This window comes from Diadema antillarum, unplaced genomic scaffold (assembly GCF_040938485.1).
Source record: "Diadema antillarum isolate AM-2024a unplaced genomic scaffold, OU_Dant_1.0 seq00000819_RagTag, whole genome shotgun sequence".
NCBI lineage: Eukaryota > Metazoa > Echinodermata > Echinoidea > Diadematoida > Diadematidae > Diadema > Diadema antillarum.
The window spans coordinates 1,810,381-1,882,469 of record NW_027271696.1 but is presented as its reverse complement, the minus strand read 5'-3'; the positions used below and the strand labels follow the sequence as shown (position 1 = coordinate 1,882,469).

Below are 72,089 nucleotides of genomic sequence, written 5' to 3'. Positions count from 1 at the left end.
ATATCAACCACCTTACATCTTGCTCAGGGATCAAGCTTTTACTATCTTCCATACTCGCGATTACAAAGAGAATAAATCAAACTTTTTGTCCAGGTCAGCGATGGGTTTCTCTGATAATTCAAATCTTTTTATTCGGATATATAAACTGGTGCACTTTTTCAGCAGCTAATAGAAGTCTGTTCTTTTTAATTCAAAGAAATAAGAGGTGTTTCTCTTCATTTCCTTGCCAACACTCGAGAAGTTGTTTAGGTCTGACAACATACGGACGTACATACATAGAACTTTCAGGTTGAAATTTTATCAAATTGTTTGAATACTTGAATTCATATTTCCCCTTTTTCAGTACTTGAAATATTCTTGTATGAATGCTTCTTTCCCCGATTGAAAGTTGGATTTTCCCGTCTCAGTACGTTGATAAACGTGATAATTTGATGCCTCCTGGATGCATGGAATGAATAAGATGGACGTTTGAACCGATTTCGAGTGTTTCTAGTTTTTAGAGTGTTTTATTCGTTAATTTTGAACCAACGGAGTCGAATACTCGTCAATAAAGATATCATTTTGTTTTAGTTCAAGACAGCTAACAACAAAACAATAGAAAATTGATATTTCTAATATAATCCTCTTATTTTTTCACAATTTTTTTCATTGCACATAACCGCAAAGTCTTTGGCTTCTACTTTACTCTAGAATGATCTACTAATGTTGCATATGAATAGCATTCAGTCGAATTCAAGAGACAATGTAAATTGTTTACATGTTGTGATTTCACAAACGTAAAATATAAAGAATAATATTATTCAGTGCTTTCCTTCAAATGATTAATGAAGGGTTTTTTCCCCCATTTTACTGTGGTTTTAGTTTTCATTTTGTTTTCATTTGACTTTCTTTTCGTCAATTAATTTGAAAGAGATTTGAAATTACAGAAAGTTGATTTTTTTTTTAACCAGCCTTTTCCCGTGCGGAGAGGTGTTGAAAAAAAGAATAGACCACAGACTTATAATTCAGGTCCATTGTCCAGGAAAAGCGGTTAAAATCACGTCAATTCATATATTTTTTTAATTCAATTCGTGTTTATTTCATTCAAACAGATAAAAAAAAACATTCACACAAGGTACATATATAAATTCAAGTTGACGATACAAATGTAACAGATTGTGGAGACAGCAAGAAAAACCAAGTTTTATAAGCAGCTGCCACCATAACAAAAACATTTATAATAAAAGTCATATCAAATCGAACAAATACATGTGCATAGAAATTAGAACCAAAGTAACTAAAACACATATTGAGAGAAATACAATAGACACATGAAACAAAAAACAAAAACAAAAACAAAACAAAACAAAATAAAACAAAACAAACCAGCGCAATACCCGAATGCGCAGCAGCGGGTGACGTAATGAGACGATGGAGACTGCTCAACCTCCCTTCAAGAGAAGTCCAGGCAATTTTCATAATTTCACACAATATTATAGTACATAGATCCACAGCTCCATCTCCATGATTAGATTTGTGGAATTAATTGTGGTCCTTGAGCAGACAAACCAATACTCTCAGAATCCAGAACAAATTACACTGAACAAGGATGATGACATAGCAGCTTCACCATGCGAATGGATGAGTGGGGGCTGCATGAGTATAGGAGGCTCACGTATTTCAGAAATGCAATACCGTTTGCTTAACAAGGTCACCTGAGTTTTCCTTTCAAGCGCACGAGAAAGAGGGTGATGTTCGTTACTCCGGAGCACACAAATTCCGTATAGCCAGATGTTCGTTAATCCGAACATTTGTCGCGTTGTTCCAATGTTCGTTAGTACGAAAAAAGGTGCGTACTCAGGAACCTTCGGAGTTACGAACCTTATTTCATTTTCGAATTAGTGAACCTTCGAAATAACGAACTTTATCCTATTTTTCGGAATTACGAACCTTCGAAATACCGAACCTTCGGAATAACGAACTTTATTCTACTTTCAATTTAATTCAATTCAATTTAATTTCAATTCAATTTCAATTTATTTGTTCAATTCCACCAAGAATAACAAATCCCAAAAGTTGTAATATTGGGCGAAGACGAAAATCAATGATTAGACAATCATGACAGATAGCTGATAAGAGACTTAACATATCTATGCATCAGGTGGAAAAGATAGGAGACCTGCCGAGAAACAGGAATTATGAACCTTCGGAATAACGAACTCTAACCGAGAAAGCAGCTTTCATTCGTCTTACATAAGGTACAGTCAAGCTACATTTCCAAGTATTGAATTCCATGTGCCGCCCTCTCTAGACGGGAATTGTTGAACAGTCTGCAGGATCACACCAACCGATCAAAGAATATTACACCACATTGATATCCTTACTACATTTCTTCAATGGAAATGCTAAGGCTGATACTAATCCTGCATTTCTAAAGACAGAGGTCAGGTTCAATTTTGTTTTCCTAGAAAAAAAATTGATTTTCTCTCCGTGTATCTTTAAAAAATCACAATATCCCGATGTGACATCATAGATTGCTGCGGTCTTCTCATTTAAAGAGGAATTAGGAAAATGGAATTAAACGAAACTCTGAAAGAGATTTCAGATTCCTCAAACTTTCACTCATCCGTCTTAATCATTGTTCTTTTGTCCCGGAATCCACATTATGTTTGGCTTACCTAGCCTTTCCCTCTACGTTTCCATGGAAGAACTTCTATCCTCCCAGGGGCGTACGATTTGAGGTGGATATCATTTTCATCAGGTAAAATTGGGAGATTTCGCAACAACAACAACAACAACAACAACAACAACATCAACATCATCATCAACAACAACCTCAACAACAACAACAACAACAACAACAACAACAATAATAATATACAAATTTATTTATTTTTTTTTCCGTCGAGATGTTTTCATTGCAACTGATTGACAAATTGCCCTACATCGACGTAAATAAGCACTGAATTGATCAGTGTTTTAGTAGTAGCCATGATAAAAATCATGGGCGTACATACTCGAGCAGGATTCGAACCCACGACCTCCTGATCACCGGACAGGCGTCATCTCCACTAGACCACCGAGCTTTCGCCCGACAGCAAGTGTTGGTTCCAATCCTTATAGCATGCAGCGGGTACTGCTTTTGTTATTCAAATTTATTTTTTTTTTCCGTCGAGATGTTTTCATTGCAACTGATTGACAAATTGCCCTACATCGACGTAAATAAGCACTGAATTGATCAGTGTTTTAGTAGTAGCCATGATAAAAATCATGGGCGTACATACTCGAGCAGGATTCGAACCCACGACCTCCTGATCACCGGACAGGCGTCATCTCCACTAGACCACCGAGCTTTCGCCCGACAGCAAGTGTTGGTTCCAATCCTTATAGCATGCAGCGGGTACTGTTCAAAAGCAGTACCCGCTGCATGCTATAAGGATTGGAACCAACACTTGCTGTCGGGCGAAAGCTCGGTGGTCTAGTGGAGATGACGCCTGTCCGGTGATCAGGAGGTCGTGGGTTCGAATCCTGCTCGAGTATGTACGCCCATGATTTTTATCATGGCTACTACTAAAACACTGATCAATTCAGTGCTTATTTACGTCGATGTAAGGCAATTTGTCAATCAGTTGCAATGAAAACATCTCGACGGAAAAAAAAAATAAATAAATAAATTTGAATAACAAAAGCTCCAAAGAGCGTAGGAGTCTTTTGGCGTGGGCACGAACTTGCGTCCTACAGCCCGACTTCATTGTCACATTTCCGACTGTAGAGGGCACCATGACAGATTTTCAACCAGAGCCGGAGCTAGCTCTGCCTTCAAACACTATCAACCGTCCTGGGTGTCTGTACGCCACGTATGAGTACTCATGTATAATACGAGCAAGACGCGAGCATTAGGCTTATGCGATGATAGATTGGCTTTGTAGTCTTTGAAAAAAAGATGAAAGAGGTTTAACAGTCATTATGATATACGACCATGCCGGCATACAAAATGTACACCAGTTAAACTGTGTGAGTGACAGGGCTTGTGGTTGATAGAAAGTTAAACAAGGTGAAATTTCGCTATTAGTCCTACATTTCAATATTAACAAAGTACGTCTATCATGAACATCGTAACCATTTAGTTTGCGTTCTGATTACTGAAGAGTAGAATATAAACGGGCAAAAAAGGATACAAATATACCTTTGAACTTGCTAAATACCTCACTCAGAATGGCTCGGTACATGAATCGTATCTCAAACAAACATGTACCAGGGAGGTGAGACCTCCCTGCATGTACACAATACATTTACAGTATAATAATTACAATGATTTTTAAAGTAAAATACGATACAATAAAAAAAAATCAACGATACACTTAATTTCAGCTGTAGAGAGGGAGAAAATGCAAGAGTCTTCCATCTTTAAATAAGCAAGTGCTTGATAATGACGGCATGCAGTAATACTATCACGCATTCAATTACTGGAAATAAACTAAATCTCGGCCACACGCTAGACAGCTAAATCAGCTTGTCTCAATAAAATTCCGTACTATTCGAGTGAGCTTTGCACCTACCATGTCAACTTCTGTGTTATACAGAATAGAGTCCTATAGCAGCGAAAAACATGCTAACATTCACGATGATAAATTCATTCCATTTTGTTTCCGTTCGCTGCAACTTTGAAAGCATCAAAAGGCGAGTCACGATTAGAGAGCATGTTCGCAGTCACCAAAATGTAAGCGTTCCGCAAAGGAATATTATCGAGCGCCAGCTATCGTCACTTCCCTACCTCCCCACGGTCCTCTGATAACTCGCTTGCCGTGTATTCTTTGCTTCGTTCATGTTCGACACTTTAGCACGCTTCCCGAAATGAAATTACTGAAGACAACAACATAACAACACAAGCACTGACAAGAGGCCTATTGTATAAAAAGTAACTCCCCAAAAGAAACAAATGCTTGAATTTGATTGCAAACCGGTTGCCTAAACAAGTGACGTTTTGCAGATGACTGTAGAAGAGTTTACGAGAAGTTGTTGTTCGAACGTTCAATGGTCAACATTGCCGCTTTCATTTTAGCAGAAATTGTGTATGTCACCATCTCCGTGCTGGTAATTTTGAAATAAGACAAGAATAGTCTCTAGGGGCGACGAGATATAGAAATGATAAAAACTACACGTTTAGGAGGAAATTCACAGGTGATGTATACATGTGATTGCATTAACACCGACCCCCTACATTTCAAGAAACACAGCCATACCGCTTATTGCTCTTGTTGTCATCATTATCATTGGTTTGACTGATATCGCGGTAATCATTATTTACTGTTCTCAACACTTACAACTCTTCGTGTTATCTACAGTAATACCTGAATAAACATTCTGTTATCGAAAATAAGAAAATAGTTGTAATTATAAAAAGGAGGATAGTGTTGAGCTTCTATCTTCAATCATTTTGATATCGGACAACCAGTTTATCCCACAGATGATTGTATTAAGGGAGATGGATGAAGAATTTTCAACCAAATTTTTCAAAGTTCCATTTTTTCTGTACTTGTCTTGAAATTACAAAATTGTATTATGCTTCAAAATTGTATTATTGTTGTTAGTTTTTTTTTAATTGCATTGTTGTATCATTAGTATATGTGTATTCAAATGTTATAATCATATGCGATGGAAATGAAATAAAACGAAGAAAAATGAAAAGAAATTAAATTACGAACTATTAACTAATAACCTCGTTATGTAATGATATTGCACCACGAATGATTTTGGATATGCCTATACCACGGCGGGACTGAACTTGAGAAAGTAATCAAACTTAATCTTACTCATAAAATCTTGTACATAAAGATGATTGGTGAAATGAATCTGACACAATAATGTCTCTCACAACCAAGTGAAATTACGACGTAGGTATAGCATAAACCATTTTATACCATAGAGGTAGTCAGTAGGAGGCAAGAAGGCGACAGTATTTTACTGTCGCATGCACATTGATTGTGGGTCATCCCTGTATTTTCAATTATGGGGGCTACCCACTTACACAGCTCTTGCGAAGAAGCCCTGTTAAATGCTAATGATACTCATGATCGCCAGCATCAACGTTGTTTATGACTACAAGGTAGTACTGTGAAAAATGAAGTTGATTCAGTAAGAACAGCAGTCATCCACAAAATACGTCGATGTACTAGGAATGTAGGCCTACACCACAGGTTGTGCAAAACGTGACTGTATAACGTCCATGCCAACGAAATATCTGCAAAGCTATATGGCTAACCGCAAAAGTCTGAAAAAAGGGATTTCTATGTCATGATAATAGCTTCTTTATTCATAGCAGGGAGGTGACATCCCTGTTAATAGCTACCGAAACTCGCAAAAGTGAGTCAAATAATCTAATATGACAACCAGAAGGGGGAATCTACATACACTGCAAAAACATCAACATGATTCTAACAGCGATCAAGTGTCAATAGAGGACCACACCCGCAGGTGTAGAAAGTATGTTGTGATGGTGTTGAAAAGTGTTCACCTGGCACTTCATGATGTTAATTTGACACTGCAGCTGGTGATACTTTTGACACTGTGCTGTGTTAATTCAATAATGACACCGCGTGGTACTGATTTGATATTGCTGGTGTTAACATCAATGGTATAACACCCGCCCAGCTTCAACAGGAGACCACACCAACTGGTGTTACTGTGGTGTAAATGTGTTCACACCTTCTTTTTTTTTCTCCAAAAATCAAGTGCTTTATCGGAAAATTCTTGGTCGTCTTGTTGAAGTTCAAAATCAACAAGAAAAAGAGTAACTAAAAAACTATTCAAAAAACAATCTTATATTTTGAAGTGACACCCTGAGGTGTTGATCTAACACCACAAATGAGCACTGAAAATTTAACACCAGCTCGGTGTTTCATATTTAACACCGGACTTTTTGCAGTGTAGTAGCAGCGTTTTGGTCCTATATACCTCCACAACAGCTTAACCTTACCCTAAGTTCGCAATAGATAGCATATTCTATTCAATACTTATACACAGTTCTAGCCATGATTATCAAATGGGACGAACAGACAAAACACTCTGCAAAGAATTGTGTCATTCTTTTTTTTTCAGTTTAGGCTCGTCCATGATGTTCCATTTCGAAGAAAAGAGCAAAAAAAAAAAAAAAAAAAAAAAAAAAAAAAAAAAACCAAAGGCGAAATTGTAATTGTGCAAGGAAACTTGCGATGAATTGTAAATTGGGTCTGATTTATGCGCTTAATAAGTTTTTGCAGGTTTCCTTAATATCTTTCTAAGAGTGGGGAGTTGCCTCGAAAAAAACTTTTACGTTATTTTTCCAACCATAGAATATTAGAAACTGCGTTTTTATACTCCATTGCAAATTTTCTTTTTCACATTGTCGATTGATGCAGTATAAAGTCGACAGTTTTAACATTTCTTTTTTCGATTCAAGGAGAGATTTTGATACCTGAGGATGCCTCAGCATCATCTTGTAGTTGGAAGAATATTACAAAGAGGCATGATTTTTTTTTTCCCGAATAATTGAGTGTGCACTAGTAATCAGGCATTTCATCTGTCAGGTTGACTCGACCGAAGTGCGCCACCAAGTGACGATTCTAGTGACATACTCTAACTCTGAGCAAACACGAAGGTGCAGATTGCAGCAAAAGAAGTGACGACCCTCCAAAAATCCTCAATCCACGTGAGGTCTCCTCTTCTTCCTGTGGCTCCTCCTCTTTATTAGCAGAAGTATACTGTATGTATATTAGTTGGAAGTAATATTTGATTACCACCATTAATGTTGATCTTTTTCTTTTATCACTTCGTTTATTCCACTACAGTGCTCTTCAAAGGGAGGTGGCAAGTAGGCCTATACCTCCCTGCCAATGATATACGATTGTAATTGTTGTTGTTCTTGTTGTTGTTGTCATTGTTATTTTCCCTTCCTCTGCGTAGGTGCAGCCTACACAATATTTATATTATAATGTATGAAATACCGTTCCCCCCCCCCATGTATGGCAACGCCTAATTACCCCGCCTCCCTCTGCAAGTGATACGAATTGGACCTGTGTTGACATCAATGGCAAATGCTTCATCGTCATGATCGTGCACGACTGTATTCGGCATATTCACGCTAAATGGCAATTCTGTACAATACGGATTCTTCCTGTTGTCCAGTTCAGTCTTGTTTACAAAGAGGAAACCAAGGGCTTCTTCCAACATAGGTTCCTTTTTCCAGGTCAATTAGAGTCATTTTGTTTGTTTACCCCTCTATTAGCAGACGATTAGCAGTGGCGGATCCAGAGGGGGGCGCAACCGGCGCACGCCCCCCCCCCCTTTAATTTTCGTAAAAAACAAAAGAAATAAAAAGAAAAACAATGAAATGAAACCCGGAAGTGGCACTAGAAATATTAGTCACGCCCCCTCCCCCCCCCCCCCCCTTTACAGAATTCCTGGATCCGCCCCTGATTAGGTTCTGATGACGGCGATGGCGATGACGGCAACAGCATCATCATGGTATCAACGAAAACGATCGTGGAATCCTTACAAGTCCCTCATGTCCTCTGTCAATTTCGTCGACATCTTTCAATGCACACTATCTATTGTCATCACTTTTTCCGTAGTTTATGCCCTCTCCTTGTTTTGTTCGAAGTACACTGAAAGTTGTTGTTGTCGTCAACAGAAGACGCGCGAATGGATGCATTGTTTTGACTGACAATGACGTTCTCATTTGGTTATTGGTGGCTTCTCTGACCAGTGACGTGCGACGTGTGACGTGGTCGGTGAAGCCAGTCTCTGCTACAATCACAATGAGGCCATCGTGGAGTTGATGGAGTTGACGGCGCATCAACTCCATCAAGCTAATCAATCCCTGGTACAGGGCGGGATTAACTGTCTTCCAGAGCACGAATCCGCGTCCAGAAGGCTTCCAAAGAGAAAACCCAACTTCTAACAACCACTTGCCGGTATTCACGTGGGTGTTATAGCTGTCTGGATTCATTGTAATTTGCTCAAATCATGTTAAAGGACAAGTCCACCTTCATATACATAAGGATTGAGAGAATGCAGCAATATTTGTAGAACACATCAGTGAAAGTTTGAGGAAAATCCGACAATCCATTCAAAAGTTACGAATATTTTGAGTATCTGCGCAGTCACTGCTGGAAGAGAAGACTACTACAGTGTATGATGTCACATGCGTACAACTATATAAGGAAAATAAAAAGAGAATTTCACAAAACTTTACTTTTTGAATAAAGTGCACATTTCTTCGACTTGCTACTGACGTATGTTAAGGGTAATATTATTCCCCCTCTCTTCTGAAAGAGAGAAGTCGAGTGTTCTTTTGTTATGCGAGAAAAATGGAAATATGTTGAATTTTCTTTATTGTTTCTTTATATCGTTGTACTCATGTGACATCACAAGCTATAGTAGTCTTTTCATCCAGCAGTGACTGAGCAGAAACTTCAACAATTCATTACTTTTTAATGAATTGTCCGATTTTGCTCAAACTCTGACTGATGTGTTCTACTAATATTGCTGCATTCACTCAACCCACATGTCTATGAAGGTGAACTTGTCCTTTAATGAGGAGTCTAGCAGAAACGCTGACAAATCCTCAGACAAACACAGAGAAAAAAAAAATCAGCAAAAGGGCTCCAGGATGTCTTGAAGGGATAGTTACCTCCTTCCTTTTTCATTTTCATTTCAGATGCCATCATTGCTGTATAAGAAGACTACAGCAATTCATGATGTCACAATAGGGCAACGATAGGAAGAAAATTGTACAGAGAATTCTACAAACTTACATTACCCGTTACTATTTAATTGTTAACTGACATAATTATGTTGAAGGTAATTTTGATCCCCTTGCCTTCTGAGAGAGATAAGTAAAGTGCTGTCTCCTTATGCTAGAAAGTAAAAAATGTGTTAAATTTTCTTTACAATTTTTTTAATATCATTGCCCTACTGTGACATCACGAATTGTTTTAGTCTTCTTATCCAGCGATGACGGCAGGTGCATGATTTAACCGAAACTGTAAAAATTCATGACTTGAACGCATTGTCTGATTTTCCTCAGACTCCACAAAATGTATACTACAACAATTTCTGCGTTCACTTAATTCACATACATTGTATCATCAACTCTTGGCAATTTTGCAAGTCATCTCGAAACATCCATTCTATGGTGTACTTGAAGTTTAAATATCACAACTGCAAGGTGACTCCTAGATTTCAAGAACATGCAACAACAAAAACAACATCATCATTATCAACAACAACAACAACAAAGTATCATCGCAATTTCGAGCGTCGAGTGTAAGGCCACCTTGAAATGTTTGTGAGCGCATAGGGACACTTTTGAGTTAAAAAATGATTGCGCCATTCTCATGGTCGGACATCCGGGTATTTAGCGGCGTCTGGTGTGAAAGCAAACCCACGATCGGCATATTTAATTGTTATTTACTTTTTTTCTTTAGACGAAGTTATTTATGCTTTTCTTCCATAATTCGCTTTGATTTGAAATTCCGTGACAATGTCAGATGTGGTCCACCTTAACATTGCTGATAGCCACAAGAGATTTTATTGATAAATTAAGTAAACGAATGATAGAGCGAGGATTCTGAACGCCGACGCGGCGTCGCGACGCGCGCTGCCACGTCGTCTGTATCACCACGTAGATTCGTACATGTCGGATATGCTTGTGCATGTGCAGCATTCACACCGATTCACACTCCAGCTCCGCACATGTACTGCACAGGGGAGCTGCTTGTTTTCACTCCAGCTATACTGGAAGTGACGTATATGCCCAACCATGAGAACATATGCAGGGCCGGCGGAGCGTTTTCAAAAGTTGGGGGGGGGGGCACTTTCGGGTTTGATGAGCTAACAAGCAAAAAAAAAAAAAAGTCCTCAGCTCATCTTTCCCCTTCCACTTCCGGGTTTCTTCGGCTGACAAGCAAAAAAAAAAAACAAAACAAAACAAAACAAAAAGATCCTCAGCTCATCTCTCCCACTTCCGGGTTTCTTCAGCTGACAAGCAAAAAAAAAGAAAAAAAGAAAAAAGGGTCTTTAGCGGAAAAACATAACCTTATAATCTTACTGCGATCACACTTCAAGATCTCTATATATTTCTTTTTAGTGCCACTTACGTACTTCCGGGTTAAAAAAGTGGGGGGCCCAAAGTGATGACACCTTGTGTATTCCTTTGTATGGTATACACAAAAAGTGTGGGGGCCCGAGCCTCACCGCTCCACGGCCCCTCGGTTCCGTCGGCCATGACATGTAGGCCTACTGACTATTATTTTCATTTTCAATAAATAAGATATGTAAGCTATAACCAGATGGGACAAGCGATTTTTTTTTTTAGATACAAACAAGGAATATGGATACATCATTGGCATTCTGTCTGAAAGTTTTTGTAATTTCTTGTTTTGTTTCATGTGAGGTGACCCCAGAAAAATTGAGCACATGCACAATATCATGTGGAATTCAACATGTAATGAGTAACACGTTGAGCGTAGTTCCTATAGAAAATGTTTTGAAAATAGAGAGTTTCAGTCTCAAACTTAAAGACATATCATCCCTTTTGCATGCAAATTTTTGAAAATTTGGTGAGAACACTAAGGTATTGAAGAAAGCACTATTTGGAAACCTCCTGTAAATTTTGAACTCAAGAGGGTCTTTATTTGTTGAGTTAAATTGACTGTTGAGATTCGAATAATTTTTTCGTACTACGAAAGAATTACAAATCTAAACTACTATTCTAGGTTTACAGACCTGTGTGAAGCACTTATGTAGTTCATGTAAGTGGGGTGTTGTTATTTGCCATAGATAACAAAGTAAAAGAAGCTAGTGAATTCTTCCTTTCTGACAGCTTTAACATGCATATCTTTTGTTCGAAGTATAAGTATCATATTACAACCACAGGAGGATTAGTATATGCAGCTGTGCCTCGTACACAGAATGCGTTACAGTGAGCATTTGGTGCATTATTTGAATCTTAACGGCTAACAACCTTCAAATATCACAGAAATGTTATAGCTTTACAATAGTCTTGTCATTCTGGTGGAAAATATGTTCTGTGCTATTTGGGAAGGAATGCAAAAGGGATGGCCATCTTTAATCGTGTACAGTGTATGATATAGAAAGGGGGACATCAGATTGGCAGGTGCATGTTGGTAGAGAGACGTACCATGGATAGGTAGAATGTTCACACTGATGTGACACTTCTACCTGGCGAAGATTTACTCCAGTCACGTGGGACAAAAGAATGCTTATGTATCTATATTCCCGTACGAGGCTGAATACCACTTAACCACGCCCGATATGGATGAACCCCTGTCACTCATACAGGGGGGAGATGGCGCGGGGTTTTTACCCCTCCATTCCCAGAGCGTTGCTTAAAAACGTTTATTTGAGACGTTTACATCTCAGGGCGCAGCTTGCGCGAAACACAGGCTACCGAAGGCAATCCTTAATTGAGATTTCATCCCTGGTAACACGTTTACATCAACAAAATTTGGTGGCAATCCCAACGGGTCTGCATTGTTAAAGAAGCAACTGTTGCAAAATATTTGGCGAGATCTTTGGATGATATGGGAGCTGCAGAAAGAAAAAGAGAGGCAGCGAGGAAAAGAAAAAAAGTGTGTATGTTATGATTTTGATAACACCATGGATAAGGAAGGGACAAAGGGGTTAAAGTGGTTAAAATGAAACAAAATGGTTAAATGGAGAGGATGGTAATGATGCCTGGGCTTTAGGGAGGAGATGATATGATTGAGGGGGATGCGGTGTGAAAAGATGCGATGTAAAAACAATCAAGAGAGGAGTAAGAGAGTGAACAAAGAGGAGCTAGTATATCCGCCTGCGGGCTACGTCTAATACAGCGCGATACTTCCCCCGTCTCTCTGGACTTGCGCGCTACATTCACTATAGGGAAAAAAAGAGAGATGATATTATAAAACTCGCTTTTTCCAAAAATATCTCTTCGGTGAACAGCATCATCGAGGACGGCGAAGGGAGGGGAAGGAGGTTAGGGGTAATCCGCGATGATACAATGAAATTACATCGTCTAGAGTTTCATGATCACTCTCTGTAAAGATGGCGGAGGGAGAAGAAGCAGTGTGCAGCGGTGCAGGGTGAGGAGGGTGAGGAGGAGGAGGAGGAGGAGGAGGAGTGGGGTGGTATGATCAGCGCTGCGAGCGTTCCGAACGCATTCTCTCTCCGAGGTAATCAACGGGTAGATGCGTCTATCCTCTCGGGGACGCGCCGGGGTAGAGTACAAGCTGTTCATGGTCTGAAACAAGAGCCCGGTAGGCCGGGGCTCCTTTCCCGCTTCTGCCCAAACTCCCTCTCGCTCCCTCTCCTCTTTCAGTCTCTCCCTGTCTATCTCTCTCTCTTTTGCGTTTTCCGTTTTTTTTTCTTTTACACACACACACACACACACACACACACACACACACACACACACACACGCGCGTTAAGCAAGAATGAGAGAACATATATACATTTTATTATATATACAATGTATTCACATGCAAATGCATATCACATATGAAATATATAAATATGTGTGTATATATAATATATATAAACATGTATATATATATATATATATATTCTGTGCATAATGTGTTAGTGAGCATCTTAACGCTCATTAGAGAGAGTTTAAATTTTCTCATTGTGAAGCTATGAATGCGAGATCCCACAAACGCATTAACAGAAGCTATAGCTCTTCAGAAGTTTTGTAGCAGGTAAGAACATTTTGGATGTTAACCGCGTCTAATGGGCTACTTCGAAAGGGTCGTCTTTGAAAGTCATATGGCTCGTGACGTCACTGAAAAATACACCTTTGTTAAATTTTGTTAACCGACTCTCACACTTCGCGGGATTAAGTGTTTCCATCGTTAAGAAAGGCCTCGATGAGTCTGTCATCCAAGAAAAACGATTTTAACTAGCTCATCAAGAACCAATAACAAGAGAAAAATTGGCTGAGTCTCTTCGCGAATGCAATTTGTGAGAAGTATTATGTTGTGATGTTGTGAGGGTTACTTGGCCAAAATTACATTATTTCTGTTGCATCGCATAGCAAGAAATTTGCTTACATTGTAGATTTTTGTCTCGTGGTAAAATCTGTTTCCGTGAATTTTATATATTCAGGGTGTGCTTTGCTTTGAAATAAGCAATCCATGATTACATCTTGAAGAAAATGCATTTTGTAAGTTTCTTTCCCGTTGCAAATTCCATGTTACAGGAAGTTGAGTCATCATGAATCGCATAATAAAACGCTTCGAGCCAAACTCGTCATTCACGGTTAAAATCTGAAACAGTCATCATTGGTCAATATCAAACAGCATCATAGGAAAATTACACGTTCCTGAAAACACACGATGGATTGTGCTTTTCGAACAAATCTTGCTTTAAACTTCACTGTATGATTCCGTATTTGCCTTCTCTGTCTTCTCTTTTTCCTTTTTTCCCATGGGATCAAAAACAAAGACATTGTTTCTTATTCGTGGAAAATGTAGACGCTTGTTATTTTTTCTTGCCTCACCCATCCGTCAGAGTATAAAGCAACAGATTTGCTTGAGCAACGTTAAGTGTGAGAATGTTATGATACAAGAAAATGCCTATGTATTGCTCTTCCCGACAAACTTAGTTCGTAAGGCTCTTGAAACAATGTTTACATGAGCGAAAAACACATCAATCAGCGTTCAAGAGCTGGATGACTCTATTGCATCAATAGGTCAGAAAAGAAAATGAAAAACATGGCAGAGAGAGCTAGGCGTCTGCTTTCCTGGTTTGCCGGGCTTCAGTCCCAATATGTATTATTTCGTGGACGATATCCCAACAAGACTTTGTTGGTGTCAAAATATTGAATACAGCTAGGGAACATTTCAGCCTAATGTATATAGTATATAAGCTAAATAGACGTCACAAATAGTTGTAGAGTATATAACTCCAGCTAATTCGGGAGTCATACAGTCGAACATTAATGTGTTTAGCGTTTGACAGAAGAGGACATCTCGTAAATATTCCATGCGTTGATTCGTCGTTCCATCGTTTCTTTTAATTATGATTTTGGCTTCATTAATTTAATCCTAAGTATACATTGGTATATGACTTCACAGAGAAAGGACTAATGGTAAACAGCCCTTGCTTCTTAACATCTAATCAACAAGGGTGTATTCTATTTCATGTGCATTAGAAACCTTGCCAAATGTAAAATTTTATGATGCGCTATTCGTTATTCTTATTCCAGAAAGTGGACCACTTACCAATATCATTAGGCTATTTTTCTATACTTATATGTGACTGTACGAGAGGAATTATGAAATACTATCTTTTCTAAGACAAGAGAAGCCCCCCTCTGCCAATGCCAACGCGTATCTCGAGTGTGCAAAAAAAAAACCAAAAATAATGAATACACAAAAAGAGACGTATCTGCTACATGCCAAGCCTGCCATATGAAATTACCCCTAGATGTTTCACAAGATTGATTTGTAGATAATTAAATTGTTAAAATTCATCAGTTTATTTCTCCTATAAACTGCTTCGCGCTTGGTTCAGTACTCTGGTGAAATATGAATAAACTTTGGTAAGATTCTGCAAGATTCACAGGAAGAGAGTGAACCAAGAGAAAAGGGATAGAAGAGAGACTTCAACGCACTGAGAAGAGAGAGATGGCCGACGCGACAGAAGACGGAGATGTGAATCGTCCAGAATGACTTCTCGTGTCTTGAAGAGGCAATACCGAGTAAACCTGCCCATCCCCCAAGAGATCTGTTAAACAGGTATCTCGTTTTAGGCATCACAAAATCTAAAGAGGACATAGAAAAAGGGGGCCATATAAATGGGATCGGTAAAAAAGTCTATAGCGCGAAGGAACGAGGAATGAAGACGTAAAAGTTTGATTTAAAATGAGGTAGAATTTCTCCGAGCGCCATGGCGGGTAATGTTGCGTATCGACTGGCGCGTAATGCAGCCATCAATCATCCGCTCGGGCCACGCGCCGCTGGTCGCCCGTGTAAAATCCTCGCGCGTTTGGAGGGCCCATTTTAACATGTCCCCGACATTGTCAGAGTATACTTTGATCTAATTCAAGCCTCCCTCTCTTCTTACTACCTCCTCTACGCTCAACCTCCCGTTTATCTCCCCCCTCTCCTTCCATTTCGGGCGAGTGGTGATACCGCTTACCTCCCCAGAAGACCGATCCAGCGACCTCGGTCTCATCATACATAACCAAAGCAATTCCAAGACAGCGCCCGCCACTAATGGGCGATTATAATTATATCATTTATATGCGCAATTTTCTGCCTCAAATTGTAAGTGAGTCGGGATTAAGTTGGGGAGTGCCCGTGATCCCTAAAGTACGCGAAATGGTCGAAATCCTGGTTACGAAATTGCGACAACGTGGTCGTTTTGATAATCTCAGAATACCGGTGTCTTAATTCCCCGCCTGTTGTATCTGTTTGTTTTTCTGAGCGGTATTTACACTTGGCGGTTATGGCGTCATTGAGCAGGGAACAAGCCGAAGGAAGGGCAGAATTGATTGATGGATGAGTGGAGGATGGGGGGAAGAAGAAAAACACAAATTTCTTTTGTGACGCCAGTCGTGCCAAATGTAAACAGTAAAATGCATTTGTATTCAAAATATTTTCACGGAAAACTGGGCAGGGAGAACACACGAAACAGAAGTGTCATTTTGAGTAATTATACGAACGGAATGGTCGCTAGGATGACTGGTGGGGCGATCGATAGAGCAGAAAAAACAACAACAACAGCAACGGTAAACGGATTCACACGTCATAACAACCTCACCCCCATCTCTTAACCCACCTGTCTATGCCTCGTTGAATATAGTTTACAGTTGCCCCATCCCCCTCCCTATGTAATCCATTGACAGTTCGATTACAAGGTAACAAGTTAAACATACAGCAGAGTCTGATTGCTATAACGATCGAAGGAACGATTAGTCATTTTGAATAATGTATCGATTGGCAGATACGATCACAGGATGAAATCGCACTGCTGAGGATTAGCGTAAAGATAAATTCTATGTTCAAGGCGAGTTTGCCATATGGAATCAAATTCAAACAAACTGGCTGACACAAGTATGACTAAAATCGGATGTAGAATAAGAAAGTTATGGAATCTTAATATCAAAGGACGGAGAATAAAATGACAACAGCACTCAAACATACACCAGAAACAAAATGTGTAAAAGTCTTGTTTCACAGACCCCCTCGATATTGAGACTCTTGTGACGTGTGTATTCGTTCATGCATGACTCAACAGATAATTCGGATTTTTCATATTTTGGTTAGTTAACAAGCGTTTATGGATATAAGTTAATAAGTATACATGTATATATATATATATATATATATATATATATATATACATATATATATATATATATATATATATATATATATATATATGTGTGTGTGTGTGTGTGTGTGTGTGTGTGTGTACAGGGCCGGCGGTGCGTTTTCAAAAGTGTGGGGGGCACTTCCGGGTTTCTTCAGCTGACAAGCAAAAAAAAAAAAAAAAAAAAGTCTTCAGCTCATTTTTCTCCTTTCACTTCCGGGTTTCTTCAGCTGACAAGCAAAACAGTCTCCTGCGGAAAAACATAACCTTACCGCGCTCACACTTCAAGATCTCTATCTATTTCTTTTTAGTGTCATTTACGTACTTCCGGGTTCAAAAAAAGTGTGGGGGGGCAGCATTTTCAACTTGACCGCATGTTACTTGTACTTATATAACATATTGATATTTGCTAGAAATAAATGTCATTGAACCTAAGAACCTGAGAAGCCCTGGCAAATCATTTTGCTCAAACCCTTTTCGTAAAAAAAAAAGATAGATTATGATAGTAATAATAACATAAAATATACGCCATTTTGATTGGCGGGAAAATCTGTTTTGTTGTGTATAGAATAAGATAGTTTTGATTACAATGTAATCTTAAGTGGAAATATTATGCATGTCATCGACCTCCTCTTCCCCCCCCCCCCCTCTTTTTTCTTCTTCTCTATTGATTCATTTTTATATCAGTCTTTTTTTTTGGGGGGGGGTAGGGCGCCAATCTTATATGAAAGCGAAGCATTATAATGAGATAGAGAGAGAGAGAGAAAGAGAGAGAGAGAGAGATTTAAAAACACACACTCATAAATATTGCTATCAGATATTAGTGAAGGAGATTCTGAAGACACTGACAATATCCTATCACAATGCATAGCATCTTACCGTTGCATGATTTTCAGTTTCAATTCAATTTTCAAATTTCTCAGTGAAAAAAAATACATCAAATATAACAAAATTAAATAACACCTGATATCCAGATAGGAAGCATGATAGAATATTACAAACATATAGAACATGGTGGTCAATCTAAGAAAGTTGGACTCTGAGAATAAATGCTAAAGAAATATGATGGAACCTACTTAAAAGCAAGCTTGTCGAGCGAAGGTCCCATAATTAAAATCGAGCGTAAAGATTAAGATGAGGAGCACGGGTACAACAAATGACCAGATATAGAAAACAAAAAAGGAAGACGAAAATACTCTGGGATATAGCAAATTCTTCTATAATGCAGGTTTGGAGATCGGATAAACCGCATGCTGCAAGCGGCTGAATCGTTTTTATTATGGCATTATTAACAGTATATATGAATATAATGATAAGATTTATACAAATACAAAATGTTCATTTGTGTCCTCGGAAGAGACGGGGAAAGTAGAGAGAAGAGAAAATATACACCAGCAAATCAATGAAAAATCTACCAGAAAGTTGCAGTGAAGTGAGCATAAAGAATGCTAGCTGTTACCGAAGTCTTTAGAGAAGGAAGAATTAAGAACACTGGTATAGCAGAAATTGAAAGTGCAAACAGCTATGCTCAAAGCTGATTAACATGACAACAACCATACAGTATACAGCGAGACAGTCTTGAACAAAATAGAAAAATTCAATAAGCTTGCATGATGTAATTATTCAGTAAATACTGCCTTAATCTGCAATTAAAGGATGATAATGATAAACAACCTGTGAGTTCTGCGGGGAGATCTTTCCAATATTTTGGCCCTTCGCAAAAATTGTTCGAGTACGTGGAAGGTGATAAGCGTCTCTTTGGGTAGACAGGATGGACAAAGTATAGTTTCTATCAAACATTTGAAGAAAAACATCAGGAAGATCATTCGTGGAGAATTTGTACATAAAAATGCCTAAATTCCAATCAAGCAGATTGATAATTTCAAAATCTTGTTCTTACGAGAAAAAAAAATCACTTATATGAGATAAATATCCGGCGTTGTTAACTATTCTGATAGCACGTTTTTGGAGAAGGAAAGCGAATCAAGCAAATATTGGACGAGTTACCCCATGCTGAAATAGTTGAGGTAATCATGGGTATGATAGGTATATAGTCAGTGTTATGAGCAATGACTCCTTACCTTGATACCTTTTTCTTTCTATGTTCTTTTCTTTCCACAGACAGGGGACAATCATCAACCAAACACAAATGATGAAAATCTGAATCAATGCAATGAGCCACTTTGTAGTTCGACTTTAGAACTGGCCAGAAAAGGTCGTTTGTATTTACAGGAAAGTTGGTTATTAAATTCACCGAGATGAGCATCTGTGAAGTAATGATTATTCATGTAATCCTTATAGATGGTGCTTTACTGGAACAGCCATCTGACAGGAACAAAATGTTCATTAAAGCCTAGCATTTGTCAATATTAATATATGCAGTTTGTTAATGCATTCAACGCAGTACAATAAATGGATGCTTCCCCCACATGTTAATTGACGGATCATTCTAGTCACCTGGTCAACGCAAGTTCGTTCTTTGTTTAAGCATGAAATTCTATAAATTGTATACGCTGGGTAAGCTTAAGCATTATATTGCTTTGAAAACAGGGATGTACCCAATCAATTGCCATTATTACCAGCTGGCTTATATACCATGTAAAGTATATAAAAATAAAACGAATGTTTTTAAATATGTACAGTGACCACACACATTCAAGATTATTATTCTCTTTCACGGCTCTCTCTTGTACGGCTGTACAAGACTCTTATTTCACCCTTTCTCAGTAGACTTTATACAACTATGATCCGATGAAAAGTTACTCTGCATCTTTGTCATGTAATGCTCCTCTTCTATAGACATTTAAAGGTTGTCCGGTTTTCAAATTTTTATTTCGTCGTGATATGCATAGTTATATAACTCAAATCCGTGAAGATAAGGACACTAAAATTTTAAAAGTTAAGAATCATTTGAACCCAATGAAACCTTTAAAGAATCTTTCTTGGCGTTAGTCCTGACAGTTTACATAAAAATTGTTTTCATTTGATTCACAAATGGTTATATTTCGCTATTCCCTGGAACAGTAAAACCTGAAAATGTAATCTAACGCCCAGACTGTCCGCTGTTTATCAATTTGTAGATATTTTCAGGTAATGCTTTAATGACTGACGTATGACCAAAAAGAAAACAAACAACCGCAAACACACACAGCAACAATCGGAAGTCAAATAAAGATTTGATTCTGAATCTAATTTCTATCTGGTAAATTTCCACCTGACACCGGATATTGTGGTTTACCCATCAATATATACCTTTTTGCAATGAAGAGTGGCTCAGGTTTATTATGTTAAAAACCGTCCATAATCATGTTTTGGTCCCAATATCCCACGCATTTCAGAAAGGAAGTCAATACTTAATGAAGTTGTTTGTGTTTGTCATTTGGCGGTCCATCTGCAAAATACATGGTAGCCACATGGGCAGATAATCCAATCGGAAATTATCACTCTCACTGAATTGCCGAGGTACTGTTGTTTCCCAACCGTCTAGATTTGATTACAGCTTTGAGGGAAAGAATGGAAGGAAACAAGAGAGAGTAAAAGGAAATGGTATTGGAGGAGCCGGATAGAAGTAAGTAATCGTAGCATCAATAGCGATGTCATTGATGACAGTGACGATATCGATAAGTCTTTCTATGATTCTCATCGTAGTCACCAACTCTTATCATGATTACGAAAGTCATACTTAACATCAGTATCCTCGACGAAGATAATAATGAGGTTAAAACAGATATCACGAGCGTATAGCCACTGATGCTATAGCGACCCTCACGTTCATAAACGGGGCAATAGTATTGATAGTTACGAACATTGTCACAAAACTTTGATATCATAAATAAAGCTCTTGAATGCAAATAAAAGATGATTTCACCAAATTCCATCATTCAACATCGCAAGCAGTATATAGGCCTATCTGTCAATGCAGGCAACATTATCATTACTGCCATGAAAATTTCACTTAGATATAAAAAGTCCACACTTTGCCTGTGATTATATCCTGCCTGTCACCAGGTTACCCCTGGTTGCCGGCAGTCACACTATGAACGTGGAACAAATACCCAAGCTCTGAAATTCCGACATTGTTCTGTTAAGTTTTTCCGGTGGTGTTTATCAAAAAAAAAAAAAAAATGTAGATCACAGTTGCGATCTTACAAAGTTCATTTGTACAGAGGGAGATAAACTGAAGAAAATTCATACCTCAGAGTTCACCCTTCTGCTTAATAATCTCTTGCTTTCATCATAGCTATTTATGTTTGATGTTTTTACCAGTCATTGAATTCGGCTATACTTGTCGGTACTACTATAGAAAAAGTTATACCACAAAATGGTTATACGCTTTAATGAAACTCGTTCATCATATAATGATTTTAGCAGGTTTTCACAAAACTAAAATGGTACGTTATATGTGTATATGTATATATATATATATATATATATATATATTTATATATTTATTTATTTATTTATTTATTTATTTATTTATATAATACATATGTATAATCTTTTGGTCGATGATTTAGCAACTGCAGCACGTCCTCCCCATTTAGATTGATCATTGCTAAAATGTCATAGCTCTACAACAATACAAAGTACTCTTTCAACTTGTATTTTAATGTAGCAAAATTAGTGAAGATTCGAGTGCAAGTAGATTTCTATAACTTTTTTAATCGTACTTGACGTCAGTTCAAATAAACGTTAACCACCCCATTCATTTCATTTCTGAGTTATTTATACAATAAAGTTATTAATGTGTGTTGTATTTTATTACCTCTTGTCTTTCATTTTGAAATGTGTGTTATACGTATGTGCAACCATGTATGCCACTTGATTCATGAAGATTCTCCATTTTATGGACAATAAATGAAACGAAATGAAATTGAATTAAACTGCATAATGAAGTAGCAGTTGACTATAGAAGCCCTTTAGTGTGACAAAAGCTTTCAAACCACAAACTAAAGGGGCTTGAACTGTTATCTTAATCGGTTGTTATAATTTGCTTTCAATTATCTGACCATAATTATATCTACTATTCTCTTCTCTCTAATCTCTGTAGGTCTCTCATCAACGCAGAATGCTGATCTTCCCCGATGATAATGTAATCATGATTCATGAAGATACTCTGTTTCAAGCTGAAATCCTTTGGATTACACCATGTTGACGAACAGTCCGATCACAGATGATTAGGCAAATAAACTGAAAAAGCAGTCCTTTTTTTTCCCTCTAAATCCGTTCCCTCAGAACAAAATAATGTATTGGTATTATCCCCAGATGACTGAAAGGGTTTTCCAATCCTCTTTTGTTTTGACCTCGTGGGTCAACACGATGATAGCTAGATCACGACACCCGATGAGTTCAACATCTGATGCCGTAATTACATTTTATCTTTTTCGCCTGACTGTACGTTGTTCCTCAATTTTACTCACCTTCCAGCGATTTTATATATGACTTCCATTTACCTGTTAAATAGAAAAAATCCCGTAATGGTCGCAGAAGCATTGGGGATTTACAAGGGGAAATTGTCATGAAAGATTTCGGTTATCACCACTTCGGATTTAGGGAAGGTGGGGTATCTATCCCTCGCTGGGCCGATTCTATTCAATCATTACCCTCTACGTAATTGTGTACGTCAAACTATTGAACTTGATGGCGATTTTGTTAACGCGAAACACAATTGCAGTACAGTTTTAGGGCGTGGGATACCTTGGAGAGGTTTGATTAGATTATGGGGATGGGCGATAATGAATGCCGTGCGCCGAATAGTACACTCACCTGATTTTTTGTTTTCAACCTTTCTCCTTTAAGTGTTTTCTTTTGGAGACTGCACTCGTGAGTTTTATCATAACCCAACGAATGCATGTACAGTAGGATCTATACTCATGACAATTAATCTTTACGGGAGCTATGCCAAGCGAAATAGAGTTGACGAAAGCTCAGAATCAAGAAATTGCCTGTATAGCATTGCGATTTCATTCCCTCAAATACGGTAGATGACAAGAAAAAAAAAGAGGTGGTTTGAGAACTGCAGGTGTTGACGGAGGTTGGGATTTAAGAGTTGAGTCATACCACATAATAAGTGTCTTCACTATGAAAAAAAAAAAAAGGTTGTCAAAACGCTTCGAGTGACGTTTGGGGTATTGATATTTGACGAGGACGTCAGTTCCACTGATCATACAGCTATGTAAATTCCAGTTATAATATAGTTTGACTCCACGTAACGCCGACTAGTATAATGTTTAGACTTCCGTATTACTGAATAGCGTAATGTTCAATGTGTCCTAATCATTGTAAGCGGCATCACACGTCCCTATCTCTCTATAAAGAACGATTTGAAGTGTAGTCAAATGAATGAACAGGTGATATGATAGGTCGAAAATAAACGATGATCTTGCATGGGCCCAGCAACTCTAAGGCTTGAGATGTAGGATGACACTACATGCTGGTTACACAATCATGGTAATACGGTGTACCCTGAAATTTGACTGCAAAGGTATATTGTGAATCTTTAAAAAAGACTTATGTGTCAGTTGAATGTCTCTGGATTCTGTTTAGATACAAGTAACTTCAGCCTCTAGCAATAGACGTTCTACGGGCAACGTGTACATTTAATTGCGTGGGTGTGGGTGTGGGTGTGTGCGTGTCAATCAAGGAACAAATGATATGGTTAAAAGAAAGGGCAACTTTGTAATTCCTTCATAACAAGCACAGAAAAATTAATGTGACTGATATCTGTTATCTCTTTCTTTGCTGAAATATAAGTAAGATAGATTATCGTCTGCTCGCTTCAAAAAGCTTTGCAAAAATTCCTCCCTGCTTTTACTAACTACGGTCAGTTTGCCAGAGCGTGTTGGGACAGAGTTTCTGGCAATTTTGTGCGTAGATTGTATATTACCTCAGACATGTCAGAACCATGGTGATACTATGAAGCTTATGCTGGTTGATTATTTACTAAATACAAATTTTAGACAGATAAAATGAATCAATGTAATGACATGTTCATGGATCACCTCAACACCAATTTTACCCTGACACTCGGATCATCTGTATACCGATATCACTACGATTAATTTGACTCTCCGAGCACCTTCCCACCAGTTTGACCATAACACAACAATTGCCTTACCATCGATTTCTTTATGACACGTGATCACTCTGACATCTTCCTCATCATGACGTCACAATCAACTCTGCTCAAACACTGAACTCATCATGATAACTGACCACTTTGACACCTCAATCTCGTTGACATTAACTGCCTAATTCACACAACGCTGTTTAGAATTACGGTCTCTTCTCCTTAGCATGATTGTACAACTGTATTGTTATGATGAATAATGATACATTAAAATGACCTCTGCACAAACATCGAATGCACAGCACTATACCCTGTATACATAATAATCTCTCCCGCTACACTCTATTCAAAAAATCTACCTTTTGTGAGAGGAAAACTTCAATGAATTTCCCATAAGGCCGTAAGCCCAGTCAAGCCATGCTTATGCTGACGGTCTCATTATTGATCATTTTTTTTTATTACTGCCTTTCATGTCTTATACAACCATAAATGTTTTATATGTTATAATTATCTTGTATGATATTGCATGATATTGTACTTTCGCTTTGCTCCTTTGTAATGTTGCGTTTAATTTGTATGTGTGTGTGTGCGTGTGTGTGTGTGTATGTGTGTGTGTGTGTGTGTGTGTGTGTGTGTGTGAGTGAATGAGTGTCTTTTTTTCTGGGATCTACCCCCACAAGCATCAGCTTCTCTGTAGGTTCCCTGCACATAATCTTAATCATCCAATATGAATGTAACGTACTCTAGACTGATTTTAATTCATTTTGTGTCCTGAAATATTATTCAAAGTCTCTATATATACTGAATTTTAAAAATTCATATGTTGCTTTTCATTGATCTCTTGACGTATGTTCCAAATACAGTAATGTATGATTGTGTGGAACCCCGATTAATGAAACGAAACGAGCTGAAATGAAATGAAATGTAGATCACTAAATAAAATGATATGAAATGTATGGAATGAAGTTGATTTAAATAAAATGAAATTCTCTACAACAATGTAGATGTAATTTGTTTTAACTTAAGAAGCAGAATAAATGAAAAAATGAAAACAACAAACAAATCACCTTAACTTTTGCTGCCCTCATAGAATAAATTAAACGTATCATCATACTCTCAGCCACATCACATATCATAAAATTGCACAGGCAAGAATCAAAATGAAGCAACTTCGACTAGCAGTCGTACACGCGCCAAAATCTAACGGCAATATATTCATTTTAATATCAGGACAGTCATATACTTCAACTCAATAATACTGTCCTCAAAACCATATTAGATTTATTCAACTGGCCAGTATTGAACAATACATCGAACACTCACACGATATGAATATACACCTTATCAATACACAAAATACTAATTACAAGCAATACTCTTTCGACAAAACTTCGTAATAGAATTGTTTATCGTCAGTACCGAAGTGAGTTTAGTTACGTTCAATTTCAGAAACGTGCCAGCGAAATGGAATATAAAGCTATGCGACATGTTTTGGTTTTTTTTTTCTTAAATTCCCGAACACTTACACTCGGCAAGAGCAGGTAAAAGAAAAATTGAATGCACATGGAATGCACTTATCATAACATTCCGATGATATCTCGTCAAAGCATGTATTTATACATTAATGGGTGTGTAACACGAGCCGTATTCGGCTTTTCAATTCGGGCTGTGGGCTGATTTTCAAGTTTCCCTGTCGAGACCCAATACATATATTTTGACTAAGAAAATGCAATGAAAACAAGTGTGTAAAGAATTCAATAAATATGGAATGTCTGTACGTTTCCAAAGAGGTCTCAAATATCCAGGCACAGGACATCTACATTTATGATTGAGCCATCTTTTCAATGAGTAATGAATTATCATTTCCACTCGATTTCATCAAAATGCAATAAACATCACATGCGGTGTCACTACCACTTACGTCATTCTATAACTCAAAGTTGTTTATATCCCTCAAGATGTGAAGAGACGCCAAGTTCTCAACACGTTTAGAAATAACAGTTTCGTTTACTTTGCATATCCAAGCCGACGAACCTCTATATCTGTTTTTAACACTTTTTTTTTTCCTGGGAAGCAACGTATTATCATTGGGAGAAAACGCCTATACTTCAAGGGGATGCAATCACAAACTGCATTTAGGATAAGATTGTCGGTTGTATTTCTCAAGAAAGCAAAAGAGCGAGCGGTAATTATTGCAAAGAGGTAGCAGAAGTGAGAGCAATGGTAGTGTTTGGCAGGGGTAAAGAAGTAAATATGGCGGCAGTGCTGAGCAGCAAAAGAAGTCAAAATACTGGCAGCAGAAGTACAAATACATTGTAGTATAGAATTAGGGGCAGATAGAAATTGAGTAAGCCGAGGATGAATATGTTGCAGTCAAGAAAGAATCCGCACAAATAGAAATGATGTAAGATGCCAAGATTACAGTCTGGCAGTAATGTATCCCTTGAACTGGTATGGAGAAATCACTCAAATCTCTCTCCAATGTCGATAGTCGGGGGGGGGGGGGGGGGTGAAAGCATGAATTGATGCAGACTATTGATCTTACGCTGAGATGTCTGTAACAACGTTGTTTTGTCCGGCACGTGTACGTACACGGGTGGACTACATAATCATAGAATAAAAGGGGGTTAGATTTCCGCTAGCAGGAACAAATTTGGCTGTTGAATGTCATCTTTCAGTCTTATAAACCTTTTGCCATTTCACTTCAAAAAGGAAGTAAGGTCATGCACAGACAGTTGCTCTCATTACATATATATGTATTTTTGTTTATCTGAACTTACTTCCTTCAAAACAGCATTTTACGTTTTCCTAGTGACAGTTAGTGGTGTGCATAATATAACTACGGGGGATTCGTATTGCTGACACACATCATACCATGGCTCAAAGGGACGATATGAAATTGGGAAATCCGTAGAAAAGATACAAAACAAATACATCAACGCAAACAATTTTGATAACACCATGTAATTTTTACCAATCTTAACATTGTTGTCTATTCGTAGCATCTTTTCTTTTCTTTTATTCCACATTCTCTGGGTACGGTTCTTTATCATGAAATAAATCTCAATGGAAATACGGCAAGATTATTGAGAAACGATAAGTGACCATACCTTCCGACTCAAACTTGTTGATATGTCGAAACATTGAATACCATTACTATAGCCGTCAGTTTCTATGACAAAAATGAATACGAGAATACCAGCTGTTTTTATTTCTGTTAGAAATTCTTGTCAAATAGGTGGTTTCAAGTGTTCGACTTATTTTTTGGCCTTATGTAACATACAATGTATTATTTGACGCACATAAGCAGTCTTGTGTTTGCGACTTGGAGGGATTAAATGGACCACGATTGACACAAAATAATTTATGTGAACACCTCATTCATTACAAATCTTCAACATGATACAGCGATAGCTGTAAACGAAATTGTATCAAAAGCGTATTGATTTCTATGCATCTCTGTTGTTACTCCCCGCAATCAAAATATGTAGTAGCTTGTTTGTCGGTCATTGTGTTTCTTTGTTTGTTTGTTTGTTTAGATGGACAGAGATGTAACAGAACGAGACGTAGTGACTGTCTGAAAAATACTCTGGAGATTCGATGAATCTTCTCTTTGGTGTGATATATACATGTATAACAAAGAAACATCACCTAATCAATCTAATATAAATAACAACGTAGAAAATTAAGCATGATATTTGGCGTTACAGTAAAGTATTTGATGTGATTAACAAAGTGTCTATTGTTGACAAAACAAGAGATGAGGCATCTCATACACAATGAAATTACTTCTGGATAGCTTCACTTGCCAGGTTGACTGGGAGAAAATTGCACATTATGCCAGCGAAAAGACATCAACCACATTATGACATACGCATGTCGGATTTTTATTTTATTTTTTAAAGAACGCTGTCTCCCTCTCAAGCTCTTTCTTTCTTTCTTCTCTTTCATCGCCAAAATAATCGTTCGGACAACATCCTGTTTTCGTATATTTTTATATAGGAGAGAGAGAAAGGAGCCATGTTTACAAACCTTGCCCTGTTCATTTTTAGCAACATATAGGGTATTGTGAAGAGACAAGTTATTTTTGTTCTTGCTAATTTTCACATCAGTTTCTTTTCTGGTCGCTGCTAATTCCAGTATTGGAATTCGCATCTTGTAGTTTTGTTCTGCTGCAGATACAAAATTGCTAAATAATGGGTCAAAAGGGCTTGAATAGTCTTATCAAAACTTGGTTTACAAGCAGGATGAGGATTGGTCTAGCCTTTCAGGAGCTTACTATTCACACCAAGGAGAATATAACAATAAACAGAAGCCGATATGTACGACAAGAATTTCCAGATTGAAACAAAATTCACAGTCTGTCACTCATGTGTTATAAATAAGAAAAGACAATGGAGAGTTGAACAAATTCCAATCAATATAAATCAGTACATTGTCATAAAGTTTTATGTAAAGAGCTCTAAAATTTAATAATGTCCTTGAACCTTTAAGGTTGTCGCGTAATGCAGTTTCTAGTGTAAATCGGAGTCTTCTATTTGGTTGTCGAGTCTCCGCCTTTTGCACGCTATCACATCCTTATCATTGTCGACATCGTCATTGATCACCTCATCAATCTCTACATCGTCTTCGTCATCGTTGTCGTCGTGCACGTCGTCGATGGAGTGTTCGCTTCGAGTCGAGTCGACCTCCAAATCGAGATGGTCGGTGCGGTCGACCACCGCTGCAGCAGCCGCTGCAGCCGAGGCTCCGGCGGCGAGTAGCGAGTGGTGGGCGAGGGCGTAGTGATCGGCGGCTGAGGACGAGGTGTGGTGGGCCGAGTCGTGCTTTCGCTTCGCAGCCGCCATTTCCGCTGCGTGCTTCTTCCTCCATTTCGTTCTGCGGTTCTGGAACCAAACCTGTCACGACAAGAATTGCAAATTTAGGAGCACTTTGGGTGCGATGTCGATTCATATTAAAACGCATCTATTACAATTAATGTGTTGACAAAAATTAATGTGATATTGGAAATTGAATCTAAATTGAATCGAATTGAATTGTACTGGAAATGGAATCAATGATGTAGTATTGATAATAATGCTTGTTAAGATCAAAGAAGTAGAAAGGAATGTTATGCTGAAGGCATGACTACTAATACCGTCACACCTTAAGACCTGCTTTTATTCTATTCAATATTTTCTATGTAGTCGCTTTATTCTTATTGTTTGAAAAAATAACATGATTTCAAAATTTCCTATAATTACTGCAGTTATCCACTGTTTGTAGTTTGCCTGTGGAAGATATCTTACTCATATGGAATTATGTATTCACACACAGACATTGACAGATGTATCGAGGTAGGGTTGGGCTTCGATTCAATAATGCCTTTGTATCTTTATCTTTATCCATCACCCATGGTGAAACAAAACAAAACAGTCATTTCCAAAATCATTTTGTTTTAACGATTAATTTGTAAGCACGTTTAGTACGAGTTGAATTATAAACTATAAAATGTGTGTTGTTAGATTACACATCGAAACATATCTATCATTTTCGTAATATTGGTATGGAAACAAAACAAAACAGTCATTTTACAAATCATTTTGTTTTAACAATTAATTTGTAAGCACGTTTAGAACAAGCTGAATCACAAAATATGTTATGAAATATGTGTTGCTAGATTATCAACCAAAACCTATCTATTATATTTGTTATATTGGTGTGGAAACAAAACAAAACAGACATTTCACAAATCATTTTGTTTTAACAGTTAATTTGTAAGCACGTTTAGTACAAGCTGAATCATAAAGTATATAATAAAATGTATGTTGCTAGATTATCAACCAAAACATATCTAATATTTTTGTTATATTGTTGTGTAGTAATTAGTAGGAAAGTAGTTGGATGAAAACATTAGCATCTCGTAAAATTTACACATGTGTTTGCCACCAACATCACTGTTGATGAAAATATGCGATTCTGCAGTATTCCATAACTTTCTTATTTTCTGTCATAATTTGATACAATGTATTCCTTTCCCAGTGTTGAACTTGTTTTCAAATGTACTTATAAAGTCAGTTCAGACAATAAGGTGTTGTGTTGATGAAAGACCAGCTCTTACAGAAACACAGCTAAATGCGGTCTGGTTTTGCTTTGACCCATTAAACTAGACCAGTCTGCATAATACACTTTAAGCATATAATTTGAACAGTTCTTTATGCAAGTATAGAATTAGTGAGGTTCACGAGGTGAAAATGAAATATATATCTACACACACACACACACACACACACATATATATATATATATATATATATATATATATGCACATTTATAAATGATATTTGTGTGTGGGTGTTCATATGTAATGATTGCATGTAAACGTGCATTTTAATGCATTCAGGAAGATGATATATAATGTATATAATTATTCAACTTTGTTATGATTGTTCGTTATACGATGTTGATTATCTTTACTAAAAAAAAAAATGAATACCGATGGAAAGTAACGAGTTTTTCTTTAATGGATCATGATCAATATCATGAATATACACTCAACAAATAGATTACAAATCATAACATGCAATATAATTATGATGAGAGGAAAGAAAGGAAAACTCGTCGCAGTATAATTTTCTTTAAACCAGTGAGGTTTGATGTCCGCGATGATGGAGAGGTGACTACGTGTCTGACTCATAAACCGTTCGTTGTAAGTGATATAAATGATTAACGAATCTGAAGGAACGGGATGATGGTGCTTTTTACTTTATATCCTTGTCTGGCCAAAGAGGTCATACAATTTCTTGCGATTCTACATCAGAAAAATTATCATTGGGCCTTTATTGCTGATAACAACGCTATTGACATTTCAATTGCCCAGCTAAATGAGGCATAAAACTCGGTCCGTGGATGACATCTTCGGAATCGGAAATACTCATAGCTTTTATAACTTATGTATTATAGCTATTAATACCGACGTCCATATTGTTCCATCCCTTTCAAGTAAAGAAAAAAAGGGGAAATAGATGCTAAATTAATGTCGAAAATATAGGAGGAGTTTTAATATTGTTGTTGGTTAATTTTAAATCTTGGTCTGATCAGTCGTTCCGGTGAGTGGTATGTACCATATGTCATGTTACAGCACGGTTTGTTTTAACGGTGCAACAAGCACTTCCCGCCAATGCTTAATGGTGCGTGACCCCGCGTGCCAAGCTGCAGAAGACTGTAACTATAATATTGGCACAAATGCATATGGAAGCCAACATTACCTCTTTCCCATTACAACATGCGCAAATTAGACCATCAATCTTCAATATCGCGGAGCAGTGACGGAGGATATATTATGTGATAGCAATCTAGCTCCCCTTGATACGTGACGTCACACATACTCGAACTTCCCATGCTTGAACACTGAAGGCCTACTTTAACAGAGTATGGCCGGCGGGTCTTCCTGCATGTAATTGAATTGCAACACCAGAATCGGTTAAGATATGAACAACTTCAATTACTGAAAATTATATATAGCTGAAATACTGATGCATATCCTCTTGAGTCATTTCAACATCGTTTCCACAATGCAAATTTTTTTTTTAAAATATCTAATCAAGACTGGCAGTTGCAGTTGTGATGAAATAGTAAAATCCACGATCAGCAATGATTAAGTTACACTAAAGTAATCACATGTTGTCGTTTAAAATACTCACTCGGGTTCACACTGAGAATGGTGGAATTGACATACAGTAAATCAACCTAACATTATTCATATAGTTTTACCTCGTCACTATGATCACTTTAAGGCATGTATGTATAGATATGATTACATACATAATCATATAAAATGTTATATAGACATACATTCGATAGATAGATAGAAAGATAGAGAGAGAGAGAGAGAGAGATGGATAGATAGAGAGAGATAGATAGATATATAGATAGTATAGATAAATAGAGAGATAGATAGATATATAGATAGTATAGATAGATAGAGAGATAGATGGATAGATAGATAGATAGATAGATAGATCGACAGATAGATAGATAGAGAGATAGATAGATAGATAGATAGATAGATAGATAGATAGACAGATAGAGAGAGAGAGATAGATAGAGAGATAGACAGACAGATAGATAGATAGATAGATAGATAGACAGATATTCTGTGTGTCTGTATTCAGGAAAGTTTTGCTTAAATTTATCTGTTGCTTAGCATACTTACTTATGATTACGAAAATAGCACATTTGAAATTTGGATATCAAACAGTAAACCAGTTCATTTTGTGGAAGTTCCTTGTTTTCTTTTTGTTGCGAGTGGAGACAGCAAAATGCTCCTTTGTAAATCAGTCAATGCATCCAGCGCACAGATGGATTTGCATTTATTTTTTTTTCCATAGCAATCAGATTTCAGGTGCAAAAAGTCAGTCCCATCTGAAAGATTTAGAATATAGTGGAATCAGTTAATTAAATATAGACTACTTCATTTGTTTGAAATAACAGCTGAGGGAATATTCTCTTGAGAATCATTTCACCCTTGGTCGTGTAAACATTATTCATTGTGCAAAATCCATGATCGGCAATCATTAAAAGTAAAAGTAACCACATGCTTTTTCCCGTAATATGTTTCTGGTAAGACGTACTCGGGTTCACATTGAGAATGGTGTGATTGACAAAATATGATAAGTCAAGTCACTATAATCGCTTTAAGAGTAAATATAATTATGTGTGGAGGTATAATGTAATGTGTATGCATGATTATTATTCAATATACATACATGATTATATTTATCATATTTGTGCAGATAGGGAAAGTTTTGTTCCAATTCATGTGTTGCTTAGCATGTTTATTTGATTACAAAAATTGCATTTATAAAATTTGGATATCATACCTACATAACTTATAATCTCCCTTTTATGTGAAAACAGTATCGAAAGCTTCTTTGCAAATCAGTCAATGCATCAAATGAACTGAGGGATTTGTATTTATTGTATTTTTCCAATTGCATCGCAATCAGATTTCAGGTGCAAAAAGATCAATCCCATCTGAAAGATTTGCGGTACGTTATCACAGTCTCTACACCTGAAAGTGGTCGAGTGAAATTCTGGTGTGTGTGTATATACACACACACATATATATATATATATATATATATATATATATATATATAAATATATATATATATATAGGTATATATATATATATATATATATAAATATATATATATATAGGTATATATATATATATATATATATATATATATATATATATATATACCTTTATTTAGGCATGACATGAAGTGTTGGCATTAATGAGATGAATAAACACGTTCCAGGAATCACTTGGAAGGATATGGTGTGGAAAGGAGGAGAGGGGAGGGGAGAGGGTTAGGAAACCCCATCGAATAATGGAATAAGAGAGGAACCTGTTGGCAGATATTGGCTGCTTCTTTGAGGAGGGATTTCCGTCCAATTTTCGGCGAAGATGCGGTGTGAGCTTTGATCTGGGCTGGCTTGGTATGGCAAAGTCAGGTGTGGGGAGTAGGCCCAATATCTGGTGTAAATTAGCCTCTAATCCACACATATGGGAAAAGGGATCTGAGGTATAGACCCCAACGAGTTTCTCTCACTCCCTCTCATGGAGTCTCTCTCCTTTTCTCTTTCATTTTTCTTCTCCCTCCCCCCCCCCTCCATCTCTCTCCCTCCCTGTCCTCCTTTTCTCTTTATTTCATTTTCACAGTTTTTCCTTTGAGAATATATACATTGAATCTGTTTTTGTTCAGGATCAGTAGAAGAATACAGCCCGATGCTCGCGTGAATTCTAAGGTCTATCCTTTGATAGAAAAGAATGAACTTAGGGTTTAAATCTACTCATATCTATAAGTTAGCAGTTCAAGACACTGTAACATTATGGAATACCAACATGTTTGAAACACTGTGTAACAGGTGATTGTATTTACTTACGTCACGTGGTCAAAGTTCTCTCTGATGTTGGAAGGTGAGCGAGAAAAATTTAAAAAGTGGGAAACCTCAGACACTTTTAGCTGTATATAATTATCTACCTATATACACACATTAATACACACACATACACACACATATACACACACACACACACACATACATATATACGCTCGTTGATAGATAATAACTTTTTCTTGATTTTCGTCCTTATTCTGTTTCGCTTTGTTTAGTTTTTTGTCAGGTATAAGATGCTGACTTCCCAGGTGTATGCAAAATTAGGCGTTACAATTCAAAAATTTACGATGCATTTTCGCAATTTCGGTTTAATGTATGTATATGTGATTGTGAGTGCGTGTTTTAATATCAGGAGATATCTCATTACATGTATATACGCAGACATACATATCAATAATCATCAGTTACCATGGGGCGAAACATTTTCCCCCTCTCTCTTTGCTGTCGAGGGCCCTATATTTTTTTGGATCGGTTTGCAGTGTCTTGTTATCATCAGACGAGTTTGTTGTCGAGCGGAGACTCTGTCAGCGCCTAAAGCTCCGGCGCGGATGGCGGAGCTCATTGGGTTATTTGTCCGTCAATCCCTGCACTGGATAATACGACTGACCTGGCTTAACACTTTGCCTCGTGCAACCTATAAGAGAGCCCGCATGCGGTATGACACACTATAAGGGGAGTGCAGAGCGGGGCGATGAGAGCGGAGTGCATGCACGCCGTCGTAGAGGTGTTCAATTTAATAGTCTTAAAGCGGCGGCAATCCTCTCTTTTCCCACCCCACGTGTAATCTACGTGAATCAATGGATGCTCTACAGAAACCTCAGTACTTGTGGTATAAGTGGTCAATTGTGATGACCCCCCCCCCCCTCCCAGAAAAAATGAAAAGGAAGAAGAAAAATACCTTATTTTAAAGTGAGCACAACAATAAACCTATCACGAAGTAATTGTCCGTGTGCTGCAATAACGCGAAATTCTTCTTAAATGGGGAAACTTACGGTATCAATAGATTAGTTTAACAAGTGTTTGGTAACTTAGTACACACATTTCTAACATTTTATAACATGCTTCTAGAAACTTTGTTCTGTAAAGAGCTTTAAGAGGAAGAAAAAAAAAGAGAAAGTGAGAATAGCGGAATCTAGTTCTCAATGAAACAAAGGGTGCCAAGGTTGAGTTTGTATGCGATCTTTTTATGGACTTCTTTGAGTGCGTTTTGTTTGTCGATAGCTCATTGACATGATTATGAATATCTATCTTGTGTATGATGAAATACAAATACAAATGAAATAGACATCTTTGATGGAAAACAGAATGTTCCCTGGACCACCTTAATCGCTTTTTTGTGAAGTATTTTTTTCTCTCTCTCCTCACAGCCAATTCGTTTGCGTTCTTTGTTTACGCTGTGGGTTTGACTTCAATTTTTCCCTGAACGAGGAAAAGATTAAAGTTATTCTAACCCAAAACGCATGTATAACTGACTCAAAGTATGAAATCGCTAGCCTGTGCGTACTTAGTCTGACGAACCGTTTGATATGACAACATTGCAGTGAGTATATTTAAAGCCTCGAGGCATCTCGCCCTGCTGCAGTGGTCCTTTAAGTCGGATACCAACAGCGAAGCTCGTAGGCAGACGAAGTACAAGGGCATATTGTTTCGTCGTTCCTACCTCTCATCGCCTCCAACAGACGACGTTTTCCGATTATTTTTCATCATGACGTTCCCGCTCCTTTGCCCACGGGAGAAGATTGAAGAAACTCTACAAATCCACCAGAATTATAAGAAAGCAAATCGAAGCCTGGTAGGCAAACACCAACCGGATATTTTGACTATCCGAGATGGAGACCACCAAAAGAGACAAGTGCATTTAAATGACCGTTGTTGGCAACTTGGGGTTCATCTATTATCGCTCCAAGGTAGGCAGCAAGAAGGAGACGTGAAAATGAGCTATTTGTGGAGCCAACATCACGTTGATGAGAGCAAATATTAAGTTGTTTTTCTTAGGGACACCATAGAATGACTTTGGACGAGAACTTTCCGCGAGTGTACATCATCAGCGCGCGTGTTGCGCGGGGAGTAAGCAGCCTGAAGTTGCCTCTCAATGTTTGCTATCATGTTGCAAAGCAAGGATGTTTGCATTGCTCTCCACGCTGATACGAGCGCGCCATGTAGCGCTCGATCAAGCACAACAAGGGTAAATGGAATCAGGCTATACCTACACTGCAGGGCAACTTGAGCGACACCCCCACCTTTTACTCTCGCTTCGAAGTAGAACTTGACATCACGCGTCAGCCCGGAATACCACCACGAAGAGAAAAATATTAGTGGATTAGATGCTCAGTTGAAAACATCATCAACCGTGAGGGCATAACCCGTTCGCTTGGCTCTTGGAGGGTCTACTTGAAATTCGAGCTGAAACACTTATTACAATACAGGAAACGATCCGCGCGTTTTTAAGTGGGTGGATAAGGCACAGTCAACCGCGGCGGCGAGGGGAATATACCCGCGATCTACGCACAAGGATAGCAGATGAGCGAAGCGGCGCGCTAACAAGTCGGCTCCCCGTGACCTTGGCGAGCTCTCCTCACCAGGGTTACGACATCAGAAGGAGGAGCTTTACACTCCAAACAACGACTCTATTGCTGCATAAGCTCCGGCCCAATCCCACCTTAGATTATCTTGCAATCGAACCCAGACGCGCGGTCGAACGGGGAGGTAGAGAGCGAGAAGGGGAGAGAGAGGGAGTGAGGTCTGCCGAGCGGCTGTGCAGAGGTGAAAGTCAAAAATAAACGAAGACGAAATGTCGATATTTAGGCCAGTCATAAAGACACAGATAAAAGAAAGGATTGGGAGAAGAGGCAGGGTGATAAAGAGAGAGCGAGAGAGAAAGAGGGGGAAGGGGGTGGGGGAGCAGTGCCGGTGTTGTGCTGCCAGCAAGGTGTTCAAAGCAATCTCGAAAGAGTTATTAGAGTAATGCCCAACAAATGAGGTTATAGGTAAAAGCAGGTGGCGAGTACCGAAGGGATCGGGTTCCATGTTTTCACTTAACATAACGACTTGTTTATCACGCATCGGGTGAGGCAGAGAAATTGAGGCACGCCGATTCTAAAGGCCGAGGGTTTTACAGGAGTCATCGCACACTTTCCTGAAAACCCTTGCATTTCTCGCTGTGCAAAGGCACATGGAGCTTAATGAGTAGATTCCAATAAATGCGATATTCAGGCACAGAGGTAATTAGAGAAATTAGCAGAATTAGCAGAAAGGGGAGAAAGAACGAGCAAAAGAAAATGAAAAAGAAGAAGAAACTAGAAAAAAGGGAATGTAAAAAAAAATAAGGAGTAAAGCAGAGAAGAATTGTCCAAACATTGATGGTGACAAAAAATGTGTATTAGATCTTTAAGAATGACGGTTTTTCGAACTTATTCGAGAAACTGTCGTTTGTAGGTGAGTGAAGAAATGAAAGTATTTCTCTCTTTTTTTTGGGGGGGGGGGGAGGGGGTGCCCAATAGAAACGTGCCGACATTGTTGCTATCGATATGAAAGCTTTGATCGTATCGTTTCTTCGAGCTGACAAGAAGAGAAAAAGAAACGTTTGCAGACGATTGGTGCACTCGCCTTGCATCTTTCTGCACTTTCGCATATCCGACTCCATTCCCGCGTCCGTTGCTCCACATCAAAGCCGTTTAATTCTACAGAGAGCAGCGAAAATCCACCGCCGTGTTTGTGCAAGCTCAAGAGTGGTTAAACGGTTTCCACAATAAAAGTGGCCTAAGATTTGCTTTCTCCTGGGCGGGCAATAAGACGGAGAAATTACAGGGCACCAGTCCCCGAAGTATTGAGACGTGGGAAGAGAGGAACGGGCGAGGATCAAAGAGTGTGGGATTTCGCAACTTACTCGTCCACGGCAGAAAAAGGGGGTACTTATCCGTTTCTATGTGTCATAGTCGACAACAAGTTTACATTGCCTACTTTCGGGTTTCTACTGAATGTCACTTCTTCTTTTTTTTTACCCTGAAGAAATCAACAAACTAACCAAGTAATTTTGAAGCACTATGAGCATAAGCTGGTCTGCGGATGACCTTCACACCAAAATTGTATCCCGTTTTTACAGCCAGTACTGTATGATCCATGAAAGAAATACATAATACATAGCCATTACCTTCATGACAAGGTGTAATAATACAGCAGGAAAACAGGATAATATGTTCAGATGCACCTTTTATATCTGTATATATAATTATATATGTATATATATATCTTTCTCTCTCTCTCTCTCTCTGTGCATGCGTACACAGATAAATACAAAATAACAACGTCAACAATCTAGGGTAATTTTGGTTGATTTGTGTTTGCTGCTGCATTGCATTTGGATATGCCTGTTCCAGTTTCTTTGAATTACGACTTATTCATGCTATAGTATCCGCTTTATTCATACTTAGGGGGTGAACAGGAGGAGGATAAAAATTCATAAAATTCGAGCAATGTGAATATCGGCGGAGAAACGTAATGCCATTTTGTCATTTAAATGGAAATACAGCAGTCGATCATGGAGCAGACTTTACACCCGACGGGCATACGCCATTTTTAAGATTCAGGAGCGCCGCGTTTGAGCGCGGGGCGTCATTTCGGGATGGGGAAAAGCGTTCTCTAGGTGCATATCGCGAGGAGAAGGAGAAGACGTAGGCGTTTGCTGTTAGAGGGGCAAAAACACAAGAAGCGAACACAGTTTTCCCTTAATGGCGCCCGTTTATGCCAAATGGTGGGTGATTAAAATCATGCGAGGAGCGAGCAAACAACAAGCGAGGACCAATTGATGGGACTTTTATTTGAATTCATACACACTGATGGTTGTCAAAGGAGGCCATTACGAACCGAGGGAAACGTCTAATGTTTTCTTGATTATTCGTTGCTGCCAAGCTAGACTAAGGCAGGCAATTGCGATGTTTCCGAAGGGCATTGCCTCGTCTTCCTTCAACATCCTGACTGACGAGATTTTTTTTTTCTCTCTCTCTTCACGAAGAGTCCTCTACGATACTGATCATAAAAACGAGTAATTAACATATATATCTGCGTAAATGTTGAAGTGGAATTGCGTTCAACTGTAATCGTAAGCTGTCATTCTTACATTGTTATAAATTAGGTTGTCAGCATCAAACGTGCATTTCCACAGTCGTAATCCTAGAAGTGTCCTGTCTAGCTACGATATCAACGTCCTCTGGAATGAGGAGCCTATTATGACGCAGTCCAGACAGACACACCAGATCACGTATTGGACTACAAAGCATGAGAGTTCTGTACATCTCAGTCAGTGGATTGTACAGTCAATGAATCATAACTATGCAAGCATAAATCAACTGCTCTGATTTTTTCAGTCACTATACTTCACGGATTAGGGCTTAAAAAATGGGTCACTAATCAAGGTATAGATGTAGATCGTATTTAGTTTTTAAAGTTAAAATGTAACCAAATCTGTAACTGATCAAAAGACAAAACTATAGAAAAAAAATAGTGGCCCGGGTTAGCTTCCTCTTTCAGCTCATTTCCTCTAATTCCCTTACAAGAAGAGTTTGAATGCAGAAAGAGATAAAATGCCATTTTCCTTTTTAATTATAAAAAAAGAATAAAAATAACTCTTCATAATGATACTGCATTTATCACACAACAACAAATTTTTAAAGATATTATTTAAATCGTATTTCGATTATTTTTTCATTAGCTTCAATGTCAAATTTCTTATTTTGATAAAAAAAGAATACATTTGTTTTGCACTTAAACTCTTCATGAATTATATAATTTATATATATACATATATAATCATATATATATATGTATGCATATCATTCTCTAAATTATATTCTTAGTATTTCTTCATCTCTTTTTATATTATTATCATTCTCATTCCCCTTTTCCTGACGTAAAATGGATGCCAATACCATATGACTCTGTCTTTTCGTCGATTGAACATCACGATTTGAATGTGCAGACTACTGAGTACTTATATACACGTATATTTATATATATATATATATATATATATATATATATATATATATACTTCTACTTCTACTTCTACTTCTACGAAGATACTCAGCAGGATCCCTAAGTCAGGATGTAGTGCTAAGGAGTTGAACTTAGGTGCTCATTTGCAGTGCACGCTTGTTGGTGCATTAAAAATATATGGTGCGAGTAAAAAATCCAGTTCCTCAGTCTAGATGCTGAGTGGAAGAGCTCCCTTGAAGGCCTGCAATGAAGTGGCTTCAAGGGCGTTTTTAGGACGCCCATTCCAAGCAGTTACTGTACGTGGAAAAAATGAGTTCCGATAGAGTTGGGTTCGGGTAGGAATTGCCAGCAACTTGTTTGGATGGTACTGTCGTGTGTTGCTAACAATCATGGGTGATGTGTAGTGCTGTGCATTGATGGCTGCCATGTTGTGCTGAATCTTGTACATGAGAATATATATAATATGTATCTACATACATGTGTGTGTGTGTGTGTGTGTGTGTGTGTGTGTGTGTGTGCGTGTGTATGTGTCAGACCAAAATAAGCAGATGTAGAAAACAACACAGAATGATCTTCGGAGCCTTCACAACAAACGACCACATCAGCATCATAAGCTTCCTTCGAACTGCAGAAAATCGGCACGATTGAAAGACGGTGACCCCATGTATTATGTCTGGGAAAGAAATAGTACATAATTATCTATTATTGTACTACATGATGACGATGATGCTGATGATGATTGTGTTGTAGTTGTAGTATATTAGTGTAGTAAGCACGGCAGGAATCGTAAGCATGAATCAATTCCTACAATGTATGGGTGCATAATTATGTATTTCATCCTCTTCAGATGGAGTTTCTTTACCATGGATGATTTCGTTGCTTACATCACTCATTAAAGTTTTTCACTTGAGAAACAACGTCATTCTGACGTATAATAAATGAGTAAAAAAATACAAGCATTTAGCCTCGTGCAATCCAACATTGCGTTGGAATTAGCAGTTTTGTAGCCCCTATAGTTATGGATTACATAGTAATGTCATTTTGATGTAGTTGTTGTTGTTATTGCATTTGATTGATTAAGAAATTGTGACGAGGGAAGTTGGTGTTCTTAATGGAAACTCACCTTAACTTGGCTCTCTGACATCCCTAGGGCGTACGCTAGTCTGGCCCGCTCCGGCCCCGCCAGGTACTTGGTCTGCTCAAAGGTCTTCTCCAACGCAAAGATCTGCTGGCCCGAGAAGGTTGGCCGCGTGTGCTTCTTCTTCCCGTCTTTGTCCGTGGCGGGTTCCCGCTGGCAGTGAGAGCCCTGCGACGCAGACGATACGGCTGCCAAGATCAAGAGTAGACGTGAAGTTAGTGTGGATCTTGATCAGATATCTTTTGATCAAGTATGTTAATCAAAGTGTGACTAGATTCAAACGTATGTGGCCAGTGTATATTGTTGATGTTAATCTTGTAATACGTTTGATGTACACAAACATCGCCGCAAATTTACCATCAGGAGTAGATGTAGAATTAGTCTAGACCAAGTCCTAAGACTAGTCCGTCAAATTATCCGCTTGGACCATGAATGGCGTGTGGCATGGCGCTTACAATGGTACATTAACGCTTCGATTGTATTTCCTACACCCACATGTACTGCCACCACCAAGATCAGAAGTAGATGTAAAGTTAGTACAGACCTTGTCGTATATCGGAATCAAAATCAAATTATGTGGACCAGCGCATCTTGTATGAAGTTGCGATGGCTTTAAAGTGGCGAACGTGAATTTTGAATAAACTCTTTATGCCTTCAATCGAATTGATGTAGAAAGGGAGTTGAAACAAAATACGCTGAAGGCTGATGACACCAGAAACATCACGATCTCAATGACGTTAATTCCATGCCCTCGGAATCATGGTATGGCAATAGATAAAGGGTATTTTATTGAGGTATTCATGTCTCGTGTTCATAAGACTGAATTACGCAAAGAATTACATCGTAAAAGGGACAACAAGGGTTACAAAAGAAGTATTCATACAAAGAAAACAGTAAAATATAGACATATAAAAAGAGGTCGGATTATGATAAGACATGTAGGCCTACAGACTGGGCAAGCCACAAACTGTTCCCTATTAAACATTACATCATAACAAAAACACAGGTGACCAGCTAATTTCGGTATTCGCTCCCCCTCTTTCAACGCCTCTCTCACACACCCTTTTGCGCTTTGTCACTTTCGCTCGCTCTTTCACTCATGTTCTTGCATAACACACCACTACGCTCACGCAATATAGGTACATTATCAGTCCTGCTGATTTCCTACTCTCAATCGCTACACACCAGTTATCACACACGTACACTGGAGCATCAAAGCCCTTACCGGTCAATGAGATTCTTCTCAGGGGATATACACAATTTACCTACTGAATTATACTGCACCGATCAAATTACAGGGGTAACTAAATAATTTCTCATAAATTTCATGTCATTATTATTCCTTGCGAGGTGCATAGACAGATGATTACTAAAAGAGGTCTACAAATAAAATGTCAGTATCATCAACGCACACGGTAGACTTTAAGTGGCAATAATCATGACACAATGAAGAAAATCAAGGGACTGCAATTAAACTGTTCATCTGCTATTTTCTTAAGAGTTTGTCTTTCAGTGAAAGTGTGGTTAAAGACTTCTATGTTCCTTAATTTGTAGGCTTGTTGGTATTCACATGTCTTTGTGCTTTATGACTATGTCAGACTGATTATTAGGTCACGATAAGGCATGAAATACTGCCATCCATCGATTGCTTATCAAAGTTAAACGCCACGAAAGCTAAACAAAAATTGTGGATTTCTCTTTCATGCATTGTGATATTAAACAGGAATACTGTATCATAAGATTTTTGTTACCGTTTAAATTCGTCTGTACTAATTGTTACCCCTGCAAAAGTGATCTCGCAAACGACTGGCGACAATTTTGATATTGCATGAATTTCGCTGTGTATCAGTGGGAGTCAGATCAGTTTTAGCTTTCGGACGGATTGTGGTTTGACTCCAGTATAGGACATCTTATTTCATCCGTCTCCGACGAGATCCCGAATTCCCAATAGACTATGATTTATACGGATGCATCTAGTTTCCGAAGGCGATAGAGTATATAACAGAAGATAATGATGATAAAAATGTCTTCTTTATCCAGAGTAGCCTATTATTCAGTGGTTGCCTCTTCTCGGTATACCAGAGGGTCCTGCCATTAAGTCCGTGCGGTTTGGGTACCGGCTATTATCTCATTACTGTCGAAAGGAACATAATATTGAAGCTGATCTACTTGCAGGCAGACTTAACATTTACATCTTTCTTGCATTTGGAATACAACATCAGGAAAAAAAAAAGAAAAAAAAAAGGTTCCCATTCATGTAACTTAATCAATATTGCACACATCTTCGATGGTTTTGGACCACCCATGACTAAACTGATGTTCATCCCTGCTCAGCTCAATCCATCCTCATCTCGCCGACACTCACACCTTCCCACCATTGCTCTAACTTTACCCGTGTGTGTTTTGTGCGCATCCTTTCATAGTCATCAATTTGAATTCTCTTCACCGTCACTACTTGAGTAAGTAGGTAAGTGAGCGGTATCTACGTCTTACAACAACATGCCGCTTTACGAATGATATGTTTGCGTCAAGCACAGGAGGCCTCGTCAGCTTTAGTTGTTGTTTATTGTCTCTCTCTCTCTCTCTCTCTGTTTAAAAGAATCAATAGGAATGTTTTGTCGTTACATTGTGACCCAAATGTTCGCTGGAACACCTTGGCGTTAATGCGCTGAGCCCCGCACTCCTACCACATCATGCCTACCCCGTTGCTGTCGTCTGACTATATCTTAGCCCCCAGCGAGCCCGGGTGATGGTCGGAGCGCCTGGCCCCGCAAAGCTCGCTGGAGCTGCTTATGAAGACGGATGAGAGGGACTGATTGGTTGTGACACAGATGGGCAAACAACTCATCGTTTTGATCGAACAATAAACACATGCAACACACCCATAGAGAACAGATGTACCGAGCAGTCCGACGCAGACTGGATGGGGCGAAGGGGCAAACTTTAACCCACAGACAAAGAACGCACCGCCAGAAACATTGGTGACAACGCGTTATTTTACTGTGAATGCATCAAACAGAATTATTGCACACATTAAGGATATAACTTCCATTGCTATAATACACTTGGCGAACGGGGCATCTTATGTCGATATTAAACGGTAGTTATGCAGTATGCGTTGATAAAACATAACGGAGCTGTTTCAGTGATGAAATTGTAACTGTTTCTTTACTGTTTCAGACCACACAAAGTTGGCCCAACTATACCAAGTATAGGGCCTACATAAATGCTGATGCTGGATGATCAGCCAAGAGACAGGAAAGTCAAAAATTGACCGTAATCTGATCATGGAGTACCGGCACGAAAGCAATTCCATCTTAGCTCTTTGCACCTTTACCTGACTTCGCAATAAAAACAGGACGTGATGTGGTTAACGGCAGAGAAGCTATCAATTAAAGATCTGAATGAATTCGAGCTGTGGTCCCAGAAATCAAATCACGGCAACAGCTGTGACAAAATAGTTCCTTTTCCCCCTCTCACTTACACCCAAAGCAGCACCTGAGCCCCACCTTATCTGAAAATCCCCTCTCAGAAATAAGTCCCCTGATCCGCCCTTCTATGGCAGATGTCATTCGGATCGACGCCTAATGAGAACGGAGTACAGCGGGGCGACTTCAAAGGCGCTTCGGGGAGACACGGGGCGAAAGTTGAAAGGTACAACGTCTGGTGGAGTGCCAATTTACACCAGTTGCTTCTTTCTTCTTTCTCTCTAGCTTTCCCTATCTCCCTCTCCCTCTTCCTCCCTCCACCCGCCCCCCCCCCCTCTCTCTCTCTCTAGTTCGCTCCAGAACACGTTTGTCGCAACGTTTCAGTAACTGCCAATGGGCCGCACACACATCCCAGACTCTGTTAAACAAGTCTCACACGGTGACTCGTTGCAAACGACTTTCCTTTTTTCTCGTCTTTTTTTTTTCTCCACTTGTGTATACATGAAAATTACAACACTAAGATACATATTAGAGAAATATCAGCTGAAGATAGACTTATGAAGTGGTTTGGAACTTGGATCAAGTTGGTGGGATTTATTCAATGAATTGTGATCTAGATAACCGCTTACATTGTCCATACGACTCATCCAGGACACAATGGTACATTGTATATAGACATCGCATGCATGACACTTTAATAAAGCTACTCCGTGTTCAAGCTTGCATTGACAAAGACAGTAATATCAACAGAACAGATGATTGACCTCTTCTTTAGAGAATCAAAAGAATTGTAAGAAATTTGTGGCATTATCAAGTTTTGCTGTTGTTGTTTTTACCCTAAAAGTGTGATATCAGTCAGGGTCACGAACTATTATGCAGATTAGACGAGGTCGTGATAACATGGTCATGACGTCATCATATCACAATGTCTCTAATTGCTGGGACTCATTTTAACATCTATTATAATACCTATTACGAATGTTTGTTTGTGCGCGTGATTGTAAATCAGAACGAAATAATCAAATATAATCATTTCCTCCGTCAAATGCAATCCAGTTTTGAGCACTTTGTATAATGGGGTTGGGGATTTTTTTATTTCTGCTCAATCATGGACGCTTTGCATGATTTCATAATATCCTCATGAACGAACCAATTGGAGTATCGTGGGGTGATTACGTCATCGCATTACTTCAGTTGAGCTTGTGATTGTGACTGATATCACATCTTTGAAATTTTTATTTAATTAGCTGAAAGTGCCGCCATGTCTCCTTGCCATATTCAATGTAATATAACAAAACTTACTGAAACAGAGAGTGATATTTTACTGAAAGTAATATTTATTACTATAGAGAAGGAATGAAACAGGCAAAAAGGAAAAAATATTGAGCCCTATGTTCTCGATGGCTGATTTTGACAGACTTGACTGACTTTGACCGAAATTTAACTTGCCAGCGATGAGGAAAATAGCCGATGACCTGTTTTCCTTATTTTATTTCTTACTTACCTATTCAATTACTTTATTCATTTCTTTATTCATTCGTTTATTTCTTTTTATTTAGTTGTTCATTCATTCATATTACTTATTATTTATTATCATAATACTATATCATATTTACTACTATGTTATTAACTTTTCTTTTGGTAGGTAAGCCAATCCTCCTTTCAAAACCCCGCCATCATTCTGGTTTTTTGCTTTTTTGTTTCAGTGCATTCAGTTGATACACGTTTTGGATTTCCTAACATTAAGATCAACTGTACGTGACACACTAATAGAATGGCTACGTTTTCTTCCTTTATGCGAAGACATACATGCGCTCTCCTTATGTTGATATAAATGTGAGCAAAGTGCCACGAAGCAAGTCATGCTGCTGAAGGCTAGGTCATGATTCGATTGAACGTATAACGTCTGCACCAGGTATCACAGCCCCTGCCGGTATGTCTTTCATCCCAGATCCTTCGCCAATGATGACCTATAACTGTCTGCTGCGATCGCCATGTGTCATGTCATGTTCGGCCTACCCTGGTGGGTCTTCGGGGACCCTCCATGGGCCACAAATGCTTCTGGCTCTCATCCTTTCCTTACTTTCTCTTCATGAAGGTCATGGCTGTGAACCCACCTTGGCCTCAGCGACCACGCTGTCCCCTTTGGACAATTAAGGCCAGGCCTTTCAGCTGTTACATACACGGCAACGACATGCGTGAATGTTACACAGCTCAAGCTACATCACTATGTGTGAGAAAAGTCCCACATCGGAAACACGTTTTTCGTTTCCTTTGATAATGTTCAATGTTATAGGTGAAGTGAATTCCCACGAAGATACGGGCTGCTGCGCTATAATACCTACTCCAATGTCTCAGGATATTCTTCGCGCCATCTTGTATTCATCGCTTTAATGCATTTGTGTTTCCGTCTTTCTTCAGAGACTCACATCAGAGAAGCATTTTTTTTTTTTTTTTTTTGGGGGGGGGGGGTCATCTTACATTTGGTCTTCACAAACTAGTTAAGATTACATAACAAAATTACTACAGAAAAGTAAGGACGAGCAAACTCCACATTGGGACTTGAATGAAAATATCTGAAAGCTCTCCAGAAGCCAATGTTTATAGCTTTTCTTGCACATTGACATACCATGCATTTCAAGGAATTTCAGGATAAAAAAAAAACGCTTAGCGATTGAATTTTGGTAGCACTATGGTTTAGTGGATTAGGTTTTGAATTTGTAAGGAGAAGGTATGAGGTTCAAATCCTGCCCAGAGTGTCCATCCCTGGACAACATGCTTTGTTCACAATGTTCCTCTTGACCCAGGTGTATAAATGGGTACCTGCATGATAATGATGGGGGTAATTATCATAATGGTAGGACCCTCTTTTGGAGAACGCTACCATGGAAAAAGACGACCATATCATCATCTGTTATAATCATATTAATGCGAAATGATTAACAAACATTTCGTATGACAAACTTTCAAAAGGAAGGAGCCCGAAGGGTGAAAGCGAAGCTTAAGAAGGTAATGATCAGCAACAAATTTATGGTAAACAGCGTGGAGACATTGTGACGATAATAATAACAATGATAATGATGATGGCGAGGTTGATGACGATGATGATGATGATGATGATGATGATAATAATGATAATGATAACGATAACAATAATAATGATAAGAAGAAGAAGAAGATGAATGCTAATGATTGAATTGACATAAATCATAAAGAATAAAAACGAGGCAATCCCGGTCATTCACCGTAAAGCTTTCTCTGTGGGTTAAAATTTTGGATACATAGTAATTTTTGTATCTAAATATTAAACTTGCGGGGGAAACTTTGATGGTGGATTACCCAGGATCGCCACGCTCTGAGTCCTGCATCAATGCTCAATTCAAAATGAGTAGAAAAGGGATATAAAAGAGAGTAATGTGACGTTAACAGATGAATGCTACTACACTGTACTTTGATTAAAGACATCCTTCATAGACATGGACAATCGCGTCATAGTAGGCCTACTTTTCAGCCCAAGTTGACGTCACACAATATCCTCCACATCTGAAATGAGGTAAAATACCTGACCGTGAGTTTCATAAACGGTGATGCATAATCATGTCTACTCAAATCTACTCAAAAGTGAATTGGGTTACACTAATTTCAATGGTCCACCATCAAAAAGTTTTCATATAGAATTATATCAAATAGAATTCAAAGGAATATTTGTGATATTCTTTTAGTTATGCAAGCATTGTCCGCTCGTCTCTATGAATGACTTTTAAATTTTTAATGACTACATGAAGACGACACTCATTTGCAACACCCACTGAGCGAAGATACTATGGCGCGATCTCACCGACTAACACACGTGCATTCAAGACTTTTCTGGGACGAATGACTATACCGGGCACCCTGGTATATCGCTCACAGAAAGATAAACACTCGGCCGTGCTTACTAAAGCCGGAAGTGCAGAATCATATTTGTCACAAGTTCATCGCACCGAGATAAGTGACGAACGCTTCATCAAGAATGCCTGCCGCCTGCAAAAAGAGTGTTTTGGGGTTGTTATTGATTGTTGTTGCTTTTTTCACGTCCCTCAAACTATGCTTGCATTCGCGTTGCCGTGCCTTGGTGCCTGTGCCAGCTAGCCGCTCCCCTGTGACGGTGTACGCACGCAGAATGGGTCGGTATGGTTGTCGCGACCCTGAGATGACATCTTCATTCACCTCCAAATCAAAAACGTCGGAATCAGGGAGTGAATTAGTGATGAAATGTCGACGATACCAAACTCCTCATGAAATGTCGCTAATAAATGCTGCCAAACCTTGCTCGTCCCTTCTTGTCAGGCAGGCACTAGTGTCATGGCACGGATAAAACAACAACAACAACAACAACAACAACAACAACAACAACAACAACAACAACAACAACAAAGCAGTGCTTTGGTAATTACTTCCCAAAGCTTTGTTCGAGAGGAAAATGACTACAGCCCTAAAGTCAAATGTTCCAACTATAAAAAAAAAAAAAAATGGTTCTCTCTCTCCCTTTTTTTCTAATCTTTGAATTTCAATTCATTACGTTTCCATTACTTTTCAATTCCGATTACGTAGCTATCTCCCGTTCAGTATTTCCCGTCCACACATATATATGTTGGAATAGCATTAGAGTAGCTGATTCATTATTATGTGTATATATGTATATATGTATATGTATATATGTATGTATATATATATATATATATATATATATATATATATATATATATATATATATATATGTTGATAAGGTAGTCCACGTGTTGGCAAGATAAAAAGATAAGTAACAAAGCTGCAACAAAGTTCATGCTGTATTCACCAACGGTTTATTTCTTCACACGGTTTATTTCTTGTGTGAAGAAATAAACTGTTGGTGAATACAGCATGAACTTTGTTGCAGCTTTGTTACTTATATATATATATATATATATATATATATATATATATATATATATATATATATATGAATACGTATACAGTGTATTTAATGTAGGCCCTCTACATAATGTATAATTAGCATCACGATCAATAGGCGAATGGAGATCAAAGTTGAAATCGATCTCTCTGTGATTGTTTTTCTTACTGGCGAATGCAAAATGACTCCCTCTCTACTCGCCCACACAAAACCTTCCATCAAAAAGTTAGAATATGTATATATGATTGTCAGCTCAGCTCAACTCAATAGCCCCTGGATGGACGAACTGGGTGGGCCGCTGCTACTACTATAATATGAGTGCTTCGGCTGCGGGAGATGACAATCCTACGCCGAACGATGGCCGCCGCAGCAAAGGTGACTAATGGCAGACAGTGTGTTTGGGGGGGGGGGGGGGAGGAGAAAGCAAAAACTCTCTTTCTCTCTCTATTTGCGAATTTGGAATAGGCATTTTGCAAAGATCAACAAAGTTTAATGACGTGGTGACAAGAAATGGGGGGGGGAGGGGTAAGGATTCCCTCTTCCTCCTCTAGAGTTGTCGCTTCCGTGAAATTCAAGTTTTCAAATGGCCATTGGTCATGAGGCGATTGCAAAAACACACACATGACACACAAAAGTGGTAAATGCATTTGATTCGTGCAACACAATGAGTGAGAGGGGGAAAATTAGGTAAATGGTGATGGGATCTAAATCGTTATATTGGTCAAGGGTGGAACGACTGGCTGTCAGTAATGTGGGTAAAACCAAAATGCCCCGTATGTCGATTGGATGAATGTCATATTTCTCTTTACCCTGCTCACATCATAAGATGTAGGTAAATGGACCAAAGCTACAAAAAAGGGAGAACGGTGATTAAAAAGAGTAAACTATACTAACGCCTAAACACTGTACGTAATGGACATGATTCATGAGTGCCACAAAATTAAACTTTTAATTTCGTGAAGCATAGATAAATAAATAGATAGATAAATGCATACATGCATGCAGATAGAAATATAGCTAGCTAGCAAGATGGATGGATGGGTACAAAGATAGATAGATAGGCTCCTAGATACATGCATGCAGATAAATATATAGCTAGCTGACAAGATAGATAGATATATGAATAGATACATACATACATATATATATAGATCTCAGAGAGTACCTCAGAATACTGTGGGGGTTTTTTTTAGAACGCGTATGTATAGAACTTGGATCAAAGTGACATCAATGAGAGTTGTGTCTATATCACATGCATTAAGCAAAGGAATTTCATGACCAACTTATCATAAGTTATCAATATTTGGCTGCATTTTCCCTAGTTTTCTACTTGTTTAAAGGCACTATTTACCATTGAGAGCAGTTATTTTAAAAATGCTCGAGTTATCACATTTGATGCATATGTGTAGATCAGTTATATCACAAAACATGCTACAATATTAAAAAATTCGTAATAAAGCCTGAAATATAAGGAGATATCACTATTTTTCTCAATAAACCAAAACTGTATAACTGTATAATAATTATAACAAGATGAGATGCACATACAGAACAAAATATTGTGCTTTCAGTAAATTACCATCGATAAGAACAATTCATTTCTTCTCTTTAGTTCTTGCTCCCCTGTCTGCTTTTATTTCTCAGCCAAAGTAGATTCAAACGTTAAAGATATTGTTTACCATTGGATGCAGTGATTTACAAAAATGTTCGATTTATCACATTTTATGAATATGTGATAGGTCAGTTGTATTACAAAAATCTTACCATATAAAAATGTTTGCAATAAAGCCTAAAATATAAAGAGATATTGCTATTTTTCTCAATAAACTATGACTGCAGACGGTTTATTCCAGAAACAATTTCATTATAACTATTGTTAACATTTTGTAGATTAGCAATACTTAAAGCTGAACACACTGATTAACATTTTTACATTGGTTGTTTCTATCCCTAACTCACATCTTAGAACTATTTTGAAGCACTAAAGATGGGTTTTTGTTTCATCTGCAAATGGTAAATAATACCTTTAACTTTTTGTTGTTTTTTTTCTTACCTCGATCTTCAATAAGTTAGATTTTCTGTTCTTTTTCCTTCTTACCTCGATCTTCAATAATTTTGACGCAGCTATCTGGTAAGAGCGTTTATACTTTAATGATCGCCATCGGCATATAAGCCTGAAAGAGGGCGAAGTTTGACAGCATTTTCTAATATTGGTGCCAGTATTATTGCATATAACATGAAAAGGTCAACGTTTCTACAATCCTTCCCAGGGTGGAAACTGAATCATCTACACGGTCTTGTCCGAGAGTGTCATGACCTTCACTACGGCATTCATCTAGCGAAGGTGTTCATTTTTCTTTTCTTTTCTTTTTTTAAACCATCCTCAGTGTTCCATTTTTCCCCAGCCATGATTGAGTTGTTTTAGAACAGTTCAACACAATGAAGAATCGTGGTCTGACTTGAGAGACAGCCGCGACGGTTAAAGCAATCAGTTTTGGTTTTGGTGTCGGGGGGCACGGCTGAGTGATCTGGTTCAGTGACATGATTTCATTGAAAAGTTATCTGCTTTTACAAATCAAGTCGCTTTTGTCTGAACCTTGCGAGCGAACAATCGCGCTACGCTGCAGCACTCGGTCATTCCCCTTGGATTTAGATTGGTTCTCCGACGACATACTTTGAAACAATTCCTATGATTTTTATTGCCACACATGAATGACAACATCGAACAATAGGTCTCCGGAAACTCTCCCGGGAAGTTTGAAAGATATCAAAATGTGTGATGGCGTGGCAAGATATGGCGCGGCAAATGTATTTTACATATGCAAACTCATATTTCATTATTACGCACATCTTACATAAGAAAATACATATCACGTGCTGGTGATCATTCAGGTAATTGTAGATAAGCTAAACGACACAATTATTTGCATTCGTTTTATGAGCTCATTTGATATGACACAATTATTTGCATTTGTTTTATTAGCTAATTTGAAGAAAAAATGTAATAAGACTATGCGAAACAAATTAATCATCGAATCATCGAAAATTTATTTCACCACGCGATGAGCAGGATACAGTAAGATATGACTGACGCAAAAAATAAAGGGGAGATTCTGAGCACAGCAAAGTATATTAATAGATTTTTGACGAAAATATGCAACTCGTGTGTTACAAAACTATCTTTGCTATTTCGGTTTCAGTTTGTTTACTTGTTTGTGTGTGTGTTTGTTTGTTTGTTTCGGCTGGGGATGGCAGGAAGGCGTGGCATGAATTGGGAGGCAGAGGGTATTATAGGAAGAGCAGGAGAATGTTTAGGAATGCTTCTTCTAAATAAAGAGATGACAGAGGTAATAAGATTTTTTTAAGAGATGGAGATGGTGACGTAGAAAGCTAAAGACGGAGATTCGAGGTGCGATTTAAAGGTATTGCGGTAAGCAAGATAAATGAAGAGAAGAGTTGCGGGGAGAGAGAGGGGGGGGGGAGTTCAGGGAAAGCGTGGGGAGGAAGGGTGGGATGAGGAGACTGCAGGGAGGAACAGGAAAGGAAACACAAAAAAAAAGAAAGAAAGGAAGGAGAGACAAAAGGTGATGGGGGGAGGAGGGACCGAAAGAGAGAGAGAGAGATCGAAGAAAAGAGAGTGAGAGAGAGGAAGAAGAGATGGAGAGATGGAATCGAAGAGAGAAGGGAGGCTAGGTTAGGCGAAGGAATAGAGACAGAATATAAAAGGAGAGAGGGAGAGGGAGAAGGGAGAGAGAAGAAATAGATAGAATTTCGAATTCTTCTACAGAACGGAGCAATATAGGGCCCAACAGAAAGGCGACAGCGAGAGAGACACATATAGCTATAAAGATTATATTTCTTCCACTGATGAATTCATGGTAATGTAATCTATTGCCCCCTTGACCACAAAGTTTTTGAGCCATAATTCAACAATAATCAATGTTATTGTACCAAACGTGTATTCTCTAGCTGCTCGAAAAATCAGTGGCAAATCGCTCAACCGGTTTGTAAAACCCAAGGGTGGAAGAGAAAAAATTGGTTTCAGTAGAACCAGAATGACCCGGAGAACTCCTGGCATGATCGCAAGAACATTCTTAATGTTTGCTGCATAACATCGATATGCCCAGAGCTGTAACCACACACGGCGTCCTACTTTATCTATCAGCCTACAACACCAAGGGGAAAAAATACAATAATATTTCGAGTATTTATGCCCAAATCTACCCTTGTGGCAATGTTCTCATTTTCACTCTGATTCGAGTCGAAGAGTTATCGACGGGTTAATGATGATGGATTTTCCGTCGTGGACAAACTCATCTAACTTCTATATCAACGACGCTACAGTGTTGAGTTGCGGTTCCGCGTAATGCCGATTTTTTTTTCTTTATTTGTTTGATGTGTTTTTATTGTTGTTTTTTTCCTCTGGATAGAAATCCCTTCTACATGCAATAAATGTCCTTCCCCCTTCTTTTTGCTGACTAATGTCGTTCTTTATCTATTACATACCTGTCTATCTAAACCCATCTATATTTCTCTTTAAGATTACAGGTTTTGCAAATATTTTGCTCCATACGATCGATCATTTGGATGTGCAAACTCAATAGTCAGTAAGACGTATGCATTTTAATGGGGATTTTTTTTTCTCGTGGCCGCATACGGCAGGTGGTCGCTATAGACAGGTAGACGCTAAGGTATGTTTTACAGTATATATTCATACATTGTTCTTTCCCCTGATCCTTGTCAAGCAGTGCAAGAATATCCAATAGAGACATGACTGATAAAAACTTCAGGATCTGACAGAATACTCTGATTGACTCGTTCGTTCATCCACTCATTTATGCATTCAGGCACCTTGTAATTCAATCATTCATCCATTCATCAATTCATGAACCATTTGTATATATATTCATCCACTTTCTCTCTCTTTCATTCAGTCATTCACCCATTATTTCTTCATTCAATTACTCATTCACTCACACATAAACCGATTCAGTCACTCACCCATTCAGCTATATACTCTTTCATTCCGTCATTCACCACTTATTTATTCACTCATTATGTTAATTTAGCCGTTTATTCATTCATAATTTCATGTCATATCTCAAAGGTCGGGATATCTTTCCTAACCTGCGACTATCATACCGGATGCCAGCCCAGGGAAAGTCACTTATATAGAGTAACATGACTGTAACAAAATATCATGTATGATTGAAATGATATGTGTTGCTGTATCATCCTAAAACTTGATGTCATTTCTTTTTTACCATCATCCAAATTATCTTCGGATGTCATCATCAACAACAGATTAACAGAGGTAGGATCAAATCAATTACATTTTCTTTTTAGTTAGAGCAAATGGTCTCGTCACTATCGCCACAAATTGCTTTCTTTCTTTCTTCTCAGGATGTGCCGAAAACAGCATGAACGAAAATTAATAAAACGTTAGTTTTAAAAATGGTTTTGAAAGGTTTCGGTTAAAAAGAACGAATAAAGTGTATGCTAAAGCATAATGTGAATCTGTGGGTTTGACACAGGTTTTATTAATTGATTTCCGAGAAAGCCTTTACGGGCGTCTAACAATAAAGTATGATAGCATCGGAAAGAAGAGAGTTAAATACTTTTTTTGAGTTTGAGTATATCATACTCACTGGTAAAAATGCATACACAGCCTACGTAACGGCATCTGGAAACCAAAGAATGTGATTTTTAAAGGTGATATCTCCCTATTTTTGACGGTATTGTATACGAAAAAAAAATCTACCTATGTAATATATTTCTAATCATTATCATATTCCTTACAAAATACAGTGGCATAAATAATGAATGATTTACAGTGTGAGTTTACATGAGCAGTGTATAGTTAAATAGATGATGATGCCTTAAGATAATAAAAGTTAAATGCATGTTACTTTTCAATGTGATGTAGTGCAGCGAGACGGCAGAAATGACGAGAAACTAAAACTCAGAATAATCTTTTGAAAAGTACAAAGTTCCATCGAGCAAAAAAAAAAAAAAAAAAAAAAAAAAACCAGCAGAGACTGGGTTAAGAAAAATGTATAGGATTCATTTTGTACAATGGCTTCATTATTTTGCCTCCGTGGAGTGGGGCGAGTTCGAGAATGATACTCAGCGGCTGCATGCAGTGACGCAAATTCGACGCGATAATCAAACGTGCCAAGATAGATGGACTACCCTCTAAAAGCCGACTATCGCAAATAGTCGCCCTACTCAATTGAAGTACACCCAGAACACAGTTCATAAATCATGCTCTGTGTACTTTTTCGTGCAGATTCGATTATTACGCATTGCTCGTTAATTATTTCTGGAGGACAGAAGTCGTAGGTATCATCTTCGCCGCTCCTCTCCGACGAGTGAAAAGGGATTGCATAACGCTCGTCTTAGGAGCGCCTTTTTCCGAAACCCCTGCTTCGTGGCCTTTTAGGACTTCGATGACACTTATCCGTCGCCATAATATTATCGAGGGCGGCGCTACAGCGCGCCGAGGCAAGAGCTCGCTGTGGATGGCGTGTATGTAGTCCTCGCTGATAAGCAGGAGCTCAGCGCGCGATTGAGAGCGAGTCCCTCCTACGGCGTATAATGAGATTATTGGCATTTTGTTAGCCGTAGAAACGCAATCCCGCTCATTAATCAAGCGGGTTTCTATTCGCACTCGAGGATTTAGTCCGTGTTTAACGGAGCTTCGGTGGCTGATGACATCCGATATAGCCGCCCAATCTAGGGCCTTAATTAGCCGTAGAGCCCCGTTTATTGATAATAATGATTGGCGTGGAAAGCCAGATGAAGTAGAGCATCCTTTGCTGCGGAGAGCACACTAATAGGGTCCAAAATGGCGGAAGCTTTTCCTCAGCGGTGAAGAACGATGTGATTTACACGAGGAGCTTTTTACGATTAAAGAGAGAGGGCGTCTTCCTCTACTCTCGACCCATTACTAGTTAGAACTCTAATAAACTTTGATGGAGTATGGTAAATAAACACCCAGCCACCATTGCGATTTCTGCTCGCGCTTCTCTTGTGCGTCCAAATAGAGATGCAATGTTTCTGCTTCGTTTACAACACCGGAAATGTATGTATGGGACTCGAATACACCTTTTGGCATATCAAGCCGTAGAAATGAACTGTATATTTGAATCGTTAACAAAAACTGGCGGTTCGTCTCATAATTCTTGCGTAGATTGTCGAGGGCGTTGCTTTTTTGTTTTGCTTTTCTTGTTCATCTCTTTCTATGTCATAAAGTATCTTTTGTAATTTAATACAAACCTCGTTGATGACATTGGGTTTATCGAGGAGCTTGGTTACGCCTTTTGCGAGACAAAATGATTAGAATCAATCAATCATGATATACGTCGCATTAATTTTCTTCTCAAGCAATGTGTCCGATTTGCGGATCACGGTATCAAATGCATAGGGATGGCAGTCATGAAGCAGTTTTTCAGAAACATTCCGTGATTTCCGAATGAGATAAATCAGCGTATCAAGAGATGGACGTTACTATATCTATGTGTTTATCATTGCATGTCTCGAGGAGAAATTCTAAATGATATTTCAAAAGTGTTTTATCACATTAGAGTTTGATATTCTTCTCCCGTCTTCCCATAAAGTGTACAATGTATTTCTCGCTTTCTGTTTCCTAATTGCCTTATTGCTTTCTTTGTCTTCAAGCTTTGTTTTGCTTTGGGTGTTTTTTTTTGTGTGTGTGTGTGCTGTAAATCTCGAGTGCACTCCTTTGTCTTTCGAGGCAAAATCAAATGAAATGGGCTAGTTGTCGGTTTAATTCTATACAGCAAGGTTTCGTTTTGTTCTGTCGTTGGAGAGGAGACGATCAAATTGATTAACACAATGATCGAGTTTCACGACAACCGGGCGAGGCGACTGAAAGGGGAGATGTCCTATCGCTACGATGTGATGCCATATTAATCTTCCTTCTATTCGCCCAATCCAATTTGATAATTTATAAACAAAGGGAAGACATTCTCGTGTAAACCGTAATCGAGTTAATCATATCAAATCCACCACCGTTTATCAAATTAATCACAATAAGTATGCTATAAAAGTTATGGGCAAGATTGTGAAAGACAAATGATCCACGGGGGCACCCTCTCTCGTCTCTCAATAAACGTTTTTCATCTTTTCTTCTTCTTTTTTCTAAGGGTACACGAAACAGAAACATGTACCTCGCTTATCTCTCCGACTTCGGTATACAATTCCGGACTCCACTCCGCAAATTAGATTCGTCGCAAAGAGAGAGAGGGCCTGAGACTTTTACTCCCATCGAAAATTGGGATCATCTGTAGGCAAACGTTATGTTCAGTCCGAGAATATGTGTGGCCGAGAAATGGATTGCGTCGTTTAGTCAAATGTTTTTGATGATTGCATGGGGCAGTTTTGTTATTGTTTTCATCGCGTTTATAGTTCTAATTCACACGACCGAGAGCTTTCCCCCTGAAGATTTATGTCACAAATACAGAATCTGACCTATGAGATATTCTTGATGCTAAATTGGTGTTCATACGTCTGGTAAACAATACAGAAAAGGCAAGAGAAAAGAAGGAACTACAAAAGCAGATCGGATAGAGATAGAGGGGGACAGACAAAGACAGACAGACAGACAGACAGACAAACAAACACACAGACAAATAGACAGACTGCCATGTAGATAAAACGCAGACATGCAGTATTGAACGCACACACTCACAAACACACGCAGTCACACATGCATACAAAAACGTGGACGGATATATGGACAGAAAGGGTAAAGACAGAGACAACGAGAAAGCAATGATGATACCCATTATGACAGCAATAATAAACTATTATAGTTGTTTAGTATAGTATTAATGACATTGTATCTATTATCATTACTATTATTATTTCATTATCATAATTGTTATCACCATCATTATTATTGTTATTGTTATTGTTATCATTATCATTATTATTTTTATGATCATCGTTATTATTATTATTATGATTATGATTATTATTATTATTAATATGATGATGATGATTATTATTATTATTATTATCATTATTATTATTATTATCATTATCATTATTATAACCATTATTATCATTATCGTTATTAATATTGTTATTGTTATCATTATCATTATTATATGTATAAATGTGATTATAATGACAATGATGATGATTGCTATTATGGTCGATTTGAAGGAACAAATATTGTTTATATGTCGACAGTTTTGCCAAGAATCCATATGATATCACTGATCAATGGCACAAGTTATCATTTAATATTTGTTACATCACACTAGTAGTTTAATTGTCGTTGTCTATCACGTTTCTTATTTGTACAGGTAGATAGACAAAACAAACTAAAAACTGAAACTGCCATCAAGCGGTAAACAAGGGGTACTTGAATTTGTGTATGTGTGTGTGTATCTGTGTGTGTGCAAAAGTTCGGCCTGTACGCATGGAGAACGTTAACCCACGTTTTCAGGATTCCTTTACATTTCTACGTAACTTTTAAGCGTCTTGACATCGCCACGTTGCATGATGTAATAATCCAACAATTTTCATTCAAACAAATGTGATTAGGTAGTAGTCATTCATGTCACAACATCTACTGTATTTCCGTTCGCAATATTTTCCTTCTTTACATTATTGACAATCGTACTGATTTTGTGTCATTCGTGTATTCAAATGTGTGTTTGTGTGTGTGTTTGCAACTGCGTTTTTGTTAGAATGAAATGAAATAAAACAAAATTAATACTAGATACTGCCTTGTCTCACCGCTACACTCCCCACGTAAAAGTTGAGCATTCTTTTCTTTTTGTTGTTATTGTTGTTTTTGAATGGGAAGCCAGGAAATGCCATTACGTCGCAATATGTTGTTGTTTTTTGGCCAAATGAACCATGGATGACGGTAGCTTCATCTTGTGACCGAGTGTCGTTCTCTGGGTCTATTCTCTCATAGAAGTTCAATGTTCTGTTCGTTTGATCTGCTTTGTCGGTTTTGTGTTTATCATTGACATCTCAGCTGTTCTCTCGGATAGCGCAGCCTTTACTGCGCATTGTGGTAGCTGGGTATCATAATATGATAATTATGAACTTAAAAAACACTGTACAGGGGATGTGTCACACCATTTAAACTACATAATCAATGCAAACATCTAAGGAAAGGTATGTGTAATAGCAACATATTCTGAGACACGAATTGCAAGGAAGAGTCACACAGGCAGAAACGGAAAGTGATGTGATGGCACGTACTTCAAAACGATTTATATCATGTCTATATATCAAGAAGCACCTTCATCCCCCTGAACGTGATATCAATGACGAATTGCCTAATGACCATGCCCGAATGATGCATCTTCTGATTTCAATTAAAATCACGTCAAATATGCGTTCTTCGTTTTCCATTTGATGCGTCAGTGAGTTATAACAATTTTGTCTAAATTGCAGCGGGAATCATATAAATCAGTTAAGGCAAAATTTATATCGTCAGTATAAAACAGATAATATCAAAATACATGGTTGTATAGGATGCTCTTTGAATAAGAGCATTCGAGTTCGTTTGTCATCGTTCTCAGCGTAACGTATCTATTAATGATTCTTTGGGAGAAATGCGAATGGAATAAAGAAATACGATGAATATCGAGATTCTTTGGAATATTTCCCCATCAGTTTGCACCCAGGGATTCGAGGTGAGTGCAATTCGCTTCCCTGAAATATCAAATCTCTTGAGTCTCCCCCAGTCGAACGCCTCTCCTCTCTTAATACTCTATGTCAAATAGCAGAAAGGGTTCCCTCCTAGCAGCTCCTATCACAACATCCAAACTCGGTTCCGGTGGGAGAGCGAGCCGACGGAGAGATCGAGAGCCTACATCCTCATCGCGACCACCTGCCCGCCCGATGTCATTTTACCGCCTGACAATGAACGACCAGGAGTTAAAACAACAGGCGGGCGATATCATTTAATTCATCATCGACACCTAGGTAATCCCGCGAACAATTTAATCATGTTAATTTGTGAAAGTGCATTTTTATTTTCCCGCGCGCGGCAGCAGGTCTCGCTATCCCTTCCCGACCCGGTCTTCGTCACACTCTGTCTCTCTCTTCCTTTTTCTTTTCTGTCTTTCGTTCTTTCTTTCTTTCTTTACGTCCTCATCCCTCGCTCCTGCCGATGTGATGATGACGATATAGGGAGCTTTTCTAAAGATAGACCACTCCAATGATAAAGTCTTTCAGTGTTTTTCTGTGCAGCTGTCTCATCGGCGGCCCGCAGGACGGGACATGTGGGGCGCTGAGGAAGAGGATCGGGGGGTATTGCGTCAGGGCGGCGAGAAACGATAGGGGTTGATTTCGCCTCAATTACGCGACTCCCGGATAACATTAACAGAGCTGCAAATTGGAAGGCGGGTCGGGTTCTTGATTGAATTTAAGAGCTATTTGTCTTTGGTCCCCATGTCAATCAATCATGTCTCATTTCCGATTGTGTGCATTATTCGTTTTCATCTTGGTGTCTCACCTGTTTATTACACCGCGCTCCACAATAAAACCCGCTCGCTCGATGGCACCTCTGAGATGTCAGAACGTAATCTGGAATATGACTATTGACACACATACATGGTTTCATACCTTTCCATGCCACTTGCAACATTTAACGTCAACATCTATGCAACACTAATTCTCCTCAGTTTGCACCCATAACATGCAATCACATATGCACATCATAAGTAAATGGTAGCAATGAAAAAGAATATGACGACAAAATTCTAACTAATGCGATTTTGATCTTAAGAAACGACTTAGCTTTATAAGTACTACATTTTGGCAGAAATGATGACTATATTATAATGATATGGCTAGCATTAATAATTGTGATCTACACATATTACTTTAACTGCAAAGATAATCTACAATGACAAAGCATTTGAAATATTATAGAGGATATATCCCAAAAGAATAAAGATAAAATAAGTGAAATTAAGGGTCGTTGATGTATTCTCACTGCATGGATACATTAACAACTTATCAGAAACAACAAAATACCATCATTCATCCTCGGTGAATACTTTCTAGGATACAATGAAAAACTCCTCGCCTCCATATTCCTGTTTTACTCTAAATCGTTTCGTGAGCATGGGGTATAACAGACTTGGATACAAATACCGTGATACTTGACATAAAGCGCTTGATAATGACGTCGCATTTACAAGTTAGAGAGCTGAGCCGGGTTGCATGGGCGGGAGAGGCAGGAAATACTAGGGTTCCGCGATATAGGATTGAGGCATGCCCAAGCGCCCGTTATCGTCATACATCTACACCGCTCCTCTCCTCTCCTCCCCTCCGCCTCTCAGTCACTGTCACCGCGGAAACCCCTCCGACCGTCCTCCAGGGAGCGTGCAGAGCCGCCAACAATGAAAGACTATTTTCACGCCCCGCGATTCCATTAAATACAACGCCAGTTGTAGCTGGAGGTCATAATTTAACAAAATCGATGAGTATTTTACCAAGTCGACAATTCATTTAGTCGAGCCAAGCCCCCCGCACCGACAGCCAGCGAGCACCCGTGCCTGAGAGCAGGCGGATTGTCCAAGGCAGAAAAACAAAGGAGTTGCTCTCGATGTTAACCGTTTTTCGTACGGAGAACTTCCTGTTTAAATAACAACATACACTTTTAATTCTCGCTACTCAATGTGAAGCACTGAATAGCTAAAGTCTCAGAAACGTGAAAAAAAAAAGGCGAAGAAAGAAACACATGCTTTTTGTATTGGATATATGCAAGTATGTTAATTACGGCGCAACCACTGTCGAATCACCACAAACAAATTATTGTTTTTAAATGCTTTCAGATGCACAAAACAAAACGTCGCCATCTTCCCCATCTGTCCTACCCAGAGACTATCAAACAATTAATTATTCATGATACTGACGGAATGTTATTTTGTTTGATGGTGTCCCAGCCTGATCAACATTTCAGCAACAGATTATCAGTTCATTGTATGCGTTTTGTTTGTTTGTTTGTTTGTTTGTTCGCTTGCTTGGTTTTTTTTTGAATAATATCATACCGGCAGCATATGAAAATATGGATCTGTTTTATGTGACTGACGCATGTATAAGTAGCCCAAAAGTCTTCACAGAGTTGTCTTTGTTATTCTTTGTTTTAATTGTATTGTATTATAACTGAGGGACAGGAATAGACATTTATAATGACGCCCTTGTAACTACTAACTTTGGTATGATCAGAAAAGTATATGACAGTGAGTCATTCCGATTGCATTTGCAGAGACTAGAAGCTAAAATGACAAATTAATAAAAAATTAATCAATTGATCAATTAATAGGTGGTGAAAACATATACATTCATAAATGAAGGAATGGATGTATAGATATCCACAAATGAACAGAGGAATAGAAAATATTACTCAATAAACGAATAATAAGTAGGAGATATAAACGAATGAATGAATGAAAGAATACAGTTGATTTCTTTAAAAGTACACCAAGTGTTCTGTCAAGCACAATTCTGGACAACCATAGCACGCCTTTTCACCAAGGCCTTTGGTTTCGATAGAAATAGAATGCACGCTGGATCATTTTTTAGAATATCTATTTTAAAAAGATAATAAAACAATATTGCGAAAATGAATGCGTAGATGAACAATAGGCATACATAGATGCATACAATTACACACATAAATGAATATATATATATATCATATATATATATATATATATATATATATATATATACATACATACATACCATTGTAAGTAGAAACATCATGCATAAATAAACAATTACATACAAACACAAGGTGATTGCGTTATCTTGTATCTATATGTAATGTTAATCTACATAGATGGATATTACAAATGCATTTTAAATATCCAAGGGTGAGTATATTTTGATCAGACCCCAGTGGCCAAAAAACCCACAAGTCTTAGGTTCTAAAACGATTTACTTCGCTGGAGCCGTCTATCACCTAATCAGCTATCTTTGATTTACCATTGATCAGTTTATCCTTACAAGTACAGCAGTAGCCCCTATAGACCTCTACAAACCTACCCAGTGAGGTCCAAAACACAGCCGGTTTAGAGCTCGATTCGTGGCTTTTTTGTGTCTGTGGACCATGTAACCAAAGGTGAATAATTCATTTAAAAAACAAAAAAACGTGCCTCTTTGTTCGGGGGTCGAAATTACGCGGCAAAGATATGATTTCTGCAACAATGGCGTTGACGAAGCGGGTATGTCATCGGGGATGTAAATACCTAACAAGCTCACAAATTAAATACGTCGTTATTAATCAGGACTTGCAACAGCGTACGTATACGACAATCCCCCAGCGGGGGTACAACCGGGTCATGTTCGACCCCGTGTGTATGCACAGGGACTATAGCACTATACTCTTGTGAGACTAGCGCGCCGGTTGTGAGGATGTGCTGATTACCAACATATCAGTAAAACGTAGGCTTACGTATGTTTATGATCATTTAAGTTCAAGAGAAAAGCACATTATTTTTTTCATTTCTGACTGTAAAACAACAACAGCAAAAACCAACAACAACAACAACAGAAAAGAGATACAAAACAGCACAAATTGGAGGGATTTTTTCCTCCATTCGAAAGAAAAGGTGAAATTAAACTAAATTTGATGGCTATGCTCGAAGCAGGCACTAATCAGTCTAAATGCCCAGATCGCTTTGAAAACATGAAGCTGTTCAAAAGATATGAAAGTAAGACAATGATTCTGTCGACTTACGGCAAAAACGACGAGACACGAGTTAGCTTGCATTTGGGGAATATAATGATTATGTCCGTATGTATACATACATTATATCTATCGGAAGAATTTGATTGGAGTACGGATTAAGTGCCATCTTCCAAAATTTTAAACGAAGTTCATCATCGCATAGATCAAACTAAAACCTTTCCAATAATACCTCACTTGTTGCATAACAAGGAATATTCTGGCAGTTGTCATTAAAAAAAAATCACATATTTTCTTAATACTAGGTCATACATATGTTTTTTAGCAGGTTTAATGGTAGATATCTCAAATTGACAAAAATGGAGTTGGGTCGTTTTGAGATTAAAATCTTTATATGTTTCATAGATGTGTAATATACATATATTGAATATTCATAGATATTGTGTGTATGCGTGTTTTCATATTGGAACATAACTCATACAAATAATGAATACATACATACATAAACGTGTATATGAATGTATGATATTTACATACACATAATAGCACTGTGTTTATACATGAAGTATTCATAAGGGTGAGATGGTATGACTATGTAAGTTTTCTTCTCACAAATAATGGCCAGTGTGAGTATTTTGTGGGGTTTTTTTTTTATTAGCTCATGATGATGAAGTATTATCAAGAACGCTCTGTATAAAGGTTAATTTTCTATGTAACATGGAGAGATATTTGTTGATTTATAGATCAACAGTTGCGATCTTAACAAATTTCATTTGCAGAGGGAGACAAATTGAAGAAACTCACAACTGAACCTTCACCCCTCTGAATAGTATCTTGCTTTCAGAGATATTCTTATATAGTCCAGATCAGTATCTCGTCCTGCTGTTTTTAGACTACCAATCGGATGCATAGCATAAGGAAATGCCTATTTGTCTCGATCTCAGCAGTCATGACAACAACAAGAAAGAAAACAAATACATGAAATTCTATGTTTAACTGCATCGACATGACATATGGATATATCAAAAGTTTGTATATATTACACTCAAAGGTGTATAGTCACTTAATTCAATGCTTAAATGTCTTTATATTTCACACCATCGCACATGATTTCTTTTTTTACAAAGATTTCGTTCCAATACAAATTTAAAAAATGCCTTTTTTATGATCCTTTCACGCGCCTTGTGGGCTTTTATCTCAAGGTCTGGACTTTTAAAGATAAATAATGAATGATCTCGCCACAAAAGTTCAATAAATTTCCTCAGATTGATTAATTCACTGATTTGATGATTTCTCGCCCAGAAAACATTGAAATAAATGGTGACAATTACTTCAAGCCTGCCTTCCTCCTACTCCCCCCCCCCCCCCGTATCATTGCTGGAGCAGACCTTATATCAGTGCTTACCATTCCGTATTTGCAATTACTGTCGAGCCATTGTACGGAAGACTGGCGCATCAAAGTCATGTAATATTTACGCTTCCCAGTGGATGACATTGGCGGTCGATAGTCACGAAAAAAGATATCATTTTTCCCTCCACGTGTTAATGGACAATTGCTCTCTACTTTTGCCGTCTTTATACTATAGTGATTGAGCATTGGGCGTCACAATTAACAACGTCGTGATTTCCTTTTGTAGTGGGGATGCCGTGTAACAAGTGGTACATCTCATCAAACCAATCATTCTATGGAATGAATTAGTCAGTTTGCAATTATTGTCAGAGGTGGTAGTGGACAATCATGAGATATATCACGCTACGCTGGCATTTCACCCGTTCAACAATGATACAAACAAGCTATATGGCAAATGCATGCTCACCTGAAATGCAGTTTCTGTTAAAAAAATACAATCAGTTATTGTTTATGAACTTCTATCGGTATCAATTATGCATATTTGAAGAAAAAAAATCAAGCGTGTCATTTGGGAGCAATAAAGACGTATAGATTTGTCTTGCCGAGAAACGTCTCGTTGTGAACGCATGAAGGTCGTTACTTGCTAGGCACGTTCACAGGCGAAATAATTTCCTTCTGCGTGAAATCGGCCGCGCCATCGCGTGATAGTCGCCCCTTGTCCGCCGCCGTCGCCGCCACCTTCATATCGCCCTCAATCCAATTCATAGATACGTCTGTCATTAGTTTTTTTGTCGACAAATCTAATCTTGGTGTAATTAATACCTGTTTGCTTTATCTCAAGGGTAATAAACAGCGATAAAAATCTTCCGAAGTCATTGAGTAACAAATATTACACGGGGGTCCAAAGTTTTGTTTAACCATTTTTAATCGCACGAAAAATTGGTTATATAGGTTATGCTTTTCCATTCTTCACTCATCCAATCATCGTTACTTATCCTTGCTATAAGGATAAACATAATTAAATTAATAGATGTATAAACACTTAAAAAAAGTAGGATCATTAATAGCAGACCGAGCTTCCAGACGAGTTGGGGGTACCCACCCCCGACTTTCATCGGCCTGGTAAACAGACTTTGGGTCTCTAATGGTAGGATTGTGTAGGGGGGAGCAAACTAACCCAAAGGCCGTTATTAATCGTACCCTCATCAATCAGACTAAGATGATAACAACCTGATGAGCTCTGTTAGTTTCCAGATGACAATCGTGAACAACGGCTTGATTTTGTTCATGTTTCAATTTCAAAGTCAACAGTGCTCATGAAAATGATATCTATTTTCTTCCTGATTGATCGTTAATTCATAGCGGGCTAAGTATTACTATTGCTCTATGTTTCTCTTTCGAATTGGTGTGGAACGTGAAAGAAGGAAGACCAATCCAACGCAAGACAATCATAAAGTAAACTTTTGTTGATATAGTCTGGACAATTATTGCGCAACATCCTGGCACACATCACAGTTGGAGACTTCAGTCATTGTTTTCAAACTTGACTAATAACATACTCATTTTCTGCTTAGACAGTGATGTGTCAAATCATTTATAAACATCGTGAAAAGAATATATAGAAATGGTTTTTTTATATTTGTGTTATACGTCAAACGTGTCATTTCCATGTGAATTTACATTATGTAACTGCTTATTGTCAATTCCATTTGGCTGAATAAATACTAATAATAATAACAATAAATCTGTCGCATTTCTGGAGATTGAGGATGAGAATGATCTCTCCGTTACAATATATTCCTATTTCATTTTCAATCAATCTTTTAATGAAGATTATAATTATACACTTTGCAGTTTTACACATTTAAACATACATGACGTAATAAAATGAAATACGAAAAACGTTAATTTTGAAAGTGAACTTTAATTCTTTCCATGCCAGGGACATTGGACAGTATATTCGGTGCTATGGGATTTTCTGTGCCAATCGGGACTCGAAGCACCCAAAGGGTTAAACAATGTGTCTCATTTTTCTCCATTTAAACCATGCAAACCTAATCGTATAAGTCTTTCCTGTTGTTTGGACATGTAAAGTCTAAAAGTATGTATAGGCCTATATACATATATCCTATATGTAGGTACATGCGTAGCTAGGATATGCATTATCCTGATTATAAAGCAACAACAACAAAACTGGTACATATTTCATAACATATCACTGTATATTCTATCACTGTCTATCAACAACATTCCTATAAATGATTATTATAGAAGACTTGAAATACACACATTTATACGTATACATAAAAAGACATATATATATACATATATAAACATAAACATATTCATATTCATATTCAGACATGTGTTTATATACCTTTGCACATACATACACGTACATGTACATCTGTTTACGGTTGGAATGACTGTGGAAACCCATTGTGGACAACCAAAAAATCAACTGTATTCTGAAAAATAAACCAGTGTGCTGTGCAGATTTTTGTCATGACGCTTTGTGTGAGTGTGTGTGTGTGTGTGTGTGTGTGTGTGTGTGTGTGTGTGTGTGTTTGTGTGTGTGTGTGTCAAACAGGTCACCAAGGAGATTTCATATGGACGTATAGGCCTTACTGTTTACTGAGCGTTTGCTACACGAAAACACAGACATGTCCTTCCGTTGGCTATTGAACGTATTAACCTCGGAGTCCCCCACGTAAACGTACAAGGTTGAAGTAATGCCTAAGTTATTGTGCATTTGGTAGTGATGTAGATATTGTTTTTCGCAAAGCTCTTGTAAGTACATCAACGTACGGCTTCTCATATCTCGAGACATGTAATGACGTCAGCGCTAAGGAAGCCGTCCGAGTTTGTCGTCATTTCAGAATTCCATACTGCAGTTTTATTGTGTTAAACATGAAGACCAAACACGTGATGGAATAAAGAAGAAGACTTGAAGGTGAATTAAATCCACTGGTCTATCCGCTGGTCTCATACAATGTCAAGTAAGCAGGAATTGTTGAAAACAGAGCACAGCAAAACGTAAACACTTAACTTTGTAATGTATATAGGAGTAAATAGCAGGAACTATACTTATAAAGAGAAACAGAGAGGGAGACACAGACAGGCAGACAGACAGACAGACAGACAGACAGACACACACACACACACACACACACACACACACACACACACACACACACACACACACACACAGAGGAAGGTATGAAAAAAACCCCTGAATGATGCAATGTTACTGTATCGACATTTAATAGTTTATGTTCACCACTTGCGCTCTTGAAGCGTGCGAAAAACACCTAGGTAGATTCCGCGATTTAGGTGTTTACAGCTTAATAAGCTCTTACGACCGATTCGTTACGATACAATGCAAGAAATCATAAAAAGCCTTTGATCACGATTTATCTACAACTTGTACATGTATCATAAGACAAAATAAAAAAATACAAACAAAAGACACACACTCACAGCAAGTACAGCATACTGGTGTGACTCTTCCAATTACACAAAAAGTCATTGTGAATTTTGGTCACTTGTAAGTAACTCGTCCTCAATGACGAAGATTCTAACACGCGTAGATCATCAATACCTGCTCACATGTAGGCTTCTTTGTCTGTTTTGTGTGTTTCTCATTGGTTGTATCGCTTATGACAAGATAAATAAAATATTGTACCAAAGGCTATTCATTTGTGGACCAATGTTTTCATGTTGAAACTGCCAGCCTTCTTTACCGTAATAGGAGACCTCTACACAATCATTGAGAGGGGAGGTGGATGTCATAATAGTTGTTTAATCTGTTCTCTTGACATGCAGTAGCAACTTTCCCGGAAGAAGAGTGACTTCAGCTACAGTATGCTATGGAGAGTGATTTTGGATTTGAATGATTATAAAGGTTAGCCTTACAATGATACTGCTTCTTACATGCAGGAAGGACGAAAACTTTTGATGGATGATAATTCATAACCAGAGGAGAGTGAAGTGATGTCGAGGTTAACCAGAAGTGAATAAATTCTTACCTGGTGGACATGATAGGTGTGTATCTCTCCACACGGGTGAATGGAGCAGGTTGGCCGGCCAGTAGAAAGCAGCTGCTGCGGCGGCAGCAGCCTGCCCAGCCGCGCCGAAATCCGCCAATGGTTTGGCCATCCGATGGAAGTAGAGTCCAGCGGGTCCCGCGTACCCTGTGAACCTATTCAGCAGTCCGTGGTTTGTCAGCGCGGCTGTGGCGACGGCTGCCGCCGAGCTGTCCGGCCGGGAGAGGATGTCGTTGATGCCATGCGGCGTGGTTGCCGAGGCGGCCGCCAAGCTCGCCGGAATAGCGACAGGTTTGATGGTACCGTTAGGCATGGTGACGGGTACGTAAGCATGATGCGAGTAGCTCAACGGGGGTGTCTTCTCCGTCATGTTGTGCAGGGCAGCCAGCGGCGGGGAGCCGAAAATCAGCGAGGTCGGCCGGGCGGCTTCCACCAAGTTGTGTAGGGAGATCATGGATTCTGACATTTTCTCCATCTCTCCAAAACAGATAGGTTCTCAGGGTTGTTGTGGGGTTTTTTTTTTTTTCAGGGTGCAGATTTCCGGCAGGTTGAGTGAAGGAAAACTTCAGGTTTACACCGAGCGGTCGTCAAGATTCAATCACGCTAATAACATGAAAGCAAACCGAGATAAAACAAAATAAAAATGATAATCACCTAGGCCAGTGATGCATCACAAATTAACTCCTAGTTTCTAAAGAAATCTCTTAAAATATGTCCTCTCGCTATGCAGGTAAATCTTCATTGAAGTCAACGTAGAATCCGCAGAAGTTAGTCGACAGTTAAGTCAGAAAGACTGCCGCGGGTAGCCAGTGGCTAGCGAGTGTTAGTGAACATGGATAAGTGGTTGGTGTTATACCACCTCCTTCCAGCGAAAACAAGCGACTTAAAAAGACTGACAAATTCTTCGTCAGTTGTTCACAAATAGGCCATTATAGTGATGGATAAACACGGTCGCTCATCGCGTGTATCTAAAGCCAAGTTTGCCCGCGCCAGTGTAGTTTCTGTGCGTATGTATGTCTTGTGTGTGTGTGTGTGTGTGTTCGCCGGCGAGTGTGTCCAATTTCGCGCGTGCGTAGTTGAAGTGATCCTAAGTGGAGTCGATAGTTTTTTTTTTCCCTTCACGGAGGATTGCCAAAGCGTTGTCGATAAACTGTACCATCAATCATAAACATATACGTATTGAGCCCAAGTTTCCTACAAAAGTTTGCCAGGCAGTCTTGTCGAGAGTGGCTTGCTTGTCTCGATTTTCTCGATTTTTGAAGTCGTCTGCTTTCAGCTTTTGGCCATGACGAGAGAGAGAGAGAGAGAGAGATAATGAGAGAAAAGGGGAGAGAGAGAGGATGAAGGATGGAAGCTTCTGATGAGTAGAAAGTGTTCTCTGATTGGTTGTTAATAAGCTGACGTCATGGGTAAGGTTAGTTGGCTGAGAATTTCGATGGGCGCGATCGTTTATACTTCAGGCACGCTGCTAAGCGTGAGTTACTGAATTCTTGCAAAATCATAATATGATTTGTCAAATCAAACATGTGCGTTATTATCCGACGTTTAACTGCCGCCTCCCCTGGCACGGTTGTTGACAAGTTGGTCACCACTACACCACAATCCCCCCACCCCCCTTGTGAAATTGCCCCTCACTTCCACACCAGTTCCCCACATGTCTGCCTCAGAGTCTTAAAGTTGTTTTGTTTTTGTTTTTTTACTTCTTCTTCTTTTCTTATACATTTTTTTTTCTGACACCGGATGAAAAGAAAACATCTGGGTATTGATCTCAATTTGATTGGATGAGCATTTCATAGCGCGTTTGGATTTGTGCGACTTATCGACATTCCAAGCACGGGGCGGCAGCGTTTGACGGACTCCGACCGAACCATTGTTGGCGGGCATCCGTCGAAAAGAGGTGCGGGATTTGGACTTAGCTAGGGTAACGCCTCGTTATTGGCCTATATCCTTGTGAAAATACGCACCTCCTTTCATAATTTACCGATCTCAGCTGATTTTTTCTCTCTTTTTTTTTTTACTTCTTCGCGAAAACCGTGAAAATTTCATGAGATTTCTGTTGGCACTTAAGTGAGATTTCCTTTCCGGCTCAACCGATGAAAAGCATTTCACCCTGTTTGCATTATCACCCAATCAGCCCACGGTCATATCAC

The 72,089-nt window shown here is 38.5% G+C and overlaps 1 protein-coding gene across 1 annotated transcript; it reads right to left on the bottom strand.

Annotated features, from left to right (window-relative positions):
* Window positions 1–28,923: 28,923 nt before the first annotated feature.
* Window positions 28,924–70,414, bottom strand: LOC139739826 (homeobox protein Nkx-6.2-like). Its single transcript, XM_071650421.1, has 3 exons — window positions 69,922–70,414; window positions 41,472–41,674; window positions 28,924–29,307 (listed from the first exon to the last, which is right to left on the bottom strand). The coding sequence occupies exons 1-3, from the start codon at window positions 70,412–70,414 to the stop codon at window positions 28,924–28,926; spliced, it is 1,080 nt and encodes a 359-aa protein (XP_071506522.1).
* Window positions 70,415–72,089: the final 1,675 nt, after the last annotated feature.

What these genes read in the sequence shown, in the direction of transcription:
- LOC139739826 (XM_071650421.1), bottom strand. Translation starts at nt 70,414, where the DNA reads ATGGAGAAAATGTCAGAATCCATGATCTCCCTACACAACTTGGTGGAA. An exon ending in ACACCTATCATGTCCACCAG is followed by an intron (nt 41,675 to 69,921) that starts GTAAGAATTTAT and finishes TGATCTTGGCAG; the next exon opens with CCGTATCGTCTGCGTCGCAG. An exon ending in TGTCAGAGAGCCAAGTTAAG is followed by an intron (nt 29,308 to 41,471) that starts GTGAGTTTCCAT and finishes TTGTCGTGACAG; the next exon opens with GTTTGGTTCCAGAACCGCAG.